The 71,009-nt window shown below is 44.2% G+C and overlaps 1 protein-coding gene across 2 annotated transcripts; it reads left to right on the top strand.

Annotated features, from left to right (window-relative positions):
• The first annotated feature begins 227 nt into the window (after window positions 1-227).
• Window positions 228-52,473, top strand: POC1A (POC1 centriolar protein A). 2 transcript variants are annotated; one of them, XM_057374813.1, is made up of 11 exons: window positions 228-708; window positions 10,423-10,507; window positions 11,202-11,373; window positions 12,242-12,421; window positions 13,535-13,642; window positions 14,922-15,037; window positions 19,249-19,382; window positions 26,482-26,550; window positions 27,675-27,770; window positions 40,406-40,543; window positions 52,212-52,473. In XM_057374813.1, exons 1-11 carry the CDS (start codon window positions 262-264, stop codon window positions 52,308-52,310), a joined length of 1,644 nt encoding a protein of 547 aa, XP_057230796.1. In that variant the 5' UTR covers window positions 228-261; the 3' UTR covers window positions 52,311-52,473. The 2 variants fall into 2 exon arrangements, with proteins under 2 accessions (XP_057230796.1, XP_057230794.1); XM_057374811.1 differs by lacking the exon at window positions 228-708 and adding an exon at window positions 9,149-9,225.
• The last annotated feature ends 18,536 nt before the right edge of the window (window positions 52,474-71,009 follow it).

Raw genomic sequence — 71,009 nt, forward strand, 5'->3', positions numbered from 1 at the left:
AGCTGTTACTGAGATATTATCTGCAATGTCCCCACACTGCAGCACTGGCACCACAGCGATGTGCCAGAACATTCCATTGGAACTCACAGTCAGCCATGGCCAGTTGGCTTTTGCCCACTGACTGGGAGAACGAGGTATGGCTGTGCAGGGTGATGGCCAATGAGGGAAGCTTCAGTCCACCTGTGAGAATAGAAAAGCAAGCTGATTCCTACAGAAACACCACCCCTCTCTGCTCCAGATGCATTGGGGCAGGGGGCTGACATGGCTTCTCCTGGCCTTCCAGGACAGGGGGAAATTGTGCCCTGTGGCACTGCCACAAAAGCCATGGAGGAGGAGCAGAATGTCCGGCCTGGCCAGGACAGACGCAAAATCAAACGAGCTTCTCTTTCCAATGAGAGCATGGGCAAAGACAATCAATTCTTGCCCCTCTGCTTTCCACAGAAGCTTTGGAAAATGCTGGAAAGCAGCAAGTTTCAGTCTATTTGGTGGAGTGAGGGTGGAAAATGYGTGGCCATTAACAAAGATCTCTTCAAAGTGGAGGTGCTGGGCAGGGGAGTTCATCAGCGAGTTTTTAACACACGGCAGATTGACAGTGTTATCCGCCAGCTGAACCTCTATGGATTCACCAAAATGCAGCGAGATTTCCAAAGATCTGCCTCCCTGCCTGAATTCCTATCAGAGGAAGCAGCAGCTTCTGCTCACAGCCAGGTACAGCAGCTATTCTACACTGCAACAAACACTTCTGATAGTCTGGGGGGAGAGGGATCTTCACAGCAAATAAGGCCTTGCCATAGAGGGGATGGAGATGGGGATGGGAGCAARTGTTCTGAGTTTCATTTTTCATTTYCTTCTCAGGCTGTGCTCAGGCAGGTTTGAGTGAGTCTTTCTGACTRGTGGAAATGCAGATAAGATACATTTCAGTGAGATCGGCTGAGTCTGAACCCATTAAAGGGACAGATGGACTCAGTGTAATCTGATTTCTCTGAATGTCTTTGCTCTGTGTCTTGWACCAAATGTGAAACTTTCCTGTGGCACCTGCCCAATGCCAAGCAGATGCATTCAAGGACCACAGGATTACCTGCCTGCTCATATCTGCACTGCAGCTGCAGAGAAATAGTGATATCTTTTGAAAGCAATTGTTCTGCTTTGCCCCCCAGAAGGGAAAACCTCAGGGGTGGTGATGGCTGAACACAATGGTCACAATAATGCTTTAGCTGGACCTTCAGGTTCCACAGAGCCCTCAGAGTTCTTTTTCTTAAGTGTGCTCCTCTTTTGCAATTCAGAGTCCTAGTTCTTGTAGCTTGTGTTTTTCCAGTCTTGGAATACTAGCAACAAACTCTTCTTTTTTTTAGATCCTCTACTACTATAACCCCAGCTTCAACAGAGCACATCCCTGGCTGCTGGGAATGTGCAAAAGGAGATCTGCCCTCAAAAAGARAGCCCTGGCTGCAGCGGGGTTGGATGAAAGGCCTGACCAGAAGCCCAGATGGTCAGTCTGGAGTGACATGCAGGTGTCTGCTGAAGCCCACCCATCTCCACTGGCAGCTGCTCCCATGCTTACAGAGACTGCTGGAACACAGTAAGGATATGAAGTTTAATAGACATAGCTAAATAAAACTAGTAATAATCTGTTTGAACAGTAAACTGTTCTGGTTATCCTGTCCTGTTTGAACAGTGGAAAAGTCTCTTATACAGTTCTGTGTCTTTAACGTTCCCACTTGCCCTTTAGTGGCTTCAGCAAGACAGATGTCCCAGCACAAAAGTGTCAATGTCATGGCAGCACCAAAATGTGCAGCTAAGGCTGATCTCCTGYTGGCACTGGAAAGAAAGGAAACCAGGAGTCTCTTTCTCTCTCTGAGGATAAGATGTTGGAAGGGCGAATCATCTGTGCAAGGAAGTTACTGGTTTGGGTGCTGGGCAGTGGGCCCTCCACTATCTGGTTCTGTCTGCTTCAAACTGGCTTGGAAATACAAAGAAGCACTATCCCCTCACACAGTTCAGTTCACTGCAGGAAGGTCTGTCTCTAATAACTGCACTCTGCTCAGAGAGGGGAAAGCGCTGCAGGGCAGATGGTMAGGTGGGTGCCAYAGAGTTAATGCTGGTTGGAACCAGGGCTGCTCTGACATTCTGCAAACAGGTGCATCTTTCCTTTCAGCTTGTAAAAGCAGCAAATGTAACAGGTATTTGGAGGTTTTCTGTGGTCTGCCCTGGTCCTGCTGATGCCATTCCTCCCTGCAATGTGCAGGAATGGTGTGTGGCAAGGAGAGAAGCCAGCTCTGGGTCTTCAGGAGGTGCAAGGCTCCTGAGAGTGTAGAGCTTTAGAAGAAGGACTGGGCAGTTTTGTGCTTGCCTGTGCTGACCAAACTCTGCTGTCAGCAGGAGTTTCTCTGGGAAGGCTGATGTCCTCCTGCTCACGCTACTCTCAGCATGGTTGTGTTAATCCTTTTAGTTTTTCCCATGTAACACTTTGCGTGGACACTTGACACTCTCCAGCAGGGGCTGACTGATACCCTCCTCTAATCTGCAAAGTGGGGACCCAGATTTGGGATATTTTCAGACAAAGAACTTTTCAATAAAATTAGAGGTTTAAAAGTCAAGGCAAAATGTGATCCAGTCCAATGATCAATGTTGTTTGGAAAGCGGCCCCATGGGGAGAGATGAATACTGAAACACGCTTCATGGCACTGGCAATACACACCTGCTTTGTAGGTGGGTGGTGCTAGTCCATGCAGTGTTACCTGCCCTGGCCAGGCCTGTCCCAGCCCCATGGTCTGTGTGGCAATGCCCCTGCTGGGTGTGGGCACTTGACKCGTGCCCCACGAGTGAGGAATTCTGTGTTCCAAAGGTCCCAGCTGCACTCGTGTGAACTCAGCTAGCATTTTCCTAGCACCAGTTTCTGTGCACTTTGGGCTCTTGGTTGATGTAATTGTGAGTTCAGCAAAGCCTGAACTCTGGTCACCCTTGCAGGCACCAGAAGAGAAAGTTCAAGGACTRAAAGGAGCCACCTGCTCTTGCTCAGCAAGATCAGCACAGCTGGGCCATCTGTGCTGGAGACATTTTAAAGGCAGGTTTGATCTACATCCTGTAACAGATTTTAAGATCTTAGAGTGGCTTAAAACACTASAACTGATGCAAGTGGTCAGAGACAGCTTTGTAGATGCTGAGAAAGTTGCAGATTGTATTTTGGCTGGATTCAGCTTGCCGGGTTTGCTTGCTCCTAAATCCTTCTCCTCTATTAGGCTAGTTCTGTAGGCATTTATGRGCTCCCTTCACTCCCTGTCTCTTGGGTGGCTGAAGAACTATATAGAACTATATAGCTTCACAGAGGGAGTAGCAGTGTATTTCTCGGGTGATCCAGCCTGTGTCCCCTTGTCACCCTTCCCCTCAGCACTTCAGCTACATGGATGAGCAGTRAAAGTAGTACAAATCCACTGCAAAGACTAGGCAGAAGTAAAATAGGGTATTGCAATTAACATGGCTCTTTCTGGCTCTCTGCCTAGCAGATACTTCAGATCTGAAGCAAAAATATTTTCTCTTGGTGTCCTGAGCAGCTCCAGGACAGCCCCTGTCCAGCCCCTTTTCTTTATAACAGCAGCCCCTCTGTATGTGGAGTGGTGAGGGTTTCCCCAGCCCTGTCAGCTCTTTGCTGCTGCTGCTATAATCAGCTCATGTCACTTTCCTCCCTCTTTTCAAGGCTCTGATAAGGAGCACCTGGGGCAGCCAGGTGACCTTTGGCTGAGCTTCCTCTAAACTCTCGTGGCTTTTGCTTCATTGCCTGGTTGTTATGCAGCAGTAAAGATCTGTTCTGATAGGAGGAGAGGCTGCTCCCCTTCTCTTTCTCTTCTTATGCAGGATCAAAGCTCTCCAAATTTGCTTGAACAAATTTGGATTTAGGTCAGCACTTACTGGAGGAAAAGTTGGTTTCTTTTTCCTCCTGTCTTTTTCTTCACTCTGTAAGGAAGGGTAATAAGCACAAAGGCAGGTGGGAGGAAAAAAAAGGGGGCTATAAATAAACAGGTTTGGCACACAGGGGAGGACAAAGTCATTAGTAAGAGAAAAAATAACTGATTGGCAGCAAGTTACATCTTCAGCTGATATAAAGCAGCCTCACCCCACGGAAGCAATGGGATCATGTCACTATCACCAGCTGAGCTGCTTGGTGGATCTGATCCCTTCTGCAGTTTCTAACCTGTCTGCAGCTGCCTCCTTCCACAGCAGCAGTAAGGGAGGTTGGACAACAACTCTCTGGGCTGCCAATCTTCATCTACATTTTTTGTCTCCTTGTAGCTATGTGCTTAGGTTGCCTATGTCCCTGCTTTGCTCCCTGGATGCAAAGTGCCAGTAACAGGGTGACTGTCACATCCAAGATGGTCATTTTGACGGATGCCCAAGGCCACTGCCTATATCTCTAGGATGTATTGGGATAGGACACAAAACAGCTGTGAAAGACCCAAGCTGGGATCATAGTGATCATGGGCACAGGGTGTCCTTGTTCTGAGAGTGCTGCTAGCAACTGGGAGACCTGGGTGTAGGTGCTGTTCCATCTTAGCTTGTGTGCATTGCTTACACCAACTCCATATCTCTTGGAGCTTCCTTTGTAGATGGCAAAATACTTCTTCCTGCCACTGGTCTTGTTGAGAACCTCAACTTTTTCAGAAGTCTCATGGTGGCTTTCTGAAGCTTTGCATGCTGTCCCTTGGAATTTTCTTAGAACTGCAAAGGTATGTGTAGAGATCAGTATGCTCAGCAGTTTAAGTATTAACAGAACACGTGAGAACTGTTATTTGCRGTATAGAACTGGTAAACATTAAGTTTAGTTGCTAAACTTAGACCCACTCACTCTAGAGAGAAATTCAGGGCTTTATTAATTGGGCTTGAAGTCAAAGGTTAACTGTAATTTCATGCAAGAAGGACTCACCTGAATTCTGGGTGTGTCTGATGCTCTGCAATAGCTTTTGCTGCTTTGTAGCGTGCAGGGATCACAGCCTTGGCAGGGCTGACAATGCAAGGCTCTGTTGATGTGACAGGGGGCAGATCCTGGGGCTTCTGGCAGAGATACAAATAAGCCCAGGGAAGAACTTGCTGAGAATTACTAGATAATGTCTAGGCTGCAAGCTGGGAAGCGGCATTTGAAAGAGGCAAGCTCAGCGCTTTTATCACACAGAATTACGGCATTCTTCACAAAGAAGCTGCCTAGATTGGCCTGATTCATCTCTAATGAAGCCGTGTTGCATTTTATCCCGTTTTTCTGCTCGTTTTTCCTTCTTGATCCAAGAGAGGCGGTTTGAGGCCCCAGCCTGCCCCCCGGTGGCCATCTGAAGGACGGCAGCAGTCCCTCCAGCCGCGGTGACCCTGGGGCGACAGCGCACGGCCTGAGATCCTCCTGCCTGGCTGCGAGTCAGGAGGGGGCTGGCTCCCAGGGCCACTGCTTCTGAGGGATTGAAAAAATCCCACCCTGCCCAAAACCATGGCACATAATGCCACAAAGATGTTTAAATAGCTGAACTGGGCTATTCAAAACTCTGTCACTTCTACCACTGAACCAATGTGTGTAGCTCCCTGAGAGCACTTCCCCCCCGTGACATGAATTTTCTTTAATTCTCTTTTGACATTTTCTCTGAAATCCCACAGGTGAGAAAGTCACACCAATGTTCTTCTGTCACTTCTGTCTGGTGAAGTTACACAGTGGCACCCCAGGGCTGAGGACTTGATAAGCAAATTAACCACTCATGGCCACCTGATGTACGCGCATGTATTATCTAGAGGGCAGCTTGGGGTGTTTTTTAGGGTGYTGGAATCCTTCAGTCAAAGCAAGTGTTCCCATTTCCTGCTTTTATAAGTGGGAGTGCAATCACAATGTGTTTCTGGGTTTTCATCTCTCTAAAATGGATTGTACAAGATGCTTTCAGGCCTCGGGCATATTTAGTATCATGTATATCTTTTTTTTTTTTTTTTTTAATATATATTTCAGTGTAGAGAAAGAAAAGCTAATACTCAAATGCCAAAGCATTTAATGAGGAACAAGTCAGGCCATGCTGGAAACCACTTCAGATTTCCAGATCCAAAATCCATAGCTTTGTGGGCAGAAAGATCACGTCTGAGGGAGGAATGTATCTCTGCAGACACAGTACCTCAAAGRGCACAGAGGAATGCAGAGCTTTTCAGGCACACAAACACCTCTGAACCGGCAGATCTCACTGGGAGATGGCAGTGCAGCAGGGAGAAGGGTGGATGGCTTCCCTGAGAACACCGGTTTGTGGGATTGTGTTTGTGGCTCTGCRTGTATGAACAAAGCAGGACTGATTCAGATAAAGGGAATCAGAGCAGCTCCTCAGTGAGGGCTTGGGCTTTGCTCCCTCAGCCCCCAATTGCCAGGCCATTCATGGGTGAAGAGGAAATTACTGCTTTTGCATCTCCTGTCAGAAATGAAGCAAGTGTGTCTCCTGGTCCATCTCTTCCAGCTGGTTTTAAATCCACTAGAYAAAAATAGAAAAGTGCAATCCTGTTCAAGAAGTTTGCAAGGACAATGGGTTGACATCAGGGAATCCCTGCTGCTTTGGGGCAGGGGATGTCAAGAAAAGGATTTTCCAGACTAGAGCTGCTGTTTCTGCATTGCAGTCATCCAGGGAGCCACATTTCTGCAGATGCCAGAGGGGCCGAGCTGGAAAGATTTCCAAACAGGGCCCTGGGATGCCCAGGTTGTCCCTGCTCCTCTCTGGGGCCCCACTCCTGGCTGCAGCCAGACATGGCCCAGGCCTCTCCTTGCCCACAGYCATCCAGGCCAGCTCTGTGGACACTGCTGGGCTCTGGAGTCCCACCATCAGTGGCTCTGGGAGGGAGAAGCAACAAGTCCCCTTCAGCAGTTTCTCCTCAGGCTGCTTCACATGGCAGCCACGGAAACCACTGCCAGCTGTTACTGAGATGTCACCTGCAATGTCCCCACACTGCAGCACTGGCACCACAGTGATGTGCCAGAACATTCCATTGGAACCTGCAGTCTGTTGGTGCCAGTTGGCCTTTGTCTGCTGTCTGGCAGGACACAGCCAAGCTGTCCAGGGCGATGGCCATGGAGCAAGAGTTCTTGTCCCTGCGCTTTCCACAGAAGCTTTGGAAAATGCTGGAAAGCAGCAAGTTTCAGTCTATTTGGTGGAGTGAGGGTGGAAAGTGTGTGGCCATTAACAAAGATCTCTTTGAAGCGGAGGTGCTGGGCAGGGAAGGACAGCAGGTCTTTCACACACAGAAAATGAAAAGTTTCATGCGACAGCTGAATGCGTACGGATTCACCAAAATGAATCGGAATTTCCAAAGATCTGCCTCCCTGCCTGAATTCCTGGCAGAGGAAGCAGCAGCTTCTGCTCACAGCCAGGTACAGCAGCTGCTCTGCACAGCAACTAATGCTTGTGATAGTCTTCGGGGAGAGAGGAACCTTCACTGTGAATAAGGCCTCGCCATAGAGGGCCATTTGCAAGTTGAAAAGAAGCCACCTTTTATAAGGGAGCTTATAAAAATGAGGGAGAGGGACTTTTTATATGGGCAGAGAGTGACAGGTTTAGATTAGAAATCAGGAAGAAATCCTTCCCTATGAGTGTGGTGAGGTACAGRCACAGGTTAGCCAGGGAGGCTGTAGATGCCTCACCCCTTGAAGTATTCATGGCCAGGATGGATGGGGCTCTGAACAACCTGGTCCAGTGAGTGGTATCGCTGCCCAAGGCAGTGGGGTTGGAACTAGATGATCTTTAAGATCCCTCCCAACACAAACCATTCTGTGATTCTGTGATGGAGAATTGGGGATGGAAGGAAGCAGTCTGGTTTTCTTTCTCAGGCTGTGCTCAGGCAGGTTTGAGTGAGTCTTTCTGACTAGTAGAAATGCAGATAAGATACATTTTGGTGAGACTGGCTGAGTTTCCCATTAAAGGGACAGACTCAGCATACCTGATTTCTCTGAATGTCTTTACTCTTGTCTCCTACTGCACCAAATGTGAAACCTTCCTGTGGCACTGGTCCAATGCCAAGCAGATGCATCCAAGGGCCACAGGATTATYGGCCTGCTCATATCTGCACTGAAATTGCATAGAAATAATTTTGGCTTTTGAAAGCAGTTCTGCTTTTGAAAATCATACACCAGTCTGCTCTCAGAAGGCAAATTTCCATGGGTGGTGATAACTGAACACAAGTCACATAACACTTTAGCCTGAGCTTTAGGCTCTATATGGCCCTCAGAGTCCATGATCCTGCACTGCAATTTGGAGTAACTTAGGGGTTTTCCAGTCTTGGGATGTTGCTCTAACTCTTCKCCTTTGCCTGTTTTAGATACTTTACTACTATAACCCCAGCTTCAACAGAGAACACCCCTGGCTGTCAGAAACGTGCAAGAGGAGAGGTGTCCTTAAAGGAAGGGGCCCAGATGCAGAAGAGATGGATGAAGAGCCCCTTTAGATGCCCAGATGGTTAACCTGAGCTTCATGGGGTAGCACATCTGTGCTTCACACAGGCACCCACTAGAAAGCAGCTGGTGGCCAGTCCACAATGTCTAATTAGTAGTGCTGCTCCCAGCTAGAGCTGAATAGAGTTGGAAGAAATAGATTTGAGTTGGTATTAAACTTTTGGAAGAATAAGCCTTTCTCAGTTGTCCTGTGCTCTTTGCACAACCGCAAGGTGAGCTCCTGTTTCGAACACCAGAARACTAAACAGAAGCACCTGATCTCCCACCAGCTGAACCATTTCTTGGGAAGTGACCAGCCCGGGTTCTTAGCCCGAGAGAGCACAGGCTTGTGGTGCTCCCCTGGCTGAGACCCGGCGATGCCTCCATTGGCTTTGGAGCCATCAGCCCCACAAGCAGGAGTCAGGCGAAGGAGTCGGGTGGCTGGGCACCAGACRGGCTCCTCAGGGAGCGGCACCGAGCCTGCCGGAGTAACCGATATGCCAGCGCGGGAAGGGCTTTCCCCAGCGCCCTGAGCCCCTTGACGGGGCCGGATGTGCTCAGAGGACCCGAGCCCCACGGCATGAGCCATATTCTCGGCTCTGAGAATCCACCAAGCTCCCGCCCCGTGCCCGCCATGGCCGCCCCTCAGGCCGGGCCCGCCCCTCTCCTCTCCTCTCCTCTCCTCTCCTCTCCTCTCCTCTCCTCTCCCGCCCGCCCCTCGCAGGGCGGGGCCGTTGCTACGGGGCGCGCGCGGCGCGGGAACCGAACGGCGGCCGCGGGGCGTCATGGCCGCTGTGTGCCAGGTGAGGGGCGCCCGGGCCGGAGAGAACAGAACAGAACAGCCCGTGTGGGGCCGCTGCGGTGGGGCTCGGGCCTCCCGGAGTGTTCGGGGGACTGGCGCTGAGCGGGGATGGCGGCGGTGGCTGTCCTTGGGCCGTTGTGTCCCGGCCGGGAGAGTTGTGACGGTGCAGGGAAGGGTGGAAGGGGAAGGCAGAGCTGGTGCCGGCCCTGGTGTGTGTGGTGCTGTGGAGGGYTCTGGGGCTGGGCTGGCGGTGAGAGCAGTGCTGGGGTTAGGGGAAGGTCGTTGCTGCTGTGGGGTGGCATCATGCAGGTGGGGCTGGRGACAGMGGGGCTTGGGGAGCTWAATGCTGCCGGGTCTGGGGTGCTGKTGCGGCCGGGGTTGGGCTGTGTTTGTGGGGCGGCACCTCTGGGCTGTTGGAGAGGTTCTGCATCTGAGGAGGGCTGGTGCTGGCTGATGAGGMGGGAGGCCTGCCCTGTTGTGGGGCTGGGGGCTCTCTTCAAATCCTGAGTGGGTGAGGCCTGTGGTGGGGATTGCCAGGGAGGCAGGGGCAGTGTGTGTGAGAGCAGGGATTGATGGCTAATCAGCCTGTCCTGAGGTCTGGGCGATTTTCAAAATCACTTGTAGGAGTTCTCTCGGGTCTTTGTTAGTTTTTTTGCCTGCCCTCAGGCTTTGTTTGGCCTTTGCAGCAAGATGCTGTGGGAAGGGTAGTTTGTCAGTTTGTTTTGCTGCAGTTCTCATTCCTCCTGCCTGTTTCAACAGATGTGTTAAACATTGTCAGTTTGCCTCTTCTGTGCAMATAGTGGCCTCTTGGCTACACCTGAGCTGAGGTGAGCAGCTGTCAGAGCAAAGCTGAGCTTGGCTGCTTGCTCAGGTGATCGTGGACATGGCTTATCTGTTCTATAGTCAGCTTTAAAGTGTCTGTGCCAGCAGCGTGTTGTAAAAATGCATGAAGGATTTATGCAGTCACCCAAGATCCAAGCTAATAACAGCTTGGATAATTTGCCTCTTTTGAAATTTTTGATACCTGTGAAATTTGTGTTTTGTGTTGTGCAGTTGCCTGCACAACAGTTCTTGCCTCTACCTGTTTTTTGTGGTGTGAATATGTGGCTTGGTTATAGACTTCTTATAGAAATAAAATTATTTTATTGTGCAAAGATGGTTCTTAAATCTGTGGTGCCTGAACATTCTTGTCTTCTAGGAAGACCCATCCCTGGAGAGACACTTCAAAGGCCACAGAGATGCTATTACTAGCGTGGACTTCAGTTTCAAGAAGAAACAATTGGGTGAGTTGTCTCTGTTTTGATGGCCAGAGGAGAAAGAGTGAGCTGCTCTGCTTTAGTTAGATGGAGGGAGCAGTGGAGGTAGTGAGCTCTGCAACAGCAAAARGTCCTGCTGCCATTTCCTGTTAACAGCAAATTGAACACTGCTCCAGTCACCTTGCAATTTTGTGTTTTTGATRTGTTGCGAAGAACTGCTGAGCTGACTTTGATCAATGTTTTGCCACAAGGGAGAGGTGTTTGGAGGGAGGTGTAGCCAGGGTGCATTTAAGTTACCTACTCATTGGTCTTCTGTGCTTAATCTGTAGTGACATTTAACCTGCTGCAGCTGATACCTGCCTCTGCTTCCCAATAAGAAAGTGATGMGATAATCTTAGTTTCCTGAGTGTGTGGAAGATCTGCAACCTGTGTGGCTACTGTCTTTGCAGCTGTTGTATGGCTGGACTCCTGGAAGTAAATTGTCAGTCCAAAGCAATGCATGGCTGGCCTTGTTTTGTTTGAATTACTAATGCAATGAAATACATGAAAATAATAAAATACACAGCTTGCAATAAACTTGTGAAGCTTCAAGGGCAATGTRTTGAGACTGCTGGAAGCTGTGATGGTGAACTGAGTGGGAAAGGTTAGTTTTAGTGTAATTGGAGGAGAACTAGTGCACATTTGGGTTTATGTGGTTTTTTTTTTTCCTTTTTTATTTCAGCAAGTGGCTCAATGGATTCGTGCCTGATGGTCTGGAGCATGAAGCCTCAGATGAGAGCCTATCGCTTTGTGGGCCACAAAGATGCAGTTTTATGTGTCCARTTCTCACCTTCTGGTCACCTAGTGGCTTCAGGCTCTAGAGACAAAACAGTCCGTTTGTGGAGCCCTAGTTTGTGAGTACCTATTCCATTCTGGCTCTCTTTGTGTTTATCTATGGCTTAGGATTTTTTCTTATTTCTTTGTAGCAGTTCTCTGACTAAGGAACAGGTATTTGTTTGAGGGGAAGAAGAACCACTGTGTCATTCCCCTTCCCCTTCCTTTCGTGGATATGGTGCAGTACATGCTGGAGACAGATTTTGGACTGAGAATTCCATAAACCTGATGGATCTCTAAATATGCTGTGCTTTGGATCTCTAAATACGCCTTGTGTTTATTTGCCAGAAAAATGCACCTTGTATTTATTTGGAAATGATGTGTAAARAAGAAATAACGCATTTGAATTGTCTTGCCTGGCTGTGTTGCTCACAGTTGYACAGCATCAGGTGTGCTGAATTCAGTTGTGTTATTTCTCATGTGACATGGCATTGGAATTGTCCAGCTGGAGCATGGGCCATTACAGTAACAGTTGTAAGCTTGTTGCCTGCTTGGTTCAGTCCAGACGAACTGTGAAAACATCTCTCCTTGCCTGCCTTACAGCAAAGGACCTGGCAACAGTACAGAACCTCAGTGTCTTCTTATACTGGTATTTTCATAAGTGTTTTAAATGGTTGCACAAATTAGTAGCATTTTTTGCCCCTTTATAGGAAACATGGGTTATTTGGATTGGCCTCGAGTGTGGAACTGGAACAACTGGCTTTAACTGTATATTCTGTATAACTCATGAAGCATCAGCAAGTTTTTTTCCTAATGTGATCCCATGCAGTTCCCATAGAAGTGATGGGTACTAGCACTTCTCAGCATACCSCAGCTCTGTGTTTTCAGGTACAGAATGGCTTTGCTGCCCTGTTGTGCAATTTTAAGGAGCTCTTCCCTTTYCTATAGCAAAGGAGAACCAACTGTGTTCAAGGCTCACACAGCAACTGTGAGAAGTGTCCATTTCTCCAGCGATGGCCAGTCCTTAGTTACAGCTTCCGATGACAAAACAGTCAAAGTGTGGACAGTTCACAGGCAGAAGTTTCTGTTCTCACTGAGTCAGCACATCAACTGGGTTCGCTGTGCCAGGTGAGTACAGCTCTCTTGACAAATAGACATGGGGATTTATCCCTCAAAGCAGAAGCTCAGTGTCATAGTCTGGTGTAACACATTTCTGGTCAGGGTGATTTAAGTGTGTCTTGTGCATGAACTATGTTGCTGACCTGTAGAGAGATCCTTTGAGTAATAGTCTGGACCTGCTTTGTGTTTCTTCAGTGACTCTGTCAGAGGCTTTTCTTCTTTGTGTTTTGCTTTTACCTGGTAAGGAGAATTCTGTGTCCTGAAGTTACTTAGAGGAAAAAAGGAGAGATTTTCTACTGTTATTTCAGCTTAGTTGCTTTAGACTTGTCATCCCCCTAGTTAAAATGATCACCTTTGCTCTCTCCAAAATGTTTTAAGTGCTGCTTAAAATTAATAATAATAATTATGATAATTATGTTATTTCCTGATAARTGTTTGAGATCTGTTTTTGAGGAGTTGTTTATGTATATGTATATCTAGGATAAAGCCATGGTTCCTCTGTGGGTGAAAAGTTCATGACAGCTCTGTAATGTGACAGTGGCTGAYAGCACTATAGATGCCCTTAGAAGAGTCGAAAGGATGTTTTTCCAGTATGTCTGATTGTCTCTAGTTAGGGATTCATATCCTGATTCTGTAGTGTGTCTACCACTGAAGAGAGCTCTGGATCTGTCACATGGATGAGATTTTAAGATGGGAATTTAATTTAATATATTCTCGTAAAACACTGGAATGGTGAAGGCTGTGCTGCAGCTGTATTCTTGTGAGTAACTGTGTTGCTCTGAACCCTTGTGGCAAAGGCAGGAATTGTTTTGAATCAGGGCAGTGAAATAACTTGAGGTACACTTAAATTGAAACACGTAGGACACAAGATCTTAAGTGAGACTCATGACTTCCCTGTGGGTTATTTTATATGCCCWTGGAGTTAGGGGTAGTTTGAGTACTTATGGGTTGCTTTCTTTTCCCTCAACTTAATGTTTGGATTTTCAGTCTCACTGAGGCCACTGTGACTTCTTGAAAAGCAAGGTGTGTTTACCAACATACTTGGACAGCTGGCCAAATTCAGTTGACCCTGCATTCCCTTTGTTTGGGGGCACTTCTTAACTGTTGTAAYTCTTACCTTAGATTCTCTCCTGATGGACGATTGATAGTGTCAGCCAGTGATGATAAAACTGTYAAGCTGTGGGACAAAACTAGCAGAGAATGCATCCACTCCTTCTGTGAGCATGGCGGGTAAGTACCTGGTGGTGATGTCTGAAGTGGGATTGTCTAGGGAATCTACACCTGGTTTGTGAGGTTCAGAGATCTCTGTCCTGGCAATCCTCAAACTGCCTAAAAAACTATAAGCACTTCTTACAAAAGCAGCCAGTGTGAGGGCCCAAGCCAGAATTGCCCTGGCCTCTTTGACTGCTCCAGGTTAGAACTGGAAGGGTTGTATTTCAGTAACTGTCCAGCACATCAAGCCTCAGTTTCTTTGTGCTTATTTGTTTTGGGAGATGCTTATATTCCTTATTTCTTCTTCTAGCTATGTTTAGCTCTTTTATTTTGCTCTGAGTTGACCTAAATTAAAAGTGCAAAAGTCTGCTGACAGAATGGCATTTGAATTCTTTGATTCATCTTCAGATTTTTAAATAATGAGGTTATTCAAACACCTCACTTTKCATTCAGAAAAATAGCTGTTAAATTTAGAATGTTGAGCCACCACAAAAGATAATTTACCCAGAAACATAAAACAAGTCCTTAGAGAACTGAGACTGGATTCTCCTTAATTGCTTGCTGGATTGAATTTCCTCTACAATGTTATGTTCTTTCTAGGTAATACACAATGATATTAGGACAACTTCAGACAACGTTTTTTTTTCATTGCTCTTAAGTATGTGTTTTGTCCAAACAACCTATTGAAAYATCTCAACTTTTTCAGTACTTGTTACAAGAATACTCAAAATATAATTAATTTTATCCAGTCTAATTGGTGAGGAGTTACAAGATATCCTTCCCTAAGTGTTCCAACTAAAAATTGATTGGATTCAGGTCCAGAAGGAAATTTGGCCTCAGCCTGGCTACTTTACAAGTGGAGATGTATGATTTYAGGCAGAAATTCACTAAGTTCCATCTTAAAATTAGTTAATAGCAGAAAAATATCTGTTCAGTCTTGTACACATCTCTCTGGAAATAATGATAATTTAATAGAAGACATATATTATGCAAACATTAAATGAACATTTGAAAATGTTGTTATGACAGTTGGATCCATCAGATTTCAGGAGGTTTGTGTCTACAGCTCCTACACCTGTAATTTGAACTACTGAAGATGGTGTGCATGATAGGAACCTGCAGTCTTCCTGGAGTTAGAAGCAAGTTCTTGAAAGAAATTCAGCAAAATAAATTTTCACGTTATCTCCTCCTTTCCTTAATGTTCAATGAGTCATGGTGTTGCTTCCCTTGTTGAAAAGGCTTTTTTGCTCTTCAGCAAGAGCTGAATGTAAGCAGTTGGATTTGATGCCATTGACAGGTTTGTGAACCACGTGGATTTCCATCCCAGTGGTAACTGCATTGCTGCRGGGGGTACGGACAGCACGGTGAAGGTGTGGGATATCAGGATGAACAGACTGCTTCAGCATTACCAAGGCAAGTTAAAAGCTTACAGACCATGTATTGATACAAAGTGCTCTTTCAAGTTCAAGGACTCTTTCTCTATCAGCTGCTGCTTTTCCAAACTGGGTTAGGCCTGCCAGTGGAAGCCTTTCTTCAGCAAATGTCGTGCTTTGCTTTGTGTTAGCTCTGAAACTGATTCTGAAGCTGTCTCATGTCACAGGTGGGCTTGGGTCTTACCTGTAATGCCATTTCATTGAGAAGGTGGGGTGCAATTAAAAGGATGTAGTCTTTGYCTTTGAATAACCCTATAGGATGAGTCAGATGTATTCAAGCAGATCAAAACATTAGGTTCTTCTATGAGAAGATCAGGAAAAGTTAACAAAAAAGAAAAATCAAAATCAATCAGTTGCAATTATATACCATGATCTGTATTTATGGTTCCTTTTCCAGAATCTGTTTGGTTTTCARCTTCCATCATTAGCTTTGATGATGCCAAATGGCATCTCCTCCTGTTAGCTGTTCTTGTGCCACTGATTTGTGCTACTGTTTGGTAGTACTGAATAGGAAAAGGATTCTTTCCCATCCCTGCCAGCTTCTTTGAGACTGCTTGACCTGTTCTTTAGTTTTTTCAGTGTAAGTGTGGCTTTTCCTTACTAATAACAATTGTTAAGGCTGGTATGATATTTTAAAATCAATACATTCTTAATCACTGTTTCCAGTGTTGATAGCTTATTAAACTTAATTTTCCTAACTTTCTGTGAGGAGCTGCTTCTGGTGTGCTTGTAAAACAGATTAGAGGCATGAGGCTGGAGCTTGGTGTGTTCTTTCTGCCCTCAACATCAGCTCTTGGGGGGGTCCTCCTGTGACAGCCTCACAGCTTCAGTTATTCTTCTAGAKCACAGTCCCTTCCAGTTTTATGATAGTTAACAAAATCTGATAGAAATCACTCTTTGATGCATGTTCCAATTCATCAGTATTGGGCATGCAGTTTGTGTAATAAGCATTGTTAACTTGTGACCCATATCAAAACATGGAAACGCCTTCCTGAAATCTTGTTGCTAAAATCAGTAGCATTTTTAAATACTTGGGCAGTGTCAGATTGTCCTTTAACCTACTTTATCAGCTTTTCAATGGTGAAAGATCTGCTGTGCATGTTTCCAGCCACAGTATAACTTGGCTCAAAAGTCATCCCTTCCTGCTTTCCACTTACTGCTATTAAATTGTCCAAATCTAATGTGGTTTAGGTTTGGTTGCCAGGTTTATTTTTTATCTTGGAATGACATATTTCCCTGATATCRCACTCTTACTGAATGACATTTTAGTGTGACACCATTGCTATTGAAGTGATCATTTCCTTGGGTGAGTGTTAYTTTTAACAGCTACTGTGTAAATCCTAACTGTGTATTAAACTTTGAACTAAAAATAGTAATAATAGCTGAAGAAACYGAAAATTGCAGTAATGACTTTTTGCAGTCATTTCATGCACCTATGACCACAAACTGATGTGTTTGCAACCTCTTCTGGATATGTGTTTGTAAGTGCTGCCCCTCTGAGGGCTTATACACCTCCTTTTGGCTAAATCTGATTTAGTTTTGTGGCTCCCCTGTGAGGCTGCTAGTCCTGTCCCACTAGATGGCATCTGTGCCTTCAGAACGTGCTGATGCTGCCCGGTTTCCAGGGAGTCCATTTTAAACATGGAGGAGTTAATAGATGAGTAKCCCTGCCTCAGGCTCTTGCGTCTTAAACTTGGGCTGGTTTCCAGCACCGATTAGTCTTTTAGCAGTGTTGCTCTTGTTGCCAGGACTTGTTCCAACTGTGACATTTGTAAATGAAAGTTGAAAGTAGACAGCAAGCTGGAAAATCTTTTGTATGGTGTGTTTTTCTTTGAGCCAAGCAAAGTATGCTCTGGTCACGTTTACTGTACAGGAGAACACACAGATGCTTTATTTGGTCTTCTGCTTGGCGCWGACTTCTTGGTACAGCAGATTTTGTACAGCCCCTACAAAAATGGCCAGTGTTTATTGCCTGACATTTTTTCCCAGTCCAAAGCTGTGTGTGGGACACCTCTATGRCAGGTCTGTGGAAACAGCTCTGATTTTTTTTTTTTTATTCCTCTTAAAAAAGAATGATTGGTACTTTTATCCAGTTTGGATGGGGCTGATGGTGGTTATCTGTATGGCAGGGACTGTGGCTGTGTCAAGTCCWTCCTAATTTATCTTCTCACTGGTGGTTACTAAGGGATGTATTACATAAAAGAAGTGTTGTGAGGCTTGGGACAGTTTTGTGCAGTCRCTGCATGCTGAAAGGGCTCAATTTTAGATGTTAGCCCCCAGTACAAGTCCCTTAACAGGCTCTTATTTTGCTAAGGCTGGGCTGGCAGAAGGGTTGTAGCAGCAAGTCACTGGGAGATGCCACCTCGTGCTGCACTCAATTTATTTTCTACATGAAAACAAGTGAGGTGGCAGGATGTGTTAGCACGTTTTTGGAGAGGTGTTATGAATGGTCTTGTGGGAGRTATGAGCTACTTTGGCAGTAGGGATGAACTTTTCTCTGAGTTTACAAGAGCCAAGAAGTCCTTGGGCACAGAAACTGTGACTGCTTATGCAGCCACAGTCTGTATAACTTTTTTCCATTATGGAAAGGTTTTTTTTGTGAAGCTGGGAATACTTTATTTACTGTCTGGAACTTGGAAGATGWGATATATCACTAGCTTTGTCTATTTCTCATGTGATTCCTTTTAGGACTTTCCTTAGTTGACAAAACACATTTGCATTTACCTGCATATAGATACTTAAGGGGTGAGGAATATTACAAATCACTCAGAATAAGATTTTCAAGGGACAAAGATATTTATCACCTTTTCATAAGAAAAAAGTTCCACATAGACTTTTTTCTTTAATACATAGCATAATACAAGGTAGAGGAAGATCTAGCTGTGTGAGAGAGGCAGCATTCACCAACAAGATGATAAGTTACCTTGTTAAGGTTTTCTTTTGTGTTTTTTAGTAGTCTGGATCAAGAGGAGTTTTCAGAACTCAAGCTGMGGTATTTAGTATTCTTGAGAGTTTCAAAAGGAAAGATGTTCTGTTTTACAATTGAGCAAGGTTATTTCAGCTATCTACTTCAAATTCACATATTCAAAAAATAATATTTGGTTCTAATGTATTTAAAATGGTATTTTAAGGGTGGTTTTTTTTAACATGCAGTGTGGATTTAAAATGCACATTAGATTCTCAACAGAACATAWATTTAGTTGGATGTGATGTATCACAAGTAGTATATTGGAGGTACCAGAACATTTGGAGGGCATATAGTATAATTAAGAATAATTGGATGGTTAAATCCCTCCTCAGGCATAATATTAATACTCTGTAATGTCACATACGCTCAGAAAGCTGGGCATATGTGAAGTACTGCATGTTCTCATAAATAAATATGTTCAATAGCCTGTTTTTTGAAAGTTTGAGGAGGGAAAAAGTCATATATTAAATGTTTAATGTTACAATGAACTTCAGTGAAGTTTGACTTCTTTTCCTGGAACATTTTCTTTAGCTTTTTACAAAATAAATCTTGGTCTTCATCTTCATGCAGGGAAAATTGCTTTATTGGAAGTTCACACTCTGGATAGCTTGCCTATTTATGTTTTTTTTAAATTTTTTAGTGAGACAAATAGGATGTCTGAGGAAATAATGCTTATACTGGACCATTTTCAAATTGGTCTTATTTCCTAGTTTCTCTTAAATCCTGTCTTGGCTAGAGTCAGATAGTAAACCAAAAGAAGCTGTGCAGTGTCAACTCTGAGTGTCTACCATTGTAATTTCAGTCTTCTTAGTGTCCTAACATACAGATTTTAATCTAGAATGATTTGGGAGTGAGACCAGCAGCTCCACAGTAGACAAGTATGTCAGTATTCAGTGCTCTCGCAGAATCCTGTGGCTCTCTTGCACACGTAGTACATTTTGGGGCTATACTGGAAGCTTTTGTAGCATTAAATCTCCCAGAAAAATTGGCAAAGCTTCCTTCTTCCTTTCAGCAAAGTAGTGCCTATTTTTACAAGAATTGAGTTACTGTTAYTGTTCTCCAGTGCTTTGAAGAGCTTTTGTGGAATGTTTCCCCCATGGTAATTTTCCTGTTAAATTTTATAACAGAAAATTGGAATGTGCTTGTGCTTTATTTTATTCTTTTGCCTTGAACTTATGTAAACTGGTCTCAGTGACTGTTATACATTTTTTTTCCATCCTTAGTGCACAGCTCTGTGGTCAACAGTCTTTCCTTTCACCCCTCTGGAAACTATCTGGTTACTGCTTCCAATGATTCAACTCTTAAAATTCTGGATTTGCTAGAAGGAAGACTTCTCTATACTCTCCATGGTCACCAGGTGAGGCAAAGCCTTTTTTACAGTTATATACAACCTCATAATAAACTGAGCAGATCATTGCTTGAGGCTTTCATTCTTCATRGCCAAAAATGGTTTGAAAACTTCCTTATGTAAACTTATGATTATAATACTAATAATCTTTTAGATCATCACTGTTTTGAAGGGAAGGAGGTAAGGCAGGAATGGAGAGAATAAGAAAGCAAGATTAAAAGTGAACTCCAACATTAAGGATTCAACTCCAAGACAGAAGGGACTCGGAGGAGCCCCTAAACTCTGACCTTGTCAGCCATTCTCTAGTGCAGACCTGTCTCCCTCCCTCTCTAGAGAGCTGCAAATAACACTGACATAGATGTTTTGAAGATAAATGCTGTTCACCTGGCAGGAGACTCAAGAGCAGTAGCAGTAAAATAGAGGAAATCTATTTTGGGATTTGATTTGGGAACATCTTGTTAATGGACTGAATCATACAATTGAAGGTGATAAATGGTGCTGGTTGGTTAAGTTTAACTGATTGGCCTATTAATATTATGCTGCTGGATGTGTTGCATGTAAGGTTAATTTTATGAATGCTTGGAGCTCTCTTTCTAAATTTTAAATGAAAATAAATAGATTAATTCCATTGTCCATGCAGAGTGGCATGTGAAAAAGCAGGCCTGCCTTAAGGGCTCTCATTCTTAAGGGACARAGAGAACAGAAATTCTTAACTCGTATGTGTCTCCTTTAAGGTGGGGGCTGAGTTTTAAAGCATAAAAACTGTCAGGGGAAAAACACAGCCTGAAGCTCTTGGAGATGACGGGGATGGTTGTGGGCAATAATGGTCTCTGTGTAATCTGTAAAATTGATAATTCTGGTTTCTTGTGGCTTTGTTTAGTGACTGCCTTGTTCARTGCCTAGAAAGGTCAAGTTTCTTCTATAAATTCTCTTCTGCTGTATATTAATAAACTTTCCTTTTAGTAATATTAATGGAAAAACCAAGAAAACCTCATGCTTAAATCTTGCATGAATTAGAGCTTTGGTTAAAACTGACTARAGGGTTCAAATGCTGAAAGGATGGGGAGGACATAACAAATGGTGGTTATCCTAACATGGCAGCCTTGAGTATATAAAACTTTTCTTACAAAGAAAACTGGACTAAGTAGATATTCCTATTAGATAAGGGTTGCAAAGCTTCAGTTGTCTTAATCTTGTTTTCATATTAGTCTATTGTGTTAATCTGCCCAGTGAGTTCTTGGGAAGTAGATTCCTGGAAAAGAGTAAGTGTTGGAAAGACAGTAAATCTTTACATTTTTCCCCYCTTTGGTATCACTGTGATTTGTGCCAGTATCCCCAAGTGGCTAAAAACGAAGTGGTGTGTGCTTTTTTGGTCATTAGGTAGATTTACCTTTTTAAGGGAGGGCTACAGGTTATCACCAGATGGACAGCCTGTTCTGAAGAYCTTCTTGAGTTGTGACTTTGTGTGGTTGACACTTTGTTCCTACTCTAACAGCTGGCTGCTGTTACATTGTTCTGGGAAGGCTGYATGCAGTGGACACTTGAAGGAAAAAAACCTTAAGGTCCTGTAGACATACTTTGACGCAACTGCTGGAGTGCCGGGAATTTGTTAGCAGCTGATTAGCTGGAGTTTACATGGGGAGGTTGGCCAAGTTTACATTGCTGTCTTTAACTGAAATGTAGCTGGCCCCTTGTAGCAGAAGGATCATTAGAAGTTTGCAGCTTGGAACTGACATCTTGCAGCTGCAAAATATCATTCTGTATTGTGCTGCATATTTTGGTTCWGGAGTGCTTCAAGCTGTGAAGTGCTCTTATCTAATTCCATACAGATGAGACACTGGCTTGGTATGTATAAATCCACCTCTAGTACTGAATCAGTGTTGAGGAACAGAATGTTTTGAGGCCCCTAAGCCACCCTCAGAGAGTTGCTAGAGGAGAGCAGGTATTTACATGGTACTTGTCTGCCCTGTGAAGTGGCTTAATAAGAGCATTTCCAGTCCGACTTCCTCAGTGGATGGAAGTTCTCAGTAAATATTTAGAAAAACATCTGATGGTTRTGTTCATAAATAGACAGAAAATGCAAAGTTACAATTCTTCAAGCACCCTCAACTTGAGCTGTGAAGTAGTCGTGTTCTACCTACCTGGGCAACATAAATGTTCTGTGCTCTGCTCACTGACTAATCAATGAGGTCTCCTAAGCAGGTGCACAGGAAAGAAATGTGCTTCTTTACTGCTGCCAGTGCTGCCTAGGTGGCCTGGTCCTCTTTGAAGGGGATGAGGACATCTCAGGCCTACATAGAAGTCAAACAAAAAAAGAAAGAGAAAGGTGAGCTGCAAACAAAAGCAACTAACTCTAGGTTAACATTTCTGAGTCTTAAAATAGAAATATGAGTTCTCTGTCCTTGCTTTGTGTTTTGATAGACTGAAGCTTTCAGGAGTTAAAGCTGCTGAAGATTCAGCTATAAGATGCCTGTCTAAATTTTCTCTGTGTTAGTTGTATCCCTTACTCCCTGGTGAAGGAGGGTGCAAGCATGACAGTCTTACTCAGGAATTTTTCAAAGGCTTATGGCTGAGARTCCTTGTGGCTTCTTGTCAAAGGTATTCCATGTGAAAACATCCCTGTTGTCATTGCCACCTCCATTCCTTGTGCTTTTCTCCTTGRTTTCCTTCCCTTCTCCCTTTCCTATGTGACCTGCCCCCTTCTCCCATGTATGAAGCAGCTGAAAGCACTGTCAGTGCAGTGACAGCAGTGACAATGACTGCTCTGTTTGTTATTAGTTCTTTTATGCCTAGAACGGATGATGCCAGGGCTGGGATCCCAGTGTGCTGGTTGTTGCTGGATTTTCTTCTCAGGCCTTTTCTCCTCTCCTGTCTACTCTTTCCTTTTGCACTAGTTTGTCCATTCCTGGAGAATTTGACTGGATATACTGGCTCCCACTTCTACATCTCCTTTTGTGACAGTGGGAGAGGAAGCTCTCCTTTAATTTMACTATTTACATCCTCTAGCTAAGCCTTATTCCAGCTCTTATCACTTCCCTTGCTCTCTTACCTGGTTTTTCTTTAGTATGCATATGTTTCTCCGAGGACTGAAACACAGAAAAAAAGAGAAATCTACTGCCTCGTTGACCCCACTTGTCTCTCCAGCTTCCTTTTACGCTGCCTCTCCTTTCATAGTGCAGACAGTGCATCATTGAACTACTCTTCTCTAGTTTATTCCTGGACCCTCTCCAACCTGGCTCTTGTTTCTTCTGTTATGCTGAAGCCAAAATGTTAGCTCTGTTCCTAGCTAAAGCCTGAAAGTCTGGCCTCTCTTGACTTGCCCGTTGGTGTTGGCCCTGTTGTTATTGTAGTGATATGTGCCTTCTGTCCCCAGCAGCTCTGGGAGAAGGGAAGGAYGTTCAAGAGGGATTTCTCTGTCAATGTCCACTCATTATTTATGGATGGTTACACATTCGTCTGCTTCCTGCATGCAGGTGTGACTCTGGGCTCCAGCCATATCTCTCCAAGTGAAACTCTTGGCCCTTCTCTTAAGTATTTCTTTCAGAGTCATCTATTTTTAGCTCTCCCCTTGAAAGCTTTGTGTTCAGGGATGCTATTCCTGTTGTCTTATATCATCCCTGTGTCAGTTGTTACTGATGCTTTTAAGCATCYTGCCAGTCACTTGGCAGTGTAATCTGTGTCCTGGCTTCAGATCCTGTCTCTCTTGGCGATTAATGCATTTAAGTCATTCAGAATAGTTTTGAACATCTATTTTGAAGGCCAAACCTCATGTTTTATGTAAGCTGACCAACCTGTGAAATGCTGGGGCAATAAAGGTCTTGCAGTCACCTCCTTTGTAGTAAGAGGRAAAAGGGGAGAAGGTGTAATCTCTGTCTGTGCACATAAATTATGTAACATGCTGGGCCTCACCTTTCCTACCCACGTATGCAGCTAGAAATGGGCTGTCACCTGGTGTTTAAGCTGCCTTGCCATGCATATCTGACCTTGCCTGAATCTTGTTCACTGGGAACGCTGCTGCAAATGAGGTTTGATGCTGTTGTCGTTCCTTCTGTATGCCTTCTCTTTTCTTTATGGTTGCCTTGCTCCACCCAGTGTTTTTTTTGTCCTTTTCAGGGCTTTCTGAGGCCTCCACCTTTCCTGGTGCTCTTTCACTAGAGGAGATGGGTCAAATATTGATTAGTAGCCATGGTCTTTTCATTCAACAATTTCAGCAGATGACTTGGTGCTTTCTTCTGCTCTTTCTGTCAAAATTTCTGCAGCTGTCCCAGTATGACTAAAGCTGCTGTTACAATTTCAAACTCTACATGCACAAAAGCTTGACAGTCCTCATGCTGACCTGCTGAAGATTAAATAGAAACATTCCTTACCACTGACTTGGTAACTCCTTCGTAACTAACTAACTCCTTCGTCCTGCAGCTTGCTGTCTAGTCTAAGACAAGAAGTTGCAGGAATTTGGGTACTGTTGTTAGCAGCTTGTGTGAAGCACCCTGGGCAATGGGGATGCAGGCTGGAAATTCAGAACCTCCAGGAARTATTAACAGAAGGCCATTTGATCCTGCTACAGAAAGAAGAGCTGAGCGATCCCGTAGAAGGTTGCTGCACCCCACAAGTTCTAGTTATGTGGGGAATAAGCTTTAAATTCTCTCTAGAACTTCTATAGAAGAATATGCAACTGCTACTTTTTGATATTTTTAATGCAAGCTGTAAATTAAAAGAGAGGAAAAAAAGAAAATTTGAACTTCCCAGTCTCCAACCTCATGCCTCTTGTCCAGGACTTCATCAGAAATGTGTTGGGTTTCTGCTGTGCTTACCTGGAACAAATGGAAGTTAGACTGTGTCTAATAACTAGCAAGTATAGCTTTTTGTTTTTGTTTGGTGTGTTTATATTAAAWTGCAAGGGTATTTGGCAAACCCTTATTTGTGTGTTGCCATAGCAAACCTGTTGTATCTTGGAAGAGTTCTGTAAGTGTATGTAGCAAGAATGCTTTTCACTTAATTTATGTCAGCAAATCTGTAGMGGATGTTGCGTCTATAGACTTGTTTGTTCCTTTTCTCTCAATTTATAAAGGCACATTCAGTCTTTGATATAATTTTCTATTTTGGGAAGAGTATGTTCTGTTGAACTTTTTTTCCCTTCAAAATGCCATGACTTTGGAGTCAGTTCATTGCCTGTTTTGATGTGATTTGTGTTGTACTAGATTTTGTCTAAATACACCGAAATATTTAGACTGATAAAAATATTTTTAGGAAGCCCTGCTCCTTTCCAACGTTCCTCTCTTGTGCTTGTTTCTGAACACTTTGTCTTAAATATTTTTCTGCCCTCCTAACTCTAGCTGGTTTATTATAGTCCAAGAGCAGCTTCTGTATGCTCACCTCTGTTGTTTCAGAGCAATATTCGTCACTGCAGTTTTCTGGCTGTGTAGCTGTTTTTTTTCCCTTTCTTACTGCTTATTTGTCTTTTGCTTTTGCATTTCTTTTAAAGCCTGCATGTGATGAGAGAGCTGAACACTGGGGTAGGTGGGTGGGAATAAAGGCAGAGGCACACTTTGTCTCAGCTGATTGATGGCAGTGTCTTTGGTCTGAAATATCTACCCTAGTTATTGCTGTGTCAGGTGAACCAGCTTAGTCACACCAGCAACTGCGCGTGCCATTTGGAATTGCTGCTACTGGATCACTTCTGGCAAGTTCTCTCAAGTCAGGTGTTGCTATTAGAAGGCCTCAAAACATTCTGAAATTATTGTATGTGAAATGATAATAGATAAGTACCTTAATGTGTTTTAAGGAGGCCAAAACTTCACACTGGGAGTGACCACAGCAAGGCTCAGGTTTTGCTGGCATAACCATGTGTTAGGTTTTGAGGCCCAAATGACAGTGGGGCATAGGTTGCAGTGAGAGCTGGGTGCTTATCCCAGGTGCAATCTTTGGGTATTTGTCTGCCTTCAGTGTTTATTATGATGAGTTCACTTTTATAAAGGAAGCAAAGAAAGGATATGGGTTTTCTATGCAATGTCCGTTGGGAAGATGTGGACTCAGAATTGTCTCTCCTTCCAACTTGATGCAGGATGAGGAGAAGCTTCTTAATTGCCTTCTGAGATATGTGATCTTAGTTGAAAGAGGGTGCCTGTGTCTATCAGGAGGTGTRTGATCATGTGGTGGAGTTTCTTCTGGTGGTAGCTGTGACTTTTCTGGTTGTGTTTTTGGTGTTTGTTTTTGRTGTTTCCTCCCAACCCTCCCCAGCCAGTCAGCTCCATGGGCAGTCTCTGGAAGTTCTCATTCTGATCTCTGCCCATTTTGGTGAACAGTCTGCAAAGAAATGTGTTCAGCAGCTGACATAAAACTCCACCATCTGGGTTCTCAGCTGTTTACTCTGAGCAGAGCAGTTTATCTGTTGTGCCTGGGCTTGAACACACGTAGCAATTCCCCAGCTCTGTTTAACTGCAGCTTGGAGCACCRACCTCAGCCTTCCCATGTGCATTCTCCTGTGGGCTTGCTGAAAGATGGAAAACACATTGAAGTAGATGTGTGGTGTGGAAGGTGTGCTGCTGTTCCAGCAGTGCTGTGGCACTCAGCAGCATTTCGAGTCTCTCAGAAATGACTGTTTTAAGCTTGAGGCTTCTTCAGAATGCAAGTGCTTGTGCTGTGCAGAGATGGCCCTGGATGCATTAACTCTGGCATCTCTCCTGTAAAACTACTAAGAGAAAGGCAGTTTAAGCCAGCCTACTATTCTTCAGTAATAGTAATAGAACCTCATAGTTTCACCACGCAGTTGTAGAAATTTCTAATTCTTAAGTGAAGAGGGAATGTTTGAGGACAACAAGAAAAAGCATGGTCCTGTAAAAATTGGTTTGTTGTTGTCTCTGTTTTAATGCCATGGATCTGAAAAGTGGCTGTCTTAAACTAGGGTCAAAGTGTGGGAAATGCTAAATGCCAGCAAGCTTAGAATCTTAATTGTGGTGCATTTATCTGACAGGTAAGAGCTTTTCAAATTTTGCCTTAGGTTACTGATGTCATATGATAAATACCTTGTAAAGCTATAATAAATGGAACTTTGTAACACTTCCTTTTCTTTTACCTTTTTTTAAAATRTATCTTTTAAATGTGTTTGCAGGGGCCAGCTACCTGTGTAGCGTTTTCAAGAGATGGAGAATTTTTTGCTTCTGGAGGTTCTGATGAACAGGTATCTGATTCTTTTCTGAGTTATAATCCAGATTCACATATCTTTAAAAGGTGCTACATTTTGTTTTCTGTTGTTAGTGGTGGAAAGCAAAAATGTATCCCATATGTCTGGATCATGTTGAAGTGGCTTGCTGTACTATCAACCTCGTCTCTGGAGGTCAAACCCATTTTTTTTTGTGTGGTAATTTAAGACATGTAGCCTCTCAAAAAACCCATACCCAGTGACCAGACTGCCAGCAGTTGGCCTATTGGATGAGTCTGTCATGAGTTTTCAATGGGCAGTGTTGCATTTTTTTAATCCCCAGGTTAGACCCATCTTTAACAGCACCTTTTCTAGCTGTGAGGAGATCGTCTTCTAAGAACATTGCTTTCTTTTTTCCCTGTTGCACAATGGAATGGCCTTGTTTCATTTAATGCAAAGCAGTGATGAAAATTTATAAATGAAGAATAAATGCTCTTTCTGACAACCAGATGAGCTGCCTGGATTCTTGGCTGTCTTTTAGACCTCTGAAATCATTGACTTATTGCTCTTAAAATTTTTTATACTTGCAGAGTCACTGCTGAGTGGTTTACTCCACAGATTTCTTCTTGATGTGATTTATGTGTTAGAGACCTCTTTTCTGAAATCAGTACTGTGTTATGGAGAGTAGAAGCCTGTAAGTGGGATTTAAGTTTGATGTCCAGCTGCCAAACTAGCTTCAATATCTAATGCCRGTCTTAGTACTAACTCTCCTTTTCCTCTCAATGATTGTCACGATAAATGAGTGGCTGGCTGKTTGGGGTGTGGCTGATAAATGTCATAATGCTGAGCATGGTATTATGAATTATTTGTGGTTTTAATGGTGTATTCTTCATGTTGCTTTGAAGTTCTTTGGTCATTCTAGTTTAATCATGTTCTTGACCCAGAGAATATTGAAAGAGGTCACTTACCCATTGAGAACTCAGTTGAGCTGTGTCTATATTCAGTAGATATTTACAAACAACGTCCTTAATTTAATCAATGGCAAAGCTCTTCTTAAAGGTAAACTTAGTGTGGATTTGCTGACTTTTCTCTGTAGGGTTGAAAAAACTGACCGATAATCAACTTAGATGGAAAATTTTAATGGYGTTAACTTTCTTCTGCAGGTGATGGTGTGGAAGACTAACTTTGCAACTGATTATGGTGATGTAGTGAAACCCCAGAAATGTGGCAGCAGTGTGGATGGGACCCATGGCACTGGGGTAGGTCTGCATGCAGTAATCATGGACAGTTCCTTTTCAGTACACTTTGTGCAGCTTGGGAATGTGTGACTCCAGTGGTAGAACTCCAGAATCATCTTTCCCTGATACTTGAGCTGCAAGAGGTACCTGGTTTTKAACTCATCTGGTATTGTTTGTTTTTGTTTAACTGTGCTTACTTTATAGGAAAATTATAAATAATGATTTTAAAAGGAAGATAAACTTAGTGCATGTGTAGATGTGGTTTTTTAATAACAGCCCCTGTTTAAGAATGTGGTTCATAATGACATGAATGATAGTTCACAGAAAAAAGCAGATGTGAGCAACAGGTGAAGTTGGCTTTGCTAGCTGATCTGAATCCTTCAGGCTGGTGTCAGTCCTGAAAATAGAAAATGTTCACAATATCTTTTCACTGACAGTCAGCAAAGACAAAAAAAAATTGCTGCGTGTAGGTGTCACACATGACAAATAGGTGACATATTGTACTAGGGCTTCTTTCCTAAATACCTGGAGACATTAGTTCATATCTATTCCCTGAATCATGTGTTAAGAGACCTCTGAKTTCTGACTGTACCTAGGGATAAATCCAGAAACTGAGTAATTCAGTGATGCATTGATCTAAGTGGAACTGGTGTTGGCTGTTACAAAAGTGACCCTTTAAAGCTACTGCCCATACAAGCTGTAATTTTTGCACATGGGGATGATTCATTTAAATGTCTTTATTTTGTCTTGTCAGTCTTAGGATATTTTTGATACATTTGGGTATACTTATAGGATTCTGCCATATGTTATTACCATGGCTGATTTTTGGTTAATCTTGTTCAGCATGAGCTGTAAGCTGAAAGACTTCTTGTGAACTGGGGGGTCTGTGCATAAGTGGCATTGCCCCGGCTGAAGGGTAAACTTGTAGCCAACATCTGTTGCTCTGTGGCAACATCAGTTTAGATCTTTACTGGGGTTCTGAACTTGTGTTGTCTCTCAAAGACAGTGGTGCTTTTATTTAACATGTCTTCAGTCCATTGCTGGAGATACTGGAATAGCCGTAGTATTTTGGGATGGACAAGATYTGAGTCTGCAGCTTTAAGCCTGATGCCCTACTATGGGGAGTGCTGTGTAAAGAAAGCAAACAACCAGAGTTGGTTAATGTTAGGTCACTGGAAGAGCATGGGAGGAAGCAGGCCTATAAGGAAGGAGGAGGTGAAAGTGTTTATCGATCCTTAGCTGGTTTTGGCTAAATCTGACTTCTTCCTTTTCCTCCCCTCCTGTGTTCTAACTCTAAAGTTATGCAGCCTATGAAACTATCAGTCCAATGACCTCTTTGTTTATTAGCCTATTGAACTGGTCTAGCTTTGAACTCTATCTGCTTTAATTTAAAATATGGCATAGTGTAATACTAGCGTGAAATACAGCAGAGACAGAAATCTTTTCTGGGAGAAAAATACCACTTTTGGTTTGTAACATGCCAATGAATGGCTTAAATAATGTAGACAAAGCATTAGATAATGGGAAATGATGGTAAATTTACCCTCCCCTGTGTTGCTGTTGTTGCCAGAGCATATTATCTRGTAGTAATTTTAAGGAAAGGAAGAAATGCCTGAACCCTTCTAAAACTTAGTTCCTCATTATAAAACCCCTTAAGATACCCATTGAAGGGAGCTGCTGAACAAAYGCCTTCAACAATGACTAACCACTTTGGACATCTGTCCCTCCAACAAAACTATTCCTCTGTGGATGAGGGTTTACCTGGCAAAACATGCAGATGCTGCTGAGTCCAGCTGTTTGTGTGCCACTGACAGGCTTTTGCCATTCATGTGCTGGTGGCTGACCAGGGTTTGCTCTACTGGTGCTCTGAGCCTGTAGGAAACAGGGCACTTTGTATTTTGAAGTATAATGAGTTGGTTTGGATCATCTGCTGTGTATTTACAGAGGGAGAAGTGAATCCATGCTCAATCATGCAGCAAAACATACTTTAGTTTGGGGTCTTAATACTTTAAAGGAGTTTTTTTGACCTGCCACCCAAATGCAATCTTTGGCTTGGGCATGCAGCATAGGAGCCGCAAAATATAGCTGGTATTATATCCTTGGATTWAGACAGTTAAAATTGCTAAAGTTAGGAGGGGAAGAATAAATAATGTCCTCTGAGASCTTGTTTTGAATACCCTAGGTTAAGATTAAATTTAGAATTGATCTGAAATGTTCTTTGCTGTTAAAAAGAAACTGATATCCCTGAAAATGGCTTCATTTGCTATTTTAAGTATAACCTGAGCAAGAAAATCTTGGCTCCATAGTAACTTGTACACTCATGTCAGTCTACTCTTTTCTTTCAAGTGAATGTCATGTCWTGTATCTTAGAAATACATCATGCTGGGCTCTTTAAGAGTACCATCACTCCTACAACTCACTGCAAGACTTAAATTTCGCTGTATATTTAYTAATTTCTTGTTTTGAGCCAAATGCTTGCTTTTTTAATAGTGAGTTGCTTATTTTGGTGGTTTTGTGTAGTTATTTTTCCCATCAAATTCAGACTTGAAGCTGCCACCTGCAGATCTTGATTTCATGCCAACGTCACCTTTTCCTTCAATGAAAAGTGAACCTACTCCTTCTTTCTCTACTGCTGTGTTAGTGTGCCAGGATTCTGCCTRTTGAGTAATCCTGAGATTTTTGCAGACATTTCAGGATGTCATTACATTTAAAATAGACATATAGGTTTAGGTACCCCTAAAATACATGAACACTATTCTCAACACAACTTGAAACTGTTTTCACCCCTAAATCTATGAGAATATTTTTCCAAGGAGAGCTTATACTACTGTTTAGCTGTGAATTTTTTTTTTGTTAAGCGTTGTGAAAGCACAGATAATAATGAAAACAGTGGCTGTGTAAAACCACTCAGTGCAGTATCTGGTTTCTCATTGGGAAAGTCTGACTAATATGCAGGAAAGAATAGCTGAACACAGACATCAAAACTAGTTTGTCATCAAGATGAATAGGAAGAAAAAACAATCCTAAATAAGCTGTGGGATAAGAGTAATGAAATAYTGTCAGGGTTGGTGAGCTTGAAAACAAACTTGCTCCAAACCAATTTTTGCTTCCATAGGCAGAGGGAGACTGGAGCCTTTAGAAAATGCTGATTTCTCAGGCAGTTRGTTCAAGTTCAGTATGAATCAGGGTATTGGACGTGTTTGTAACAGTAAACATAAACTTCAAAGTTGCTCTACCCACCTGTGTTTTTGGTAAATAGGAGTCTTGAGAGATGCAGCTTGCTTTGAAAGTAGAACTGATCTGAGCAAGGACTAATGCAAAGGAAAGAGAAGGGCACTTTGAGCAGGAATTGCAGTCATGATTATGGTGTAAAAGCATAGATGTGAAAGCGTGATAAAGCTGTCAGAAGTGAATTCTAAGTATGTTAGCATAGATGTGAGACTGTGAATGTTAGATCAGAAGTAGTATAGTACCTCTGCAATAAATGCTTGCTCCTAAATTATAGGCTAACAGTTGTAGCTTTAAAGTGTTGCATAATCACCTTGAAACCCAAAGTTCAGGGCAAGCACTTGTGGTGTGTGCRGTGGGAAGCTGATGGGAAGACATGAAGTCTTGCAGTCCCGTGCCTTGATTCTGTGAGTGTGCTTGCTTTGATCTAGAATCTAAAGGGGTGGGTTTGTGCTGGAATATTGAGTGGTAAGGCCCTAAAGGAAAGTCAGAATGAGAAGTATGGATTTTGCATATGATTTCAAAAATAYAGGCTCTTATGCTTGTCTGGGATCAGTAACCATAAACATGTGGGTCTGTCTGTGTGAAGAGTTGTGTAGGATCAGATCAAAAGATCTGTTCACTGTTCTGATAAGTTGTGAAAACATTTATCATATGATTTTTTTTTTCCAGAGAGGGCAGGGCAGATAATATGTTTTATTGTGGGGGGTTGGTAGTGAATTTTTTTTTTTTTTTGCAAGTACAAGGGAAGCTTTGCATATGTGGTTACAGCTGATGTGAGTGTGCAAGAACACTTGTTTCATTATAGGATAGATTTGCTGCTATTGTTGACTAATTCCAGGAAGGCTGTATGTGGTCAAGTGTYACAGGCAAGTGTTGAATGGTTGATGTTACATGAACAGTTGGGCTCTGCTTGGGTGTTTATCTAAACGTGTGCACTGAAAATTTTGAATAGAAGCTTGTAATATAAGCTAAGTGGGTAAACAGTTTTTCTATGGATTGTTACGGAAAGTAGGAAATATGCATTGATACAGAATTTTTTTTGCTCAGGTTTAAATCTATACCTTCTGGAGGCTTGTTGTARCTGGGCAAAATATTATTTTGTAAAGGACAAGGTGATGAGGAGACTTTATCCTTTGCTCCATTGAAGTTAAGTGGAACTCAGTTGTGGAGATACCAGATTTGTAGGCATGGTTGACCTTCACAAAGGGAAGCTTGGTAAGAGCAGAACTTCAGCAGAAAGGACTTTGAAACAAGTGGCCCCTGAGTCTTCAAATGTGTCTTTCAGCCAGGACAGACATTTGGGCTCTTTTGACRCTGCTGGGTTTAGAACTTTCTCCAGGCCGTGGCCTTTGGTTATTTCTTCAATGGTAAATTTTCCAAAACAGTCCTGTAGGATAGGAATGGAGGCTARTTCCAGAAAATGTGATCTGATCATGATGTTGTCTGAGGCCCATAACTGAATGTTCAGAGCTGACTCCACCTCTCTCCTTTGCTGGTTGGGTTTGTTTGGTGACCTCRGGTGCCTCCAGTGCTCAGCCCATGGTCTCCCTGCTGACTGCAGCAGTTCATCCTGTCAGCCTGTCCTTGCATAAACAAATTCCTTCTGAATTACTCATAGGCCAGATGTGCCTCTTTCTTTGACCTTTTGGCTTCCACATTGGTAACTGTATCTAATTTTGGCATCGATTAATACTTATGAATCCTGTTGTACTTTTTTTTTTTTGTTACTTGCTCTGAAATTCCCTCCTGGGAATCAGTTTCATTGCAYAGAGCTGCAGCTCTTTTGCAATAGGATGTCAATGTGGGTTGTTGTTTGCACCTTCTCCACCCCTTCTATTTATTTAATTTTGAGCATTGTAATGGGAGGGATCCATATTCAAGAGCAGGGATCCAGCCTTCAGCCTACAGCAAAGATATGGTTTGAAAAAAGATTCTTTTTCCTGATCTACTGTGACCTTACTTTTCTGAGGATTTCCACTCCAGAAGCTTTAGTCTTGTGCACAACTGCCTTCCTCCTGGCATAGGYAGGTAGATAATTTACTTAAAAGAAAAGTTGCGTGATGAGTACTCAAGATGTTTCCACTGTTCTCTGTCCTACTTAGCTGTCCAAGCAGCAACTTTGTAGGAATGGGGTAGGAATCTTGCTATGACTGATCACAGGATATCTTCCCTACATCCTTCCCAAGCAAGATGGTTGCGAATGGTTGCCCATAGCTGCCTAAACTTTGCTCTTCTTTCATTTAAGGAAGCCTATTTACCTAAGCCTGTTTCGATATGTAACCTTGTAATTGTTTTGTGATGGGACAGATGTTCAAGGCGAACAGAGAAAAAGAGATTGAGAGCGACCTTGAAGAGAAAGACTTGAGAATGCTGGTTGACAAGAAGTTTGACATGACTCAGCAATGGGTCACTTGCAGCCCAGAAAACCAAACATATCTTGGGCTGCATCCAAAGCCCTGTGGGCAGCAGGTTGAGGGAGCTGATCCTGCCCCTCTGCCCTGGTGAGATCCCACCTGCAGTGCTGCTGCAGGAATGAGTGCGTAGGAGGCCATGAGAATGGTCAAAGGGCTGGAGCACCTCTGCTATGGAGAAGGGCTGAGAGGGTTGGGATTGTTCAGCCTGGAGAAGAGGGGGCTGTGGGAAGATCTTGGAGCAGCCTTCTGGTTCATAAAGGGGCTGCAAAGAGCTAGAGAGGGACTTTGGACAAGGGCCTCTGGTGGTAGGRCATGAAGAAAGTCAGAGAGARGAGAAGGCAGCTYGACTTTCCAAGGAGCTCTGAATGACTGCAGCAGCCTTGCCTGGAGTGGCTGGGAGCAGCTGTGCTGCTACAACTGTTTTCCCTTGTGTTCTGGTTTGACAAGATTTCTTGCAGAAATAAGAGGATCAGCTTTGTATTTCTGTCATCTTACAATGAATAGATTTGTTCTTAGACTCTGGAACAATAAGGCAAGTCCTGACAAGTCATTATTGGTCAGAATAAAAATTGCCTTTTAAGTTCAGCATCTCGGGCTAATTAATGTAAATTCTCCTACTTAGGTTGCTGCTGTATGTGGCTTGTTTTAATGCTTGAGTCATAATTCAAAGAGGTGAGATGGAGGCAAGATTTTTCAGTTTTTTTTCAAGCTGCTATTCTGTGTCAGCTTTGAGATGGATGAAGTTAGCTTAAGCTTTCAAAGTTCCTGAGACCTCAGACTTTTCTATTAAAATTCAAACCTCAAGCAAGAGTAATAACAAGTGTGTGTGTTGTAGTGTGTTTGTGTCTGCATGTACATGTACATGGCATGCATTTTTATACTTGTATATAAGTGAGAAAGTAGGTATGCACGTGGTATGTATGTTACATTGTGTGTATGGACCTTTTCAGTGGAAAAAGATAAATCATTTTGGTGAAGGAAATGAGCTAGAAACTGTTCTCTCTTCAGGAGATCACTCCGTGTCTTGCCTTGGAGGCTGATTCTTCTCGTGTAAAAGAACCCATAACTGGACAACCCAAGGCTGAGAATAAACACTTTTTTCCAATGTTTGGCTGCCTTTTCTTGGGAGTTTTTTCCCAAAAAAATAAAAAAAACAGGACCAGAGAGAAGTAGTTCAATTCTTGGTGAAATTTCTTACCAATGATTTTCATACTTTTTGTTCCTATCATGGTTTGTTTCCACACAAAACTGTTCTGTTGAAGTTTTTATTGTTATTCTCCAGGAGTAGTGTTAGACAGTTGAGCATCACCTCTGCAACAAAGCTTAATTATTCCATACTGAATTCTGGAAGACCTCTTCCTGTTTCCTAAGGAACACTAGGACTGATGGGAGGAAAAAATGGGTTAAGGGAAATAAAATGCCTAAGCAAGGTAGGAAAGCATAAATCTAAAATGTTGAAGACCACCCTTAGCTTTTCCTTCTCAAGAAATACAGACCTGCTTTTTTTTTTTTTTTACAATTGGTAGTCATAAGTTTTGTCTGTCATTGCACATCCAGTATCTGTCATTACTATTCCTCATTTTTGCTCTTCACATGAATACCATTTGTGCTTTTGGAAATGCAATACATGCCAAACTCCTGTTTGTCTTCAATGTTACCTTGAAACTGATGGTACTAATGTCTGTCCTGATATAAAAGTGACACTTAGAGACTGTAGAGATAAGTAAACTGGACCAACAGACAGTGAACTGCAGAGCAAGGTCACTGAAATGTGGGAGGGGAACAGCTTTTTCCTTCTTGAGGACTTGCTCTTGGGTGGAGATCGCCAGACAGGGTCACTTGTAGAGATAGGATGCTGATATTTCTGCAAGCAAATCCAAATTTCAGTCCAAGTGCAGCCTTCTCTGTATGGACAGGCTGTTTTGTACAGTTTTGAGTGCGTTAGCTGGCCACTGGCTCTTCCTCTTTCTGTCCTTCCAGGCACTTTGGTCAGCRGAGCTGGATGCTCTGATGCTCTTTCACTTAAAATACACAAGCCTGCTTCATCCGCCTCCTTCTGCCAGTGGTTCACTTAGGCTTTGGCACAAGAGTGCCTTGGGATTTAAATGGGTTTGAGATGTCCCTGTTAACTCTTATTTCTTCCTGAGTTTATCAGAAGCCTAATGTTTATTGCCCTGTGGTGAAACATGGCTTTCACAGTAGAGGTGTCAAATTTTAGTGGTTTAACTTGGATTTTTTAATAGCACCAATRGGGAGGAGGGTTTTGCGTAAATAATTGCATCAAACCCAACATACCTTTTGTCTGAAGCAAAAATAAAAGGTAAGTAATGTTCTTTTCACCTCCCTTCTCTTGTTTCTCTCTCCTTCCGAGATTCATTATTACATTATTCCGAGATACATTATTACAACTTGAGTTCTGACATAAGAGTTGAGTGCAGATGAATGGTCCTATAAATCGTTTCACAAAGCTAATTTAACTTAGCTATGTTAAATTTAGTCCTAAATCAAGTTGTTACCCTGTGCTGGTCTGGACAGTAGATGTAGAATAGTGCAAGTCTTGAAGAATGTGATTGCTCCAGAATTTCAGTGCTGCCTTGCAGAGGAGATGCTTTTCCAGGACAGAGAAACGTGCTTGTGTTCAGTCAATGATATTTTGTGTGTAGCAGGGAGACCTGAGGCTTCTTCTTAGCTTTTCATGAGCTCTCCCATCTAGCATGGTGTACTCCATCTGACCTTCCTGTGGAGCTTACCTTGAAGCTGGCYTCCTTCCACTGGATGTCACTGTTGCTCTTTGAGGACATATTTAAAGTACCACTTTACCTGTGGTGAAAATGACTCCTCATGACAGAATTTTAAAGGTATTTCTCTCTTCTTTGGATTAGTAGATCTGGGGTCCAAATGAATTGCGTACACCACCTTTGGGGGTTTTCTCCTGCTCTGTTTTTAGGGGATTTTTTTCAGCTAAGATAATGAATCTGATTGCGCTTAGGGAATTGTAATACACTGAAGGTCTGTGTTGAATTGAATGCATTGGATGTATGTTGCTTAAAGGGTGTGCTGTCTTTCTAGACACTTGAAAATTAGTTCTTGGCAATATCATACCTTTTAAAACCCCACGAAAACACAAAACCCTGAAGATTAAATACACTGTGTTAATTAATTGAAAGGGACTTAAAGGTAGAGCTGAACCTACCCCCTTCACACCACTCAATTCTTCCCATCCAGTGGAGAGAGGTGAGGAGAAAGGAAAATAAATATTTCGTCTGGACTGAATTATGAGAATCCTACATTTCATTAGTAAATGCAAAATTGAGGAAGGTGGTTATTGTAACAATGTATCTTCTAAGGATCAACATTTAAGAAGCAAAATGGCGTTTTTTAGTTTTTTCTTGCAGTTTGTTACAGATGTACACGTATTGTGTAGCTTTTTCTTGCCCCCGATCAGCACTGTAATTTCTGGCCAGGATGCTGTTTAGCCAGAACAATTTTCGTAAGAGGCTCAGTAAGAGACCTCTGGAATGAAGGCTGATTAATTTTCCCCTTCCCCCAAGTAGTTGCACTGTGCTGTCTTTAAGTGGTTGCTATAAATAAATCACTTCTGTTTTCCCTTTGTCACTGAGAGCTGTATTGTATTCTGAAACTGCTCATCTCTTCTTCCTTTAATGTTCAGCTGCTCTTTGCTCTACTCCCAGTGCTTAATACGCAGATGTTGTAATAAGATATTTAATGGCAAATACATTTGTTTGGTTGTGCCGAATAAATTGCACACTTGAACTCTGACTGAAATGAATTCAACCTCTWCAGCAGTGCCACTGTTTCTGGTACCTGTCCCCAGGATTCAGCTGGCACTATAGCCACAGGTGAGTCAGATGAAAGCACAAGTGTCTCTGCTTGTAATCACAGAGACTACCACAATTACATATTTTTGCGATTTTTTTTAAAAACTGTTAGAATTTCAATCCCTGGTGGCTGGCTCACTACATGATATAGATTGTCATTAGGAGAAGGGTGCCTGTAGCCTCTCCAAGGCTGTAGGTCTCTAAGGGTTTTCTCATTCATTCTTAAGAACAGCATCTGATTTAGACTTCTTTTGCAAAATTTGGAAGTGTTTCARTCTGCAGGCAATTCGGTTTTTCCTCAGCTGAGTGCACATTTACAAGAACCGAACAGTCAAAGACCTTGGTCCTTGGAAGCCTCCTTTTTGGTAGTCASTGCTGTGACCCATTGTCCCAGTGTTTATTTGCTGGCTGGCTGTGTCCCTGGTTTAGACAGAGGCACTGGCTCAGAACCTCATTGCTGAAGGCTGTAGCTATGGGTTACTTTGAGGATGATGAGCAGGAAGAGCTTTTCAAGCTGCTGTGATGTTCAAAATGGGACAGTGTGCCATGTTGTCATGCTTCAGWTTTTAAATGTAGATATACTTCTGTCCTTGGGGGTGTTGCCTTTAGGAGCTCCCAAGGCCTTGCTGGAGATGGCTTGCCTGGCTTTTTGTGGGGGTGGTTYGTAGCCTGTGGGGTGAGCAGCAGAATGTGGCATCTGACAGCTCTGGCTTCAACTTGACATGGTGAGGGAACACCTGACCCAAAAGCATCAGTGTGGGAACATCTCTGTGCTACTGCCCTTGCCAGACTCTTAAACTTCATGAACTGTAGCAAAGAGAATACAGACTCTGAGTTCAACCCTGAAGCTTTTTATGAAAAGCTGTCTGACATATGCTATAAAGATAGATGGAGAAAATCTGTCAGTACAGTCATTTTTCTGCTCTGTGAGTCAGCTTGTTCTAATGGGTTTTGAAGTGGATAGCTCATCAYCATTTGGGGTTTTTAAGTGCAGGTTATATGCAGTGTTAGCTCCCTCAAATTTCTGCTATGCCATGATTGACTAGCCTGAAGTTACATCATCAAAGTAAGCTAGTCAGCCTTAAAATAGAAAAAAAATAGTTTTTGATGCTAGTTACCCATTGAAAAGGAGTGGTTTGTGGTTTTTGTTTGTTTTCACTTTTAAATTTAAGCAGCAAATAGCAGGTTTTTAAGACTAGATTTATCTCATCTCTGCAAGAATATATTTTAGTTGATTAAATCAATGCATCAGTGAGCAAAGTGTGGCTCTTGGGCTCCTGCAGCACAGGAGTAGTTGGAGTGTGGCTCCCATGCTGAGGCAGYTCTGTGACCTGGAGTGTGGGCTGTGTTGGCCGAGGGCCTGTAGATAATCCAAATTATTCAAGCAGGTGGGAGGAAGGAAATTAGCAGAGGCTGGTGTGGCTGGTACCACCTGATACCCAGCTGCATCCTGGGCCTGTGGTGGAGCACAGTGATCCCTGTGGAGCAGCTGCTCTAAATGTCATTTAAACCTTTCCCTTCTYTCCTGTTCCTTATGCAGAACTGGCCTTGTGAGGCTTGGCTGTAGGAGGATGGTTGGGTTGGCAGGGTCTGCAAGAATGGTCAGCTCTCACTAGCAGTTRATGGCCAGCAGCAAGGCCATTCTCCTGTCAAACCTTCTGCTGCTGCTGCAGCCTCTTCTTCCGTTCTCTCTTCCTCACCCCCTCCACTCTGCACCTTTCCTAGGTACCCATATTTCTGTTCCTTGTACTACTTATTACACATTTTGCCATCTGTTGAGCTGGACCTCAGCCTTGGGAGTCTTTCTATGGCCTCGGTCAGTGGCTCCCAACCGCACAAGGCTTTTTGTGTATATATTAAAAATACATAAAATTTTTAATATTAATGTATATGTCTTCATAATTTACTAAACAGTTTGGTGGTTAAAGTTATGTGAGCTGGTCTTGTTGCAGTTGAGTTRCACATCTGCACACTTCTGGCATCAAATACAGAGAGGAGCAGATAAGTCAGTACTGTGCTATCCTGCTGTTGCACAGGAGAGAAGAGACAGAGGTAAATCTTCATTTCTACTTTGAAAAAGTACATGTGGAAAAACTTTTAGAGACTGTTTTTCAATCTGCCAGAATTCCTTGCTGTTTTGTTGGTTTGTAAACTTCGTGTGAGTAATAAAGTGCATGGGACGGAGCTGCATCAGGCGTTGGGCCATGGAGAAGTATGTTTTGAGAGTTGTGATCTTGGCTTTAGATTCAAATCTTGTCCATTAGTGTAAATTGAGAAACTGAAGTCTGCARTTGCTTAACCAGTTGGCTACCTCCTTTAGTTAAACTTCTCTGAACTGCTTCTACTGGCAATAATGGAGATAAACAATGCAAACAGTGTTTGTTCTAGAAGAAAGATACCATTTTGAAAGAAAAGGAAAGAAGAATAAGTTCTTTAGTAGAGATCTATTTGTGTTTTTCAAACTTAATTTATTCTGAATGAAATATTCAGGCTTGCATAACTAAAACAGTTGAAACTTCAAAGTAAACTTGTTCTTAATCTCATTGAGGAAGAMAACCAGTTCAAGATATAAACAAAATTAAAATTACTAAATCAAAACAGTTCCAGTGCATATTGAAGCATCTTGCTTCTGCTAGCTTAACTGTAGTACAATGTGTTTGCCTTCTTGCAACTATCAAACGTGGAGAGAGGCTTTAATTTTACTGTTGGAGTGAAATAATCAAACTCCTCTGGGGTAGTTTACTTARTTTTTGTCATTGGGATGTGATGCTTTTCTGTGGCTCCAGAAAGTCTTCAATTACCTGCAGTCTGTGCCTGTATGCCACAAGAGCACACCAAAGTTCTTTGCATATAGAAAACTAGAATCTTGCAGGATTGCTTCAGGATTATTATCTAAGATTTGTCTTTCCTGGTGGCAATTTAAAAACAAACAAAAGCACCCCTTGCCCYGAAAACAACAAAACCACCCTCCACCTGGAGCAGGCCGACAAGTCAGCAGAAGCTTTTCCTTTTCCAGCTGTGAGAAGAACAATTCCTTTTCTCCTTTGCCTGTTTTTAGTAGCATAGAGTGTCCCAGCATAAACTGTCCTTTACTGTTTACCCTCCATGGAACAGAAATCCTTGTGCAGTTGTTTGCATCGCAATAGCAGATTATGTCTGTTTATTTTTCTAGCATTCAGAAATGGATTGCGGTATTCATCATAAGAAAACAAAAACTCAGGATTCTGATAGGACCCACGAGCAAGAGGAGGAGAGCAGTCTTGCAAATACCCTGGAGCATATTATGGGACAGCTGGATGTTCTGACTCAGGTACGTCTTGCTTTTTAATTTGGTAATGACAAAGGTACTGTGACTGGAAGAATTGGGAATGTTTTGCAATAGTTTCATTGTATAGTAATATGGCTAGTTCAAAACCTCTGCTTTTTAGTAGCATTTTGATAAGTATTTCATCATCTGCTTCTCAGTTTATCAGTTCTCTCCCATGGATTTCCAGCTTAGGCCCTGTTCTCCCCAAGTTCCTCCTACTGCAGTGTAGTAGATGCTGCTGGATCCCTCTCTGATAGACTGTGCTGTTARCCAGGGTTTATGTAAGGTGATGCCTAAAGGGGTGGTTGGCAGAACAACTCTGTTTTGGTGGATAATCTCAGTCTCTCTTCCCTCCCCCATTATACCGCAGCCTATAGGTAAACTCTGTTCAGATCCTGCTCCTTCCCCCCACCCAGCATTCACCTACACAGTCCAATTTCTGCAGTATTCTCCTCCCATCAACAAGTCTGGGCTCCTATGCGCCTCGTTGCTGGAACATGCTTTTCACCCACAGCTACAAACAACTAATCCCTTGCTAAAACATTAACAAACAGTTCTTTCTTGGAGTCACTAAGCAATGCTTGAACAATCATGAATGGTGATCATCATAGAATGTGTTTACTTAATAAGAATTTGGGGATAAAAGGGTTTCTTTAACTAAATAACTGCTACTTGCTCATTGTGGAGAAATACTGTTTCTGATTGTCTGGACCTGAATTCCATTGTGTTTTTTGAGGTATGTGAGAAGCAGGGAGAAAATATGGGACCGTAAACATTGGAGGTCTCCTGTAGCTGAGACAATGGTGGCAGGGTAGAAAAGTCTGTTGGGAGGGTTTTTCTGTGAGTTTGAATATTGTTTCTGAGGAAGAACAAGCAGGTCTTAAAACATTTGGTATTGAACATACTGATTAGTAGTCTGAGTTAGCTCTCTGCTCTTAAGAGAGTTAACTTGTCAAAGTACTTGTCAAAGAGTGTAAGATGATGGGTTGGAGGGCCCATCAGGAGATTGAAGGCTGATTTAGGTATTTAAAACATGCCACAACTACAGGCAGTCTAAAATAGTGTAGGATGAAACCCAAAAGGTATTTAAGTTCACTTGGCAGAAATGCAAAAAAGCACTTTTGCTGTGATCTTCAAACACTGAACACTGGAGGAGGGGAGGGAAATCTTGTGTGACTCTTGTCACAGATATTTGTGAGTAGAAAGCAATCCACATTATACACAAAATATTTTAATACTGTTTTTATGTCTCCCTAGTAAGCTTGGAATGTGATTGTTATCTTTCATTACATAAATCACATCCACATTTCTGATGATGGATGTGTAATGGCTCCTTTTCAACTTCATAGGTGTTTAGAGGAGGCAAATATTGCAGTAAACAGTACGTGTGGGATTTAACCTAAATATAAGCAATGCAAATATCTGTGTCGAAGATATTGTGTAACCGTAGAAAATTCTAAATGTTGTTTTAAACCTAGCAGAAAGAGAAATTGAGATCAGTGGGGGAGGAATAAATTAGTAAGTTATAGGATAAAATTGGAAATAGCCCTGAAATAGTAAAAAACAAAAAAGCTGCCTTGAGTAACTCTGTGTTCTTCAGCCTTTTACCTTTTTTGCAGCATTTTTACCATCTCTGAAGTACTTGGCTGCCCACTGGTTCTATTCTGTGTATATTGTATCTTGTATTAAYACCATTTTAATACATTTGTATGGGTATATGTTCCTGACACTSTGTTTTCATGCCAAGGTTTTGATATTTAGCAGCAACACAAACCAACACCAAACAAACTTTAGCAAATGAGCCTGGAAGAGGTCCTCATTTCTGGACTAAGGGAGAAGGCTCCTCGAAAAGGAGGSATGTGGGCAGGTAGCAAGGCAGATCTGGAGGACATTGACTTGCACGTCTGAACTTTGGCTTTCCCATTGCTGATGGCTGGCAGAAGGGAATGCAGCTCCAGCAGAGCCAAAGTTTCTCCTCTTTCATGCAATTAGATGTCCTCTGGTAGGAGCTGTGGTGTGCAGAGGTCCAGGTGAAATGGAAGCAGTGCCTGGTGGTGTGGGGTTGGTTGTCTTTCCAAGGCATTTCTGCCAAAGCACAAATGACTGTTGTTCCCTGCATGCAGCTGGTTCAAACCAATGTGTGTGTGTCAGCTTTGGACCTGCTGACATCCCTTTGTGAAAAAAGGACAAACCCCTGCTTCTTCAAAAACAGCAAAAAGCTTTCATAAATAACATGTAACAGGTGTCACTATTTTCTCTTCTTGGAGGAGGGCTGAAGATGCTCCTAGTGCTCTGTGAAAATCCTAATTCCTGAGTGTTGCTTGTTGRAAGAAAACTCTTATGGGCATGAGCAGGACCATCTTGTTGAAGGGAAAGGACATGGTATGTCCAGAAACACTCTATCGCTATAGCCATCTATGGACTTCTCAAGTATTTAATTTATTAGCTCCATGGGAGCTTGGATTTATTTCTGATGTGGTGTCTTGAGTTCCTKTGTTRGTTGGTTTTGTTTTAGATGCAACAYGGTGTTACCATCATGTAAAGTAGSAGTGGGGGAAGGTTTAAGTTGTGATAAACTACTTTGGGAAATTATGCAGATATAAGCCTAATTTATTTTCCTAATATTTTTTTCTATAGCAGCCATTTCAAGGTTTAAACCTTGTATCGTGTAGAAGTGGGAAGGAGAGAAATTACTTCCAATTTCTGCTGAAAGAGGTGATAGTAAGCCATCAGCTGTGGGCTGTCATCTCTTGCCAGCACACAGCTTTGTTTTGAGCTGCACACTTGAAGCTGCATCACCCATTATGGTACCTTCCCTCTGCTGGCAGTATATTTCCAGATGAAATGAGGTGTCATGAGTGYGGATTCAATGGGATTGTTTTTGTTCAAGTCAGAGGTCTCTTCCAGCCAGTCACCAGTCGCTGAGGCTGTCRAGGTGTTGTACCCCACACAGAATACACTGGAGCAGATTTTCTCCTTCAGCTGGGCACCTCAGTTCTGATCAGAGATAGATCAAAAGAATCCAGTGGCTGTTGTGTATCACAACTGGCAGTAACAACCAGAGTCAATAGAAGCTTTGCTATGATTCATTCTTATGTTGTTGATATTATTTGATTCCTTAAGGTTTTGTCAACTTTCTTTCAACTGATCTTTGATTCAGTGAAACCCATTTTTCTTCCTAGTCCCCAAAGCTCTGTCAAGATATCTTTTGTTTTGCATGTAAGAAAGTGGTCTGTGTGACCTGACAGGATCTTAATTTCTTTTCCCTAAAAGTGGTTTGTGTTTGGCCTTATAAGCAAATAAAGTTGATGTTTGGCTGTCTTTTTCAGAAGAATAGCATATGCTTAGTAATTATGCTGCCTTGAAAARTGAAGCCAGTTGACATAAGCCAGTTGTTCCCAGAAGTTTTGGATTACTTAGATACCCTGGTTCCCCTTTGTAGGAAAGCAATTCACATCTGGCAAAGGAATGAGAAAGATGAGAGTAATAAATGTATGATACAGATGCTTTGCTCCTCCCTTTGCTGCAGCTTATTATCTTGTCAGTGCCTCAGTGTTTAAAAATCTTCTACTGGCATTTCAGAGATGTCAAAATGAGGAAAATGCAACCTGTTTATCAATTATCTTTTTTATTGAAGACTGGATTTTAGTGTCTCAGTGCCTATATGAAGAGTTGGTATAAGTATTAAAGTTTAAGGGGAAAGCAAGGCTTTTTTGATTTTTTTTTTTTTTTGTTGGATAACCTGGCACATGTTATTTGTGTTTTGGCTGAAACAAAAATGTAGCAGATATTAAAGGTTTCCTTGGTTTAGGTGTGTTTTCTGACTTACAGCTGAACTGCCCTTCTGAAAAGATCATCTGTGAGTAACTGTCTTGGCTGCAGTTGAATACTTATATTTGCAATGATCATCTTCAAACAATTTAATAGACTCTTGTCCTCACTCCAAACACCTCCAGCTGTTGTGTTCACTCTTCATCTGTGRGCAGTAGGCATTGAGGCAAAAGCTGCTGGTTTTATGTGGGAAGGAAGATGTCTTCTCCAAATGAAGAGTTCAGAATCAGGTTAGCGTAAAAATTCATAAATAGCTTCAATAATCCACCCACAGGAAATGGCTTTATCTGCTTCCCCAAACTAATCTTGCATTGAAGCTGGGAGAAAACAACACAGTGAAATGGAGAAGACTTGATAMATCTGTAAAATAATCCAAAGCCTGAACTGAAGGACAGTCTAGCTCATGTGAGATTAAAGGATTATTTCACTCTAGAAAAGATTGCAGGTGGAGGGATGGAGAAGAATTTTTCGAATTTTTTTTTTTTTTAGCATAAAAGAAGACTTGGACACAAATGAGTTGCCTTTTAATTAAAGCTGAAAATGTTTGTGTCCAGTGCTTAATACTGAAAGTGAGTAAAATCAAGTTTTTATTCCTTTGTTGAGATGTGGTCTCAAGYCTATGTTGGTGAGGGATGAATGTGGCCTCTCTTTTGAGAGGCACTGAATGTAAATTAARCAACTGGTTTAGTAAAATAGATTGTTTTATGACTTCGAGTAGTTACAGGTCAAGAAGAAATATGTAGTGGTGAGGGGAGAAATCATGTCCTAAGTGCTTCTACCTTTTCTTTGCACAAATGTCTTGATTTCTGTGCTGCTCTTAAGACCTGAACAATAGACCCAATATACAGGAAAAAAACTGGGAGTAAGTTTTATTCCAAGAGAAATGGTTTGAAATCTGAAACACTAATAAAGAAGTTCTCATCTGAAAAATCTGTGGAGTGTCAGATGAGCTTGGTTTTTAAACCTGAATTTARAGGACATTGAGGCTATTTCTTATGAGTCAGACCCATCTCTTAGAGATTCAGTAGCTTTGATCTCTCACTCAAAGCAAATTAAGTATCCTGGTTGTTGCCAGTCCTCTGTGTCATTCGACAGAGCTGCTTTTTTTTCTGAGATTTACTTCCAAAATATGCTTGTTATAAAATCTTGATGCAAATATATTTTTCTTCTCTCTAAGATTGCTTAAATTAAATGCACTCCTAGGGATATTGCTGTGTTAGCAGGACACTGTCTGAAGGCTGGCTTTTCAGAAGTGCTGATCCTCTCCCTGGATATTCACAGGACCTTCACCTTCCATTTTCCTTCAATGGGAAGGAATACTAAACACTTCCCACAATTTGTTTTCATAAGCATGCTTTGAAGATTAATATAAATTGTTATTCAGCTATTGGGTACCAGCAACTGAGTGCATTTAGGGGAGTGATTAACATCCTCTCAGAGGCAGGGGRCGGATATGGGAAGGCTTTGAAGTCTTTGTGGTTGGGGAAGACCTCCAGTCATTTAGGGTTCTAACCTCTGTACTGTGCAGTTGCTGTCGTGGTGCATGCTTGGATATTGTGTTGTAGGTCTGTGTTTTATACTGTGGTGAAACTGGGAGTCTCCTGWCTCCTTTTGCTGTGCTGGTTCAGCCTCAGAGGTCTGGCAGCTCAGCACCAAGGAAGCTATACAGAAGCCATCAGCCTTTGCCTTCTAGAAACTTGCAGGATCTGATGTGAGTGCCATCAGTTTAACTTTGGCTGATCAACTGTCAACACTAACAGCAATGTGTGATGAAGCATTTTTAGTCAGAGGGCTGAGTACCACAGGAGGAGATTTGTGTTACACCAAAGTTGCTCCTATAATTTAGTGAAAGGGTTGGTAAAYTGTAATTCRAGCATCTGCAGAAAGTGAGGTGCAYGGGGAGGTGGAAGGAGAGGTGGYAGCTAAGAATGATAGRATGTTTTGGTTGGAAGGGACCTTAAAGTTCATCTGGTCACCRTCCTGCTGCCAGGTCAGGTTGCTCACAGCCTGATCAGCCTRGCCAGGGATGGGGCAGCCACAGCTTCTCTGGACAACCTGTGCCAGGGCCTCACCACCCTCATTTTAATAATCAGGGGAGGGTAGCTGAGCAATACTGGTGTTGAATTTTATAACTAATCACTTCCTTCTTTGTAGTGCTTTGGGCTGCTAAATATAAGAAATTCTTTACTTTTCAAGTATCCTCAGTAGCAGATGTCTGAATGCTGGCTGAAGAGCTGGTAGGACTATGAGCTGTCATGCCTTGCACAGCAGAGCAGACAAGGTGGTTGTTCAGCCACACMACTTCTTGAGCAGATCTCTGAGTAGGGATCCTGATGAGACCAGRCCAGTGCTGGCATTTTTCCTTCTGCAGTCATTGTCATGTATTCATGACAATCCATGTGACCCCACAATGACCTTGGATGAATGTGCAAAACTTTCGTTGAGGGGTTTGTGTGACTTGAGGGGTTTATGGGACTGCCTGACTCAGAGCTGTACAGCATCACTGACCAAAGTGTTCCTGTCCAGCCACATTGGAGCTAAGTGTAGGAACATTAATAAAAGTTTGTGGAATTTGAAGCATGTTACAAAGGAATTACTATGGACACCTGAATTTGAAGCATGTTAAACCCGGGTAAAGTCATAGTGTTGAATTAGAGAAGGGGGCAGTGCGGAGTCTTCCCTCACTCTAACTCAGCCTGGTGTGAAATATTCTATGCAAATAGGCTTTGTGAGAATTTGCCTTAGAGTTTGCCTTCAAAGCCATTGAGATGGTGTGGAGCTATAGACCTGATTTAAAATGTCTGGGGTAGTAGCAGATCTTGTTTTAGTCTCAGCACATAAGGTGCTATCGTTTCTGTTAGAAATCATCCCATGTTTTATTTTWAACCAAAATTCACCTTAATGATGTATTTGATCTCTGAGGTTAAGGCTTTGACTACTGGAGTAAGGCTGGTCCTTTCAGGCATTTGTTTGCCAYATAAACTGTTAATTGCTGTGAACTCTTCATGCCTTGTTCCACTGAGAGATGAAATTTATTTCTTGGCTTAATCTGAACTGCGAGCTCTTGCTGAGAATGCTTCAGAGCACGCAGAGCATTGGTAGCTGGCTTGGGTGCCATCTCAGAGCTGTTAAGTTAGGAGTTGCAGGTGAGGAGGGCAGCCCGGGTCTCTTTAGTGTGCTTGGTAAGAGCAGGGGTCTGCTCTGGGGGTCCCAAGTGCAGCTGCTGGGGTGGAGGGGCACTGGCAGCGTGTTGGACAAAACCCAGTATGGGAGGAGGAGAAGCTGTTCCTGCCTTACAGGTTTATGCTTGAACTTTCGCTGCATAAGCTCTCCCATGAGCCTTTCAATCTTGCAGCTGCAGTTTGGAGTTGTAAACTGTGGTTAGTGGCAGGAGTTAAGGTTTTTTCCTCCTGTAAAAGGTAGGTAGTTTTTGTGCAAACCCTTCCTGTGGCAGTTTGTTTCACTYGTTGCACTAGTTTAGAGAAAGGGCTCCCAAGCTTAATTTACCTGGGTGCCCCTTGGATGCAAAGGCTGCATTTTTATGAYGCAGTTTACTTGTACTTCTTGGCCRTGTGGAATWAAGTGGGCTCTGAAATTGCCACTTTTAGAGAAAACTGTAAGAAGTTACAGCAGGGCATCTTTGGAAACACACCAGCAYTGGCCATGCTTGTTGCATGCTCTTAAGCCTGCAACTCCAGGTCAAACTTGGCAAGTCTCATTCTGTAAATCCATGGGCCATCTGCAGTCTTCAATGTACCTCTTGAAAGAAATCAGTCCCTAAATTTTTCCTTGTACCCACACAGTGGAGTGGAGAAACTGGATGTAGAAACTGTAATACAAACTTCTGCRTTTGTTGTGTGTTCTTTAGCAGGTGCATTTTTTTGACAAATTGAAAAGAAATTGCTGTCTTCACAAATTAACACGTGAGMTAGGAAAGCAAAATCTGAAGAGGCAGAAGTAATGTTTTTTTCTTTGGCTGTTTGATAGGTTAGTGCTCTGCTAAATCATTTAACATATGCTTAGAAAAACCAGTGGAGCAAACTTTTGAAAATCTTTTACATAAAGCTAGAAAACTACTTCTGCCTCCTTTGAGATCAATGAAGAGAGGGATTTTTGTTATGAATAAACAGGAATAGAAGTGCAAATGTCCTATTTTTCCTTCACAGAGCCAGAGCACATTTATGATGCAGTCAGTGCAGGATCGTATCTCTTGTAGCTTCAGCCAAGCTGTTGTTACTTGATCTTAGTAACTGCTGCGTCCATACTTTTTGGGGGGGTTCCCTGATTCCTGGTGATCAGTCAGGTTCTCTGTCCCCTATGCTATTATGGCTAACTCAGAGCCTCTGTGACTGAATTCTGGCAAGGCCCTGTGCTGCACCTTTAGCTTGCAGAGGGTGTCCCTTAGGGGGGTGAGCTGAGCATTGTTCCACCCTGCTGTGCCCTTGCCCCATCTCCAGGTTAAGCCCTGCTTTAGCTCACAGCAGCCATCTGGCTGGCTGGGTCTCTCCTGGCAGGGATTCCCAGCGCTGCTCCAGAGGGTTGCTGTCCACCTCTGCTCCCTGGCTCTGGACTCTGCTCTTCAGGTTTCCTTCAGTGCTGGTAGAACTGGTTTCTTTTGGCATTCAATTAGCACCTGGTTCCCCTTATCTGTCCTCCTCCAAAGCCCCTCCAGGGCTGCTGCAAAAGCTTCAGCCCTGAGGCCAGTGGTTTTTAAATTGTCTCTCCTACTTAAACATGTTTAAGAGGGACTGAGGAAAGGATATCGATGAAAGCATCTTGGAACAGCATCCCAAATTACTGTTATTTGGGTTGAGGGAGTAAAAATAACATGGAGGAATAGCATAAGGGGTTTGTCATCAGGTAAGCAAGCATGACTCCCTCATTTTACGTGTCCTGGGGGATGATGGAAATGAATTCCATCAGAATTTATTCTGATTCCCCAGAACTTAAAAAGAAAATAGGAGACAACTTTTTATTTCTCCATAGTTTCTCATTAATATTTCCAGAGGGAAGAGCAGGTTTTTTTCATTGCTGTGTCTGTGAAGAGAACTGAAGACTAATGTTGCAGGAGGTGCTGGTAGAAGTGATTTAAGTTTTCTGTGAAAAATTCCTGTATTTTATTCTGTTGTCCATAGTAATGCTCAGTATATTACTGTAATGTCAGAAATACTCCTTAAAAAATAAATAGCTTGATTTTTTTTTTTCTCATTTAAGCCTAAGCAGTTGTCCTTCTGCCAGTTTGAGCCAGGACTTCAATAAATTATCCAGCATTTATTCCCTGGTGCGTAATGGAGACGTGTACTGTATTCCTGACACACCAGGAAGCTCAGACCCTGCCACAGAGTGCATACCTGGCTCTAGTGAATCCTCACTGAATGTGGCTAACAGTGTTCTCCTCCTTGGCTTCATTGCTGGTTTGTTATCTTTAAGAAGCCATAGCAAAAGCGTGCAGGAGTTGTATGGGTGCAGTTTTATTTGCCTCCTGAGAAGGATTTGCTTTATAAATAGCAACATGGAAATACTGTAAAACTCTCAGTTGCTAATAAAGGAGCTTTTCTTTTCTGTGCAAGTTACAATATAACACTTACAGCAGCTGGGCAGTATTTGTGCTTTCCCTTACCTTCCTGGGATGTCAGATGCCCTGTCTATTTATATTCATCATATATTCAAGTCTAAATGGACTGTAGTCATTGATTCCTACTTTGGACTTCCTGAATTTCATTTCTGACTGCTACTTTTCCACTTTTAGTTTCCAAAAAATACTTACTGCAGGTTTTCTGCTTATACTTACGTACAATTTCCATTCCAATAAACATTTTCCTTACAGTTTTCTCAGAAATCCAACACTTCGTCAAATCTGCTTTACTTGCGTCTCATGGTGCCGTGTGTAACAGCTTTTAACTCCCATCGATGGGATCATGGTGGCAGTAAATCATGGGACAGAGGAGCCACGAGTGATCTGGGCATTGCTTCTGGCAGGGCAGTGTGACTGGGACTTCAATTCAGCTGATTATCTTTCTAAAGGAAATTTGATGCACTGTTTCATTCTCCCTCTTTTTAATGGAGTGTTGAGTTACTGGTTCATTTTTTAAATGGAAAAGCCAGGATCCCTACTGGTTTTCATTCTCTGTCTGGTTGCTTGAAGGATAAGATCTTTACTGTAAACCCCTGGTAGACATTGAGCCTGCTGTGTTCTGCCCTTGGTAGCTTTGTCCCTGGTCTCCAAGACAGTCACTAGGCAATGGCATGGCTGGGTATGAAAAAGATTAAGTCCTCTTTCTTTTGAATAGATGGGAGGGCTCCTGCTGGCTCTGGGGCACCTGGGATGTTACCTGCTGGCTCCACAATGTTTCTTCTGGCTCTCTGTGTACTGCAGTTCCTGTGCCTCAAAGGAATGGAAACAGAGGAGGAAAAAACTTAAATGCAGCTTTTGCTGTAACCCATGGAATATTTGGGCAATGTAGGGTTTAKTCTTTCAGGTGAAGCTTTCTACAACTTCAGCAGTGCTCTTCTGCCTTGYCACAGGTCAGAAATAAGAAATATATTAGGAATGAGCTTTCAACTATGTTTAGGGAGAAGAAAGGGCTCATTATGATGCACTGGACAACCTCAAGCCCTTCCTGACTTCGTTGATGCGCGGTCTTGCAAGATGGCTTTGCCTTGGTGCCTGTTGTTTTTACTATGTCTGTTTTCTCTACCACTACTTGTCTCGTTCCCCAAATCATTTTACAGCAGACTTTTCTTAGTCTCAAGTGGCCTTAGCCAAGCTATTTCCTCTCTTTGTGCTTTCGTTTCCCCAGCTGTAAAATGGGGATAATGAGACCTGCTTGCTTTTGTCAGGCACTTAGAGATGTGCTTACGAAATGYGCTATTAAAAGGCTTTCTATGTATAACTGCTATACAAACAGCGGTTGTCCAAGTTTATTTGAATTACTTTATTAAAGYCCAAGGTTCTGAACATCCTTTGTTTTTAGCAGAGGATGTTATTTATGCAGTAAAAGTGCCCAAAATGTGAAGCTATTGATCGTTGCTGATAAGTTTATGGATATTAAAGCATTAAATCATCACCACCCATTATCAGCCATTCTGGTGTCTCTGGAAGCTGAAAGTGGTTGTGCATAGCTGGGGCCCTTGATTGTCTTGGAGTGATCAATAAAAGGTTTTCAGCAGAAGCTTTTATTGCCACGTGGTTAAAATGTTCTTCCTGTGCATCCTGTACATGATGACTTCAGCTCGAGGAGAAAGAGAACAGTACTTTGTGGAGTAACTGGATTACACAAAGAAATGTAGGCATTACGTTGAGGCAGATATTGCTACTTGAAGTTTTTTCCCCTCCACTTCCTGCTGCGTTGTCTTGCTGAGAAGGTTTTCTTGCCTGTCATGGTGCTTGTCCAGCAAGTTTTGAGTGTTTTAATTACAGCAGACCCAGGTATTCAGGGAAGAAAAGAAACAGTTGGAAGYGAAGAGGTAAAATAAGAGCTATAACTGAGCAAAATGGTTTAAAATCTATGTGTCTCGTTAGCCGAAGAGTGTCTGGTGCCTTGTGAATGTGAAAGGACAGAACCTGGCTAGGAAAGGAAATGCAGAGCCCAGTCTGAATACATCAGTGCTGAAATGGGTGCTTGGTGGTGTCTGCAGGAGAGCTTTGTGCCCACTGTCTTCTGTTGCTGCTTTCTGAAGTCATGTGGGGCTCTGCCCTGCTGAAATGCTGACACTGGAGTTCCAGCCTTGAATACCTTGAAATACTCCCGTGAATTTAGTGTTTTATTGGGCACTGAGAGTACAGTGTGCAGTGTGTCTTTGTGAGCAGCTCAACAGCAGCTTTTGCTTTGTTTTGCAGACAGTTTCCATCCTGGAGCAGAGGCTGACACTCACTGAAGACAAGCTGAAGGAATGTCTTGAGAATCAGCAGAAAATCATTCAGAACAAAACGAACTGATTTCCTGAGATCAGGAGCTGAAGGCATTGGGAGGTTTGAGGTTGTTTGTGTTCCTAACAGACTGTGTGTGACTTGCTTTAACAATTTTGAGCACAATCTATTTTTCAATTGGAATGTATAGTTATTGTATCTGTAAATAGCTTTGTTACTTTACTAAAATAAAAGCAATATTTTATTCATAAGTGTGGGTAACAATTGTGATCTCTTGTGCTTTCCAGAGGTGCAACAGCCAGTGGACTGATTCAATGTGGACTGATTACTAACCAGGAAGGTCACATCTCTCCTGCCTCTAGTCCTGCTAAGTTAGTTTTAAAGTATGTAAGCATCTTGGAGCTGCCAAATGCCCGGCCCAGGCTGTGTTAGGCTTGTTGCTGAGGTGTGTGCTRGCTGTAGGTGAGAAGCAAAGTGCTCTCAGGATATTTGGGGCAGTGATATTTAACCTCTGGTCTAGGACCATATCAAGCAGGTGAGGTCCTGTGCAACTGGCAGCTGGAAGGGTTTGTYTCAGCAGAGTCTCACACAGCAAATCTGACAGAATAGCTGAGACCCTGGATGATATTTGTGCAGTGGTGATTAAATCCAACAGATTTAGCCTGCTCCCATGTGCAGTATAGGAAAAACAATGAATTGAGGGTGGAAGAGAGGCCCCAATGTGTCAGATGCAGGGTGATTTCCAAGTGGATTTTGCTTCATCCTTGCTTCTTAAAGGCAGGGCAAAGGGAGAGGAAGGTGACCAAACAGTGGAACGTTTTCTCCATTGTGGAACTCCCCTTTTCTTATACTGGACTGCCTTTAATTTTCTGTCCTTTTGCAGATGTTTTCACAGTTGAGTAGCTCATCACTGGCACCCTCCTCTCCTCATCACTCCTCCTGAGATTTTTGGGGCTTTAGCAGGTGTTCAGTATGTAGCTGCAAAAGAATTTGAACTTCTGGGAGATCCTGTCGCCATCACCTCTTTTGCTAACACATACTGGAGGTCTCCTTTCTTGCAATAAACTCTGACCCACATCCCTGGAGAAATGAGCTGCAGGAACTTGAGCACTTCAGGGTTAATGTAACTCTCCTCACCACTTTCTGACCTCTGCAGACAGGAGGCTGCCTCAGTCCCTGCCCTCCATTTCCAGATGTGTTGTGGCATGGGCTGGCATTCTTGCTTCACATGGGGTTTAGCTGGTTTTAAGGCCAGTCCTTGTGGTTTTGGCTTTGGGATGGTTTTTGGTGTTGCACCTCTTTCTATGGCAGGATGTGCTGGCTGGGACAGCACCTTGGTGGTGTTAATGCTCCTGGTCCTACCTGGGAGTAGCTGCTTGCATTTCCCTGCCAGCACAAAGCATTTTCTAGTCTCCTTCCTTCYTAGTCCTTTGTACATCTCTAAGAGCCCCTTGCTGGCATGATCACAATATTTCATTCCTTCCTTTGTGGGAGGCTGAGAGCTTTCTCATTTCCATGCTTGGTTGATGATGAGTTTCTCTCTGCTCTGCCACAGACTTTGTTTTCTGTTTCCAGGYTCTGAGTCTGATAAATCATTACTTTCCCTTAATGGAATCAATTCAGTGGTGATATTTCGTGCTCTTGCTCTRAGCTTTCAGTGGCTTTTTGCTGAGAGACTGACATAATTTTCATTGAAATGAGCTTGTGTGGTGATGCAGATGGGTGGGGAGGAGGGGACTCAAAGGCACTGTGGCCAATTTGCTGCTAGAAAAAGGCTGTTCCTGCCCTGATCTGCCACTGAAGCAATGACARAAATCAGTTGCAAGAGCCTAAACTTTCAACTTAATTCTCAGTGTTGTGGACTGGCCTTTGGGATGGGGGTGTGGAGGGGACAGGAAAGTTTGKGTTCCAGCAGCAGCTTTTAAGCTCAGTTGGGCAGAGCATGGTGCCAGTAACACCAGGGTTGAAGATTCGATCCCTGTATGGGCCATTCATGTAAGAGTGAATTTTGGATTTAATGATCCTTGTGGGTCCTTCCAACTCAGAATATTCTGAGTGATTCRAAATGCACATACACAGGCAAAGCAAAATGTGGAATTCATTCACCCCTTCCCATGGGACACGCAGGTATTCAGCCATCCCCAGGACAGCAGGGCTCCATCARCAATAGTGGTGACTTAGGAAGACAAATGCCATCACTCTGAATGTCCCCCCTTTCTCCTCCTTTCTCCAGCTTTATATGCTGAGCATGGTGCCATATGGTCTGGAATATCCCTTGTGTCAGTTGGGCTCAGCTGTCCTGGTTGTCCCTCCAAACTCCTTGTCTCATAGCCTCCTCTCTTGGGATAGGTGAGAAGCAGAAATGGCCTTGACTCTGTGTAAGCACTGCTCAGCAGCAACTAAAGCATCCCTGAGTTATCAACTGTTACCTGCACAAATCTGAAACAGCCCCATAGGGACAATTGGGAAAAAATCAAAAGCAGCAGGCTGGGAAAATTGGTTTTCTGGACTTGACTTCTCGTTCCATGCTGTTGTTGTAGAGGTAACCCAGAGTGGGTGGGTGTGGGGAGYCAGGAGAGGGAATCTTATAAGCTCTCTATGATTTAGGCAGCATGAAAAGTAATTTGAAAAGATTTTGACAGTTTTATTGACCTTCTTTGTCCTAAATCTCAGCAACTTCATTTCCCCCTTRCAACCCTCTTACCTGGAGTAGGGCTTAAAATGTACCAGCACTTCTGAAGGCTGGCTATTGCTTGAGAGGCAGGCAAGGCTTGGAAAATACAAAACTTACATTTTAATCTTTGTGCTTATACATTGGGCGACAACCTCAAAAAAAAAAAAAATCTTGAGAAGCTCAAATCCTATTGCCTGTCTTGTCCTGAGGCTCCATGTTTTGTCCACTGAGCACCACAATTTTTGAGTTCTGAGGAGAGAGTAGCCTCWGGAGTGAGTTAAATCCACTTTTATTTTTACACGCGTGATTTTTTTGATGTGGACACATCTGCAGTGTCCTGTTTGTGAAGCTGTTAACTCAGGGAGCAGTGGGGCAGCCAAGTGAGGAGCAGCCTGTGGTTTGTCCTTGGGCTGACATGGCCTCTGCCCTGCTTCAGGACAAATCCTGCCTTGAAAACTTCTTGTGGTGAGCTCTGTGCAGGGGAGGCTACGAAGAGTTAAGGATTTTGTTTTGGATCTCCAAGGCAYGGAGGAAGCCAAGTTCTTAAAAAAGTAGTTTAATTTGTTGCCATTACATTTGCCAGACATATGACCTCACTAAACTTTCAGCAAGGGTTCTTTGTGCTGAGATTGGCCCCTGGGGAGCCTGGTGCTGCTGCAAATGGCTTTTTGACTGCTGTGAGTATGGAGCATATTAAACATAACCATGATCTGTGAAAAAGTAAGAATCTTCAAGCACTGCCCACTTTCCTTCCTGTCTGGGAGCTGGAATTGGACAGATACGACAGCAGAGCTCGTTACTGAATAGGCAGGAACAGCAGAGCACTGTGGTTCTGACTCTCCTGGCTGGGAAGTGCAATGGCCAGGAGCATCCCCTGCCCACGGGCTCGTCACTGGACATGAGTCTGCCAGCTAACTAGGAAATAAAATCCAACTATGATCTAAGTAGCTGGGCTAAAACTAGCCAGCCTCGTGGTACAAATCACTTATTATATAACCTCTTTAAAGAGCTGCTTTTGAACGAAATGTTTTTTGAAACACGAGTGAGTAGGAGGGGAGGGAAGCGAATCGTTTTACAAAGGTTTGTCACTGTGACGTGAGAGCAGGGCTGTGATTCTTCTCTTGCTTTTAAAAATGGTTGGTCTGCAAGTGTTTCCCAAGCGATATGACCTGATCACCTGTAGTTTGGGAAAGGAAATAAGTTGGGAAAGAAGATTCTCTTATTGATTCTCCTCTGTGTATTTGACCTGGATTTAGTGTGCTGTAGGAAGTTTTATGTGTGTCTCAGGAAAGCTGGGATCTATTTGTAGCTYTGCAACAGAACTGTCACTGCAGGCAGACATCACTCTTCAGGTCCCCTGTTCTCCTTGTCAGGGGAGATGTCTGTAAATTACTTCCTCTGTCGAGGTACAGGTTCTGTGAAAAAGGAGCTTGTCAGAGATTTGAATGTGGGGTGTCAGTGAAGAGAGAGTTGGGCTTCCAAGGTGCAGGTCTGGCATCCCTCCTCCCTGTCTCCTTGTAGCACAGCAGCATTGCTGCTGGTGAGGGTGTGCTGAGAGCCTTTGAGCTGCRCTGCACAAGCGGTGGCTGTTGCCACGGGTGGAGTTTGAAGTTATCTGGTATCACTTCTGATTAAAGGTGGGGGGTACGTGGTTAAATCAGCTGTGGGGTGGTTTCTGGTGGGGGATGAACATTGTGAACACCTGGGGTTGTTCTGGCASAGGGCGATTGTCTGCTTAGCTGCAGCTGAGACAGGCCAGGTGACCACTGCTCCAGGCCAGGAATTTGCCATCTGCAAGGAAGTCTTTCCCCAGTGACCGCCTTTAGATTTCTTTATTCACTCCAGCCCTTCCTCCCTGATAATGCAATACAGCTGGAAATGTACCATTTTGTATTCACAAAAATGCTAGGCTTGAATCAGTGCCGTGACCCAGTGCCAAAAACCTGTCACCTCTGTTCTCCCTCGCTGTTTTTGCTCCCTGCAGGCACCTTCCATGCAGCTCATAACTCACTGCTGCCTTCCAGAGACCAGGCAAGCTGAGGATACAGTGGTGCTCTGTGTGGTACAAGGGTTTTTCTGCACATCTCCAGAGGGGAATGCTGCTGAGGCTCACCCTGCTTACRCCAAGGGTTTGTGGCTGTGTGGAGCATGTGCCACTCATGGTAGATGTTATTGCAGCTGCTGACTGAAGGGGTTAAGCTAAGTAGCTGCCTGGATGGAGCTCCTGCATGGCCTYGCTTCCCTCTGGGGTGGCTGCTCTTGGCAGTGATTCCATCCTCATGGTTTTGCAGCCAGAGCTGAGCTTTGGTGTGCTGATCTTCAACTGGAGGAAGGACTGGTGCTTGTTACAGCGGAAATGGGCAGCTTGGGAGTGTGCTGGGCACCATGAGATCTTCCTGGCAGCATGGTATGGGCAGGGGATGAGGGGGTCATTGCTTTTCTCCTTGTGTGAATCTACTCTGCTGTGTGTGGATGCCATAACAGCCACAAAGGCTCTGCCTGTTTCCTGTTACACTTGGTCTATGTGGTGAAGCAGACATCTTGTGGGAYCTAACTAGGGTTAACTGAGATGTTTTTTGTCCTGTGAAAGCCTAGGAATATCCTTTTCATTTTCTTCTTCTAGGCTGTGGTTACTTCATAAGACATTCTTCTTTTTATCCTGGGCGTGGTAGGTGTTGACTTCTGTGTCAGTCTTCTGATGCAGGCCTGTGGCTGGAAAAGTTATTCCATGTTGGGTTTCCTAGACCAGGGGCTTTGTCCAGGAGTTAGGGATGAAGATTTTGGCTTTTGGCTCTTGTCCCTTGTGGACATCAGTCAGTAGAACCAAGACAGAGGTAGCTGTGGTGTTGCAAAAACTGCTGAGTGCTCCTGGAGAGAGAAAGGCAGGCTTCAAGCCTCCTGTTTGTGGAGCAAGGCCYCCCAAGGTGACCTGTTTGAATATGGCCCTATCTGTGTGCTGTTAAGTTAATTAACAAATAACTCCAATGCCACTTGATCTCCTGCTTAAAGATCAATGCTTGCCTGCTGGGCTATTTTTTTTCTTTGTAGCTCCTGTTTGTTTCCTAAGGGAGAGATTATTTGATCTGTGTATTTGTGTGATGTGTTTCTTTCTTTTACTCTATTATTTATGAAATCAATAGATCTTAAAAAGGAGCACTTGCCACAAAGTGTCTGGAGCAAGGTGTGCTGGAGGAGAAAGTGAAAACCTGCCCGCTGGCACGGCCTTTGCCATCAGCTCAGTGTCTCTGCTGTAGAGAAGAGGAGCTCACTGAGCACAAAGGARTGGATTGTCCATGAAAACACCTTGATAGCAGCCCAGGTGATGGGGGCAGAAGCAGAAATTCTTGCCTGAGTACCTGCAGGTCATGCAGTGAGGCAGGGCCAGAAGGAAGGGTGGGCCATGGGAGCAGTGCTCTAAACTTGGCAGCCAGGTGGGAGATGGGAGGTGTGGTCTGGGCCCTGTGCTGCAAAGGATCCTGAAAATGCCTTGGACACCTTTCAGAGGGGTTGGTGGTGGCATTGAGCAGGCTGAGTGATCTGAAGACTCTGCAGCTGTGGTGAGGTCAAGAAACAAAGTCGAGCAAGTTTCTGTATCTGCTCCTTTCCCCCTTTCCCACCCTATGATAGCCACGGGCCTGTTGGTTTCCCTGTTTCCCTGCGCTCTCTGCTCGTGGCTCAGCAGAGCATTGTGGACGTTATGTTGTTCTTTGCTGCAATTCCTCCACTCTGCCTCTCCTCACTGTGTGCTGCCTTCATTGCCAGCTCTCACAGGAAAAGTAAAGATGAAAGACAGCAGAGATGATTATATTTAATAGCAATGAAAATTGGTGTAGTGATTGAGGAGCTGTTTTCCTTCCTGCTCTCCCCACCTGTTGAAGTTGGGAGGCAGCTTTGAAATCACATGTGGTCATCTTGCCAGCCCTGTGCCAGACTCCACTGTGCACCAGAGGGGACAGGACAGCCAGGTTGCATCTGTGTTATCTGGATTTTCCAGCCTGGTCCTGGTAGACAGGAAAGTGGATTCTTTTTCTCCCCTCACTTAAATGAAAAGCCCTTTTGCAAGTGCCTCTGCCCTGGCCCCAGCGGGTTGGCTACTCTGCCTTTTGGATGCAAATACTTTGCTAATTTACAAGTTGGGAAAGGAGCAGCAGAAAGCTAATGAGGGTCAGCTGAAGTCCTCTTCCTTAATCCACCCCAGCAGTTCACAGTCTGCATCAAAGAGCTGTGGGATCCACTCACCCTGCAACAAGCTGCTCTGGCTCTGTTCTGGGAGTCCAGGCTTTGGGAGAAGTTRCTGGAGGTGGAGAGGTGCTGAAATGCCAAATGGTAGATTTCCAGTAGACACTGGAAAAGGTTTTTGAAGATTGACATGAAATGGACATGTGGTATCTGAGAGCTCAGCGCTGAGTGAGTGACAAGGGGACTATGCCTGTGGCACCATGCTTGGAGCCAGTGTGTGTCTGCAGTGAGTGGCAAGGCAGTGCAGCCACCAGCCCAGGAGCAAGGACATGCTGTGGCCTTGGCAGAAACCTCTTTAAAAGCATGACTGTGATTCTTAGCCCAGAATTTGTTTAATGTCCTGGGTCCCCTGCTTATCCTTCATCAGCTTCCCATCCTGGACCAAACACTGCTCATTGCAAGTGTCTTCCCCCAGCCTCTGCAGACTGAGTTCAGGATTTGGCAGTGCACCAGCTTTATTCCTGATGTGTGGCATGCTTACCTCTCCTGTGACAACCTGTAACCTGCCTCCATCCTCCTGAAACCCTCCTGCCTGCACAGACTGGTGAGACTTTCCTCTCCTGCTGACCAGGGAGATGCTGGATCCGGCTGCACCTCCTCCCCAGGTATTTCWGCTTTCCCCAAGGCATGAATCACCCCAGGGCTTTTGATGAGTTGTGCCTTTTGGAATGTGGAGGGCTAACCTGTGTTGGCCCCTCCTCTTCTTAGGATCCCTTTGCCTTTTTCCTCTAAGCAATCTTTGTTTTCATCCAGTGAGAAATTTTATGTGATTTAACTATTTAATTAAGGTTTATTTCTTTCTTGCTGTTGCTCACTCTAAAGCTGCACGGAAATTGTTGTTAAGAACATCTGCATTAGTTCATCTGAAGTCAATTCCTTGGCAAACTAGGCAGTGCTGCTATAACCCATCCACATCTATCTATGCCACTTTAACTAACAACTCCACTGAAATCCCTGAGGTTATTTGAAATGAGCCCTGTGTCTCAACAAAAGGGGATTTGGAAGGGATTTAACCCTTTGCCTTCCCAGTTGCACAGATTGAGCAGTGAAGTCCCAGCTTTGCCTCTCAGCAGGGGACATCAGGTACCTACTTGAATGTTGCTCAGAGCTGGGGTTGGGGCCAGATGGCTCAGGAGGCCCTTTCCAAGGTTGTCACCTCTGATGAGGTGCCCAAATACAAAACATGTGAGTGCAGAGACACAGCAGTGAAATTGTTCTTGATTCAACAAAGCATCTTTGCAATCATTTACAGGACTGTTGTGCTGGAGAGGCTCTAATGCCTCCTTTCCTTTCAGTCACAACAGTGTGTGTTTTTCCTTTGTCCTGAGCCTTTTCTTTGCTTGAATTTTCATCCTGGCTAGGTATAAGCTGGTATAAAGGTATAAAGCTGCAGGATATGTTGTGTGTTGTCCCTGCAGCTGGTGGTGTTCAAAWGGGTCCTGTCACTTCTGAGAAACAGATGGGCTGATGGTGGACCTGTGCAAAGCGTGGAAAACTWTTTTTTAGGAGGCTTTATGAGGGGTTGTGTTTAATTTTGTGATCTTTGTTGTCATGCAGGGATGAAGGCCATCAGGTGGTCTAGACTCTGGCTCAGAGTGATGACATGCCCTTGGAAACCTCTCATCACCCTCTAGCATGACAGACAGGTAAAGCCAGGAAAACATGTCAGGAATGCTATGGAAAGCAATAGGTGTGAAAATTTAAGAGGAAAAATATGGSCAGAGCCCTCTGGAAAGCTCAACAGGGGTTATGGACCCACTCTGATTTCTGTTTGCTTCTACTTTCCTGTAGTCTCGCAAGAAGCCTGGCCTGACTGAGGGAGGTGTGCACTGTGTTTCTCATCACACCCTGGCACTCATGGGCTTCTGCAGGCCCCACAGCTGAGGTCCTGGTTGGTGGGTTTTTCCAAAGCTCTTTTCGAAAGGATTTCAGGGCCAGTCCTGTGAGCTGGAGCTGGCAACACAGAGCTGGAGGGAAAAACACTAAAAATCACTTGTGTGTGCTGGTTATGTGTGTGAGTCAACTTACATCCAAAATCTGGGGCAGTGCTTGTAACAGGCATTTCTCCAGCAGGTAATCCTTCCCAGAGCCCCACCACATCCCTGCTGGATGTTTTCTCAACACTCCTGTCTGATGGAAGCCATCACACAGATGGGATATCTCATAATCCCAGCATTGCACAGGTGTCCTTGGGATCTTAGCTGGAGACCTGTGAGATAGAAGAGGTCATACTCCARCCACCCTTCATGGACAGGGATTGTGACTCACTGGAAGCTGGAGTGACTTCAGACCGTGTCCCTTGCCTGCAGATGGTCATGCTGTGACCTCCGGCTGGGACATGGCGAGGCAGATTTTGTTGACACTGCCTGGGTGCTGCTGGCAGAGGGAGTATGGCATGGCTGGAGCTTCCTGCAGTTCTGCCCCTGTCTCAGCCTGTGTGGAGCTCAGCTTTGCAGCTGCAGTGGCTGAGCCAAGAGCAGCACCTGTGTTTCTGTTTCTTTTGGCTGTCCCATGGGACACTTGTGGCTTTGCCTACTGGAAAGCGCCCCAGAGTTTGGGCKCTGGATAGGGATGTGGTGTTGCAGGGAAAGTTTGGTTTGGCTCTGGGTTCCCTGTCCTGAGCTGGAGCTGGTGAGTTGACCTTGGAGAYCCAGGCCTTTTGCTTCCTTAGGTAGGGATAATATTGCTGTGAAAGGGGTTGTTGGAAGACAAAGCTAAGTGGTACCAGAGTTACTGCTGAAAGACCTGCAGGTGTGGACAGCTACAAGAAACCCACACTGTGGTGATATTCTCCCCTCTGCTTTAACAGTCCAGGAGGGAGAATGTTTGTCAAAACAGAGGTTACTGAGGGTGAACCAGTCTCTCTCGAGGTTGCAGAACAGCATCCTAAAGACAGGTCCTCACAGTTGCCTGCATCCCTCACCAGTGTCAGTGCTTGGCTGAGGAAATAGCTCATGGCCGTGTTGAAATGTGTTTGGTTGGGTGACAGCCCAGGTGCACAGCTCCAGGTGCTGTTTCATTTCCTGTGCATCTTATGGCTCATCTCTCCAGCTCTTTCTCAAGAGCTGTTCTTGTTCCCACACCAAACCTCGTCCCTTGTTGACTCTTCACAGGCTGGTTTCTACTCTTGGATTTTGTGTCTTATTTCTTGCTCTTTTGATTCCTGAGGGTTTCATGCTGCCTGGTAGGTTCACTGGAGACCTCTGAGAAGGGAGGGATCCCTCCCTCTTTTGTTCTTCCCTGCAGACTGCATCTCTTGATACAAGGCCTTTCTCCCTATTGTGATGTGCTGAGTGACCAGGAATGTCAGGGTGACCAGGGACCAGTGTCCCTGCTTCAAGTCCATATTCTTGGCTCACCCTGAATATGCTCAGAATTTGCCAATAGGATTTGCAGTTCCTGACAACCGTATCTTTCCTCAAGCATCAGGTGTGGAGCAGGCAGTTGCCACCACTTTGAGACTCCATTCCTTGGTGGTGGGCTTCAGGTGCARATCCCAAACTTAAATTTGCTTTCCCAGCCTCTCACCACTCTCCCATTGCTGTGATCAGCCAAGGCTGGTGGGAATCTGCCATTCCAAGCAGGATGCTGGGATGGGGGCAGGCAGCAAAGTCCTCTGCCATCAGTGCTTTGTGGCTTAGTGACTTGGCTTGTACTGTGCAAGGGAAAGCATCCTGTGTTGTCCAGCAAGCGCCATACATGGTCTGTTCCTGATAACAGTGTGAAATCACCTCTCAAACCTGACCCGTGGAGCTTGTGCTGATGAGATAAGCTGTGCTGGATGGGATCTGCCCTGCTTGGTTGTGTTACACCTGCATTGCACAAAGTGGGTTGCTCAGGCACTGTTGCATCTTTCTCTAATGCRTTTGGGGTGACACCCGCACTTTCACCATTGCCCAGGATGGCTCGGGCCACAAGGAGAGGCTCTGCAGTAGRCAGAGAAGGAGGCAGGAGGTGAGGCTCCCACTGCTTATGCTGGCTGCTCTGGAGTAGAAGGATTTCAGACAAAATCAACACGATTTTCACTCACTTTCAACACTTTCCCTGAGCTTGTGAGCTTGACCTGCCCCCAGGCAGCTCAGTTCCCCCCAGCCCCATCGCTGTGTGGGAGAAGCTGGGGAGGTTGATGTCCTTCCCCAGCCACAGGGGAGGATTAGCTCCCTAAGCCATGCCAAGACAATAAGCTGCAGATCAAAGGCAGATGAGGTTGGCCAAGCTGTGTGCACTTCATCTGCCCTTCATCACCCAGCACTCCTTGGATCCTGCCTGGGGGTCCGTGGGTCATCCCGTGGTGTGGGAACAGTGCTTTGGTGGTCTCTGTGTGCAGATTGTGGGGACAGATTAGGCTGCATGGGAGGCATAATCAGGAGATTATCATACCTTCTCTTATCTTAAATGCCATCTCTTATCTAAATGCCCTCAGTTGTGCCTTCTGCAACAAAAGCTTACCGGTTTGAGTAGAAATGAGTTAACCAGGTGGTTGCTGTGGTGTGGCTGGGTGAGCAGCAGATGCCTGGCTGTGRAGGGAAGCTTGCAATAACTTGCCTTCAGTGCATGATGCTTGTGGAAAGCCTCTGGGTTGGCTGACTTTCACTGTTTGCTTMCCCTGGACCCCATGCTTCGGGTGTCACTGCCCTGGAGAGTGAGGTTTCATGTGGAGGGGCTGAAGATGRCACTGAGAATATGGTGAATGAAGGGAAGGCAGTGTGGCCCTCCAGCTTCACCCCAGTTTTCTGGAAAAGAACCTCTGCACTGTTAGGAAACTCTTAACTGTGTAAGCTCTTGTTGAAGGAGCTGGGTTTCACTGCAACAAGGATGTCCTCAGTCCAGGGCAGATGTCTGCGCTTCTCAAAGCCCGTCCAGCATTTCTGCACAAGCTCATTTTGTGTGGAATGTTTCAGAGGTCTCACAGTTATTAAATCTTAGAACCCAGATCAATCAAACTTTCTTGGCTCCCAAGCTGAAGGAGATGATGTCACTGGAAGCAGTGCTGGGTGTGCCATGGTTATGTACCCTCCATCAGGGACTGAGGTGGGTCTAGAAGAAATGCTGACTGCCTCTCTTGAGCTGCTTGAGAGCTGACAGCTCTTGGAAATGTGTCATACCTGTTTGCAGGTGTTAAGGAAGTGTTTGAAGTGCGTGTTACACACTAAACTTTCCCTCTGCCCAGGACCCAGGTGGTTGTGAGCAGTGCCAGGATACACAGTTGCTGGGCAAGGATGGACAAGTACCTTGGTGGAATTAGTTACGCTATTGCATTTTCTGATTAGTTGTCTTTCTTAATTTCCCCCCCCCGCCCCAGTTTTGACATGCGTTGATAGAAAAACAACTGCGAATCTTTTCCCATAAAAAGTGCCTTTGTTTTCCAGCAGGCTCCAGATCTGATCAAAATGTTTTGGGGTGAGGGGTATTAGTTGCCCTCAGCMCAATCTCACTTTGCAAAGCAGGTGTAAGGTGTAATGGTCTCAAGGAGTTATCAGGAACTTGGAGCTTCATTGCTCTTTTAGAGGTAATTCTGATTTCCTTTCACTGTGTTACACACTGCTGTAGATGTTTCCATAAACTCAGGGAGTTGTGTTATGGAGGAAAGTATCAAGCAGCAATTTTCTGATTTTCATTCACTGTTTAGAGACCTCTGGGGTCTTTGAGGGAAAAAAATGGCAGATTTTTTWATGACAAAGATAAAATTTATTGTCTCTTTTGAAATTGCTTGTTTCTTATTRCTTAGTTGTTCTTAGCCTTCCAAAGGACAAATAGTTTTTATTTTCCTGCTATTGTTGAAATATAATAGACTTCTCATTGGGTAGGATTGGGGAAATTTTCTTTTCCAGAGGTGGAATTTTGGGATTCAGTTTAGTGCTTCAGTGGGAGTCATTCTTCAACATCAGCAAGATGGCATTTGCTGCCAGCCAGCATCTATTGACTTGCTATGAGTGAAGTTGGGCAAATGATTTGGGTGAACAAATTTTCAGAAAAATGTCACTTTGTTTACCCTGAGCCCATCACAGATTTGGCCTGGCTTTGGTCAGGGCAGTGCTCGGATTTTTGCTGCTCCCCTGCGCTCAGAGCACTCCCTCGGAATCCCATCCAGGTACAACTTCCTCTTGCTTCCAGCAAAGTCTGAATCCATTTTGCCCAGTTCCTAAATCCTACTTATCTTGTTTTATCCAGCACTTTTTCAGCACAAGGAGCTCCTCATTTTGTCCTGCGTTGAAGCTCACGAAAGTGGCTGAAGATAAATTCTTGAATGATTGAGGTATTAGGACATCAGAGCTGATTTCTAAAATGTCAGGAAGGAAAAGGCTCTCTAAATCACACACCCTGGCTTGGCAAAGCTGTTGTGATGTTGCCTGCTTGGCTAGTGACACCTACATGCTTTCCCTCTGGCCCTGAATGACAAAATGATTCCTTGATGYTCATGGTGTCCTCTTCCAAGTGATGTGGCTCTTCATCAAGGCTGTCACCCTTGGGCTGGCACAGAAATCAAAGGGAATTCAGGGACTTTAGTCCCYTGGGAAAATTCTTTCAAATTCTTGCCCTGGATTAACAGCAAGGGAATAGGGACCAAATAAATTGGAGACCTCTGGTGCAGAGATGTCTCGGGCACAGCAGTTCTTCAGAACARCAAACCACTTGAACTGGACTCCCTTCCCTCACACACAGCCCTCCTGCTTAGGCTCTGTAAGGAATAGACCTGAAGCCTGATTCCAGAGATCTGGGCTGGAGGACCTGGCACTGGGCACAAGTGCMGCAAGGATGTTGTCTCCCCTTCTGGGTGTTGAGATGTGATGATGCAGCCTTGTGTAGGTGTGAAATGTCAGCAGTGAATGTTTACCCATGGTGCCTGACGTGACGTGCAAGGACCTGCCTGTCATTTTGGACCATCTGTTTCTTGCTGTGGAGGTGTCTCTTGCCTTTCCTGGTGTCTTCCTCAGCCTGGTTCTTCTCTTTGCAGTCATGGTCTCTATGGCAGGTGCTGCTTTTCCCCTCTTCCTGGTCTTCCATGCTAAGCCTGCTCTGTAGCCTTCTTCCTACCAGCATCCCGGTATCAGGTTTGGGGTTTTGTGATGCTTTTGGTTCCATGAAGCAGTACCCCTCCTGTGAACTTGTTTCTCCTYATTTAAGTGGTTCCTGCTGTCTCTCCCTCCCCTTGGCATGGAAGAGACACACTCAGGCTCTGCCTGTCTGACTTGCACTTGCTCAGGCCCTGGGGACTGCAGAGCTTGTCCTGACGTGATCTTGCAGCAGTGGAGAACACCTGTAACACAGGAGAGAGAGCATTCATTTCTGGAGTAACTGGGAAAATAGGAAATGCCTGCCTGACTGTGTTRGAGCCCTTATAGTGGCTCTCCCAAAAGACTCTGCTCAGGGAAAAAGGTCCCCATGTCGTTTCCCCTCTCTATTCAGAGACACTTTAGGAGAGTGTCTTTGTGCATGTGTGGGTAATTCTTACCCTGACCCCACAGCATTGGGTCCCTGGTGCAGGAAGAAGGGACCAYGTGCCCATTGCAGCCTCATGTTGAGTGGGATGGAACTGTAATCAGTTCTTCCTTGCTTTTGGTTCTGGGAAGTAATCATCCCTTTTGCTTCTATCTCTGAGACAGGAGTTTTGTTCTTCTGTGGGGGTGCCTTTCTCTAAGAGAAAGGGTAAAACCCCAGGAGGAGCAATCCCAGAAAGATCTGATGCTGTCATTTCACTCCCAGCCCCGTGTCGTGCTGGGCACTGTCTGCCCCAACCACAGCGTTTGGGTGGGCACAGGGTATCCTGTGCCTTGGCATCTCTCCTCTGGCCATGTCTGGTTCTTGCTTTGTGGTTTCTCCTCCCTGGGCAGGTGATGAATGAGGGAGAGCATTTCCCAGGACATCTCTCCTGGGTGAGCCTCTACAGTGCTGGATTTATTTTACAGGATTGTGTTGTGCAGTTTTCTCTCTGGCTGATTCAAGTAAACACACACAAATAACACTGCTTTTATCTGCCCTGGTCCAGACCCTGCTCAAAGCCTCCTCTTGGCATGACTCACTCCTGGGCAAGCCCTGGAGAAGATAGATGTGGTAATTCAGTTGCAGATCCCATCCTTTTCTCACGGYCCTGTGGTCAGCTGGCTTTGTCAGATGTGCTCCAGGTGGCTGACAGGAGAGCAAGRTGCTCTGAGCAGGAGCCTTGCATCAGCCAGGAGTCTTTCCTGCCCCTCCTGTCTGTTCCAGCCCTCCCAGAGGGATCCTCCTGGTTGGTAAGGTACTTGGTGCCACAGTCAATTTAGGTAACTTTCTGTCAGCTGTGACAGTTTGGCTCTGGTAGAKGTGTTGGTGTAAACTGGCTTCTTGATTCATTGAGTAATTCATGTGAAGTAATTCATAACAAATGGGCACTGTCACTTTTGTTGACGTCCTGGCCTTTGCTGGTTTCTGTGAGGGTAAATTTTGTTCACTGAAAATTTTGTTCTTTTTACAGAATGCCTTTTTTTATCATCCTGTTTTCCTTTCTCCTGGTTTGCCTTTCTGTGTCCTTTTTTAATCCTTAAGTAAAACCTCATCATAAACTAAAATCCATATTTTAGGAAAAACAACACATGAAATTGAAGGAGGAAGCTGAAATCCAATTTGATGAATAATAAATAATCCTGGACTCAGAAAAGCCTCAGCTATTTTTCTCAAAGCAGCCGCTGCACTACTAGCTTGATTTGCTGCTATAAATATTGGCCAGGTTCTTTCAACCCTTGGGAAGGTAAATGAGAGTCTGTTGCCAGGTTTGGTTGGTATTGTGTGTCTGGGATGATGAAAGGCCAGAGGAAGAGGCAGATGTGTAATTGTGAGCGGGGAGCTCTGGGTGCAGCACAGAGCCATGTGCTTGATGTGGGATCTCCCTTTGCCAGAGTCCTGCCTGCCAACACCAGCATGGGAGATAACTCACCCTGGCTCCAGGATGGCAGCGTGCTTCCTGGAAAGCCTTCCTGCCCAGGTGATGAGCTGAACCTTGGTGCCATGGCACTGAGTGCCMCCCTGACATTTCCATGGCTGCTGGRGGCTGRGGGGATTGGAGMACTGACACTYTGCAKGCAGCCTGGTGTGATGGAACAGCTRGACATCAGTGGCCAGGTTGGTGCTGTGATGCCCTTCCTTTCTTGGGTCTTAGAGGAGCATTTTTGCTTCCTCAAGTCCCAYATGTGACAGCTGAAGCTTTGTCCTCTGTCTTCAGAGAATCAAGTTTTTGTTCTGCTTTTGTTTGCGATCTGCATCATCATAGAACTGTAGAATGGTTGGGGTTGGAATTGACCTTAAAGATCATTGAGTTCCAACTCCCTCCCATGGGGCAGGGACACCTTTCACTAGAAAAGCTTGCTCATGTAGTCTTGGATTGCTTGACATGTAGTCAAGGACTTGCAGGACTTGAGTCGAGTCCTGGACTCACAGGACTTGTCTGCCTCTCATCTTTTCGTGCTTACAAAGCCCTTGCTGCTGTTYAGCTCCAGGGCAGCTGTCCTCCATCCTACCCCCTGGGGCAGGTTGGTGCAGGATTCAGTGTGGTCCCTTTTGGCCCAGCCTGATCYTTGGATTTGGACTTGTCCCCAGCCCTACCCAGCACTGGACTTAACCACAGACCTGAAGGAGGAGATGAGTACAGGCTTTGTGTGTCTGATTGGAAGCATCTCCTGTTTCCAGCAGTAATTGTTAGAAGAAGGATCAGGAGCATGTGTAAACCCATCCTTCTCTGGCAGGCAGCCCTCGGCAAGCCATGGKTCAAACTCTGCTTCCCTGGCAAAGATGGTTTCCATCATGCTTAAGAGAGGGTGGCTTCTCCAGGWATTTATAGCCTCTGTTGTTATCACTGTGGAAAAACCCTCATCACTGAGGCTGCAGTTACTTTTCTGAGGGGCTGCACCTTGCAGGTTCAAGTCTGAGAAGGGTGCATCAGGCTGGGATATGTCCTGCTTTTTACTGCAAGGACTTTTCATCTTCTTRTGGTGGCCCATGTCACACCTGCACMGGGTGGCTTGACTGGCCAAATGATTGAAGAGACCAAGTCCTTGAGCATAGTTACCTGAAGAGCAAGAAATATTTGGAGATGTTTGTCCCTTGGCTATAACTTTCCAGTGGGACTAATGGCAGAGATGAGTTGATAATGACAGAGCAAGAGCTGCATTGCTACCACCATAAATGATCTCCAGTGGTCTCTGCTGCACTTGCCATTGATGCTGCTCTGAGGTTTCTGGTCTGAGGGGGTTTTACTGCTGTTTGTTGAGAGAATTTTCAGCAAGTTGGCCAAGGGGGATTCTCCAGAAGCACTGCCTGGCTGCAGTCCCTGCCTGTGCCTGGCCGTGCTGCAGTCGGACCCGGTAGCATCGTGTCCATTTCTATGGCAACAGCACGTGTATGACCATAATAAAGTCACATTACAGCTCCTTCCCTGTGTGTGCGGGCAGGAAAGGAGTTTTCTGAGGTAAAAGCTCAAATGACTTGCAAAGGAGCATTTTGGCTGGGTAAAGGCAGACTTTCCAGTGGCTAGGGAGGCTCTTTGTGCAGGCTGGAAATGCTAATGAGATTGAGTGATTTTTCTGGGATGTTTGCTTTGCTCTGCCAAGCAGATTTCATGCACACATGTAGTAGGAGCTAAATTYAAAGGGTGATTGTCCAGAAATGGCTACACAACAGGTCTCTGAAGTCTGTTTGTCCCACAGGGTGATAACATGGGCTGTGCCTTTTCTCAGAAGTCCTTTAACACTGTGGGATCCAGTCTCAGCTTGGAGASTGCTGTGGGGATGGCTGTTTGTCAGGGGCTGAATGTCAACAGCCAGGTTCACACACTGACCTTGAATTTAATCTGTGAAGACCAAGAGCTGAGAAGGACTGTCTTGGCTTGGCCAGTGRTGAAGATTTTCTCCTCTGGAGGTGTGGTATAGTCCAAAGAGGTCATTTTGGTATGTCTGGAAGTCTCCAAATGAGGCCGTGATAGGACTGTTGGTAGGTTGCTGGTGTTGGCTAGGGTTAGTCCTGATGTGGTCAGGACTGGTGGTTGGTTGCTCTCCAGCACTGTCAGCACAGTGGCTGAGTTTGCAGGGATCTGAAATGATGAGTCCTTTGACCCCAGCACAACAGTTCCAGCACTTTGGTTAAAACAGCAGGAACCYTTTTAATGTGGTCAGACCTGGCTTTCCTTGTCCAGTTCAACTACAACAAGTAAAGTGAGATTCCTGAGGGGCTTAGGAGCACAATTTCTGCTYCAGTATCTAACCATACACAAGTCCAATAGGATTTAGGGACCACGTGGGTTTTGGAGGAGCAGGCATCAGAGTGGTGCTAAGGTGGGAGCAGGGATGCTGGTGAGGGAAGGACACCAAGGAAACTTGCTGCATTCTGAGAATGCCAGATGTATCTCRGTGAGGTTTCTGTGGTGTCTCCTCGTTCAGTCTCATGGGGTAACATCAAAGGAGGCTGCCAGGGGAAACAAATAGAGACCAAGGTAATGCCTCATTGTGGGAGAGCCTTGAAAGCCCTGGCTGAGGGAAACCTGCCTGCTTGGCTCCAGTCGGGCTGGCAAAGCTGKCTCTTCCCAACACAGTGTGGGGCTGTGCTGGCCCTTCCCTGAGCTCTGTGACAACTGTGCRTGGATGGGACTGTTGGACACTGCTTACAACAGAAATTAGGGCAGTGCCAGGGCAGGTATTGCAGCCCAAGGAAGCTCCCAGAAGGTTCTAGGGAAGGATTTGGTTGTGGGTTAAAAAAGGTCAGGCYCCAGGTATYGTCAAATGTCACAGAGGTTCAGGACCACAGACRTCCTGTGGTTTTRTGTTTCCCCTTCCYGTCCCTGGCACCACCTCTCCTGTGYCCCCCAAGATGTGGCTGTGAGCTGGGTGTGT

The sequence above is a fragment of the Malurus melanocephalus genome, unplaced genomic scaffold (assembly GCF_030028575.1).
Source record: "Malurus melanocephalus ecotype Western Australia unplaced genomic scaffold, MMel_1.1 scaffold_233, whole genome shotgun sequence".
In the NCBI taxonomy this organism is placed as follows: Eukaryota; Metazoa; Chordata; class Aves; order Passeriformes; family Maluridae; genus Malurus; species Malurus melanocephalus.